At 33.8% G+C, this 69,312-nt stretch overlaps 10 protein-coding genes across 13 annotated transcripts; 4 read left to right on the plus strand and 6 right to left on the minus strand.

Annotated features, from left to right (window-relative positions):
* Nucleotides 1–1,419: 1,419 nt before the first annotated feature.
* Nucleotides 1,420–2,966, minus strand: LOC105768170 (zinc finger CCCH domain-containing protein 23). The gene has a single exon (XM_012587943.2). The coding sequence runs from the start codon at nt 2,936–2,938 to the stop codon at nt 1,850–1,852; it is 1,089 nt and encodes a 362-aa protein (XP_012443397.1). The 5' UTR covers nt 2,939–2,966; the 3' UTR covers nt 1,420–1,849.
* Nucleotides 2,967–8,026: 5,060 nt separating this feature from the next.
* On the plus strand, nt 8,027–21,037 carry LOC105768169 (uncharacterized). 4 transcript variants are annotated; one of them, XM_012587941.2, is made up of 23 exons: nt 8,027–8,176; nt 8,461–9,287; nt 10,256–10,371; nt 11,324–11,532; nt 11,931–12,050; nt 12,459–12,587; nt 12,686–12,811; nt 13,556–13,611; nt 13,701–13,800; nt 13,888–14,005; nt 14,157–14,366; nt 14,865–15,201; nt 16,217–16,310; nt 16,729–16,837; nt 17,038–17,309; nt 17,484–17,611; nt 17,748–17,982; nt 18,660–18,848; nt 18,944–19,233; nt 19,534–19,735; nt 19,811–20,053; nt 20,415–20,506; nt 20,593–21,037. In XM_012587941.2, exons 2-23 carry the CDS (start codon nt 8,464–8,466, stop codon nt 20,738–20,740), a joined length of 4,347 nt encoding a protein of 1,448 aa, XP_012443395.1. In that variant the 5' UTR covers nt 8,027–8,176; nt 8,461–8,463; the 3' UTR covers nt 20,741–21,037. The 4 variants fall into 4 exon arrangements, with proteins under 4 accessions (XP_012443395.1, XP_012443394.1, XP_012443396.1 ...); XM_012587940.2 differs by having other exon boundaries at nt 8,056–8,176; nt 8,458–9,287; XM_012587942.2 differs by lacking the exon at nt 8,027–8,176 and adding an exon at nt 8,221–8,327 and having other exon boundaries at nt 8,458–9,287.
* Nucleotides 21,038–21,787: 750 nt separating this feature from the next.
* On the minus strand, nt 21,788–22,558 carry LOC105768171 (oleosin G). The gene has a single exon (XM_012587944.2). It carries the CDS (start codon nt 22,449–22,451, stop codon nt 22,002–22,004), a length of 450 nt encoding a protein of 149 aa, XP_012443398.1. The 5' UTR covers nt 22,452–22,558; the 3' UTR covers nt 21,788–22,001.
* Nucleotides 22,559–33,837: 11,279 nt separating this feature from the next.
* Nucleotides 33,838–36,251, plus strand: LOC105768064 (serine/threonine-protein kinase Aurora-1). Its single transcript, XM_012587782.2, has 9 exons — nt 33,838–34,002; nt 34,361–34,477; nt 34,626–34,772; nt 34,860–34,955; nt 35,102–35,197; nt 35,292–35,388; nt 35,584–35,701; nt 35,795–35,867; nt 35,946–36,251. Exons 1-9 carry the CDS (start codon nt 33,964–33,966, stop codon nt 36,045–36,047), a joined length of 885 nt encoding a protein of 294 aa, XP_012443236.1. The 5' UTR covers nt 33,838–33,963; the 3' UTR covers nt 36,048–36,251.
* A 1,270-nt stretch (nt 36,252–37,521) lies between these two features.
* LOC105768065 (derlin-1) lies at nt 37,522–40,616 on the plus strand. Its single transcript, XM_012587783.2, has 7 exons — nt 37,522–37,644; nt 38,216–38,351; nt 38,583–38,656; nt 38,767–38,860; nt 39,008–39,136; nt 39,243–39,403; nt 40,117–40,616. The coding sequence occupies exons 1-7, from the start codon at nt 37,628–37,630 to the stop codon at nt 40,268–40,270; spliced, it is 765 nt and encodes a 254-aa protein (XP_012443237.1). The 5' UTR covers nt 37,522–37,627; the 3' UTR covers nt 40,271–40,616.
* Nucleotides 40,617–41,611: 995 nt separating this feature from the next.
* On the plus strand, nt 41,612–47,670 carry LOC105768063 (nuclear poly(A) polymerase 4). Its single transcript, XM_052631264.1, is given in 15 exon segments — nt 41,612–42,208; nt 42,282–42,359; nt 42,724–42,831; nt 43,235–43,297; nt 43,388–43,549; nt 44,245–44,358; nt 44,439–44,501; nt 44,592–44,921; nt 45,015–45,179; nt 45,308–45,985; nt 46,018–46,299; nt 46,380–46,496; nt 46,889–46,922; nt 47,048–47,090; nt 47,210–47,670. Coding segments are annotated over 15 exon segments (2,442 nt in total). The 5' UTR covers nt 41,612–42,079; the 3' UTR covers nt 47,286–47,670.
* A 182-nt stretch (nt 47,671–47,852) lies between these two features.
* Nucleotides 47,853–51,292, minus strand: LOC105768062 (receptor-like protein kinase HSL1). The gene is made up of 2 exons (XM_012587769.2): nt 48,595–51,292; nt 47,853–48,505 (listed from the first exon to the last, which is right to left on the minus strand). Exons 1-2 carry the CDS (start codon nt 51,185–51,187, stop codon nt 48,060–48,062), a joined length of 3,039 nt encoding a protein of 1,012 aa, XP_012443223.1. The 5' UTR covers nt 51,188–51,292; the 3' UTR covers nt 47,853–48,059.
* Nucleotides 51,293–58,035: 6,743 nt separating this feature from the next.
* On the minus strand, nt 58,036–59,469 carry LOC105770699 (mitochondrial import inner membrane translocase subunit TIM17-2). The gene is made up of 2 exons (XM_012592015.2): nt 59,322–59,469; nt 58,036–58,943 (listed from the first exon to the last, which is right to left on the minus strand). Exon 2 carries the CDS (start codon nt 58,885–58,887, stop codon nt 58,180–58,182), a length of 708 nt encoding a protein of 235 aa, XP_012447469.1. The 5' UTR covers nt 58,888–58,943; nt 59,322–59,469; the 3' UTR covers nt 58,036–58,179.
* A 2,642-nt stretch (nt 59,470–62,111) lies between these two features.
* LOC105771085 (auxin-responsive protein IAA6) lies at nt 62,112–64,790 on the minus strand. The gene is made up of 5 exons (XM_012592490.2): nt 63,710–64,790; nt 63,174–63,436; nt 62,925–63,075; nt 62,598–62,662; nt 62,112–62,497 (listed from the first exon to the last, which is right to left on the minus strand). The coding sequence occupies exons 1-5, from the start codon at nt 64,249–64,251 to the stop codon at nt 62,445–62,447; spliced, it is 1,074 nt and encodes a 357-aa protein (XP_012447944.1). The 5' UTR covers nt 64,252–64,790; the 3' UTR covers nt 62,112–62,444.
* A 1,747-nt stretch (nt 64,791–66,537) lies between these two features.
* On the minus strand, nt 66,538–68,391 carry LOC105770330 (histidine-containing phosphotransfer protein 4). The gene is made up of 6 exons (XM_012591483.2): nt 68,206–68,391; nt 67,359–67,489; nt 67,205–67,273; nt 67,024–67,095; nt 66,820–66,892; nt 66,538–66,728 (listed from the first exon to the last, which is right to left on the minus strand). The coding sequence occupies exons 1-6, from the start codon at nt 68,263–68,265 to the stop codon at nt 66,693–66,695; spliced, it is 441 nt and encodes a 146-aa protein (XP_012446937.1). The 5' UTR covers nt 68,266–68,391; the 3' UTR covers nt 66,538–66,692.
* Nucleotides 68,392–69,312: the final 921 nt, after the last annotated feature.

Genomic DNA, 69,312 nt, shown 5'->3' on the forward strand with positions numbered 1-69,312 from the left:
TTGAAGATAAGTTTTACCCCAAGTCCCCACTTTGAAATGAAAATGAAAAGACTAATAAGATTTCTCTTTTAATAATATATAGAGTAATTACCATGAACCAAATCGGAACCTGGTTACATGGTTTTTTATTAAGGGGATTAGAGGAAACATTCCACCATTTCTTATTTCAGTTGCAGAGTCCTTGGATCAGAAGGGTAGGAAGACTCGCGTCACTACGTTCTAAATTTTATTTTTGTGGCCAGAGAACTGAAAACTCTACTGTACACTAAAAAAAAAACCCATATCAAAATTTCTAACGTTTTTATTCAAGTTTTTAATATTTTTTATCTTTTATCTTCGCTTTATTTTTTAATTTCGATGATTATCGCACTTAACAAAATCTTATCTGAAATTTAAACTTACATCTCCCATTTAACATATATTAGAACTTTTATAAACATAAAAAATTTTGGTCTGCATACAACAGAATTGTCCAAAACTGTTGATTTTTGGCCTCTTTCTTCTCCCCAAGGAAATAAAACTTTCCCAAAGAACCAAAAAACCGGCCATACTCGCGCGTTAAAAGTTGAATGCGTTTTTTTACATATAAAATATAAACAAAGTATCGAAATAGATGATTTTGAACAATCTTGGTGTCAATTTTGAAGTCCACGTACGGATTTTAAGCTTTAATAGAACCAACAGAGCATGCTTTGTGACGAATAAAGCTGAAACTGAAATTGAGAAAAGAAGAAGAAAAGAATAAACAGATCTTGGGATGAACATCCACGAGAAAAAGAAAAAAAGAAGAAAGCTTCTGATGGCTGGAAAAAGGAGGAGGAAGAACCAGCAACATGCTTTGTAGGTCTAGAGGTGCCAGTCACGAAATGAACATCTTATCACCATTCAACAAAGGCACAACGATATTTTCTGAAAGCTTCTTCCCAGCTTTTCGAAATCTAAAATCCATTTCGATACCACTAAACAGATCATTTCATTATCATGAACCACTGTAAATGCATCACTGATTGAGCTTTGTGATGAATTAGATGTTTATCTGATTGGAGTTGTCGATTACTGATCACGGAACACGAAGGGACAACAATCATCGTAACTCCTGCTATGTATGTGATGATGCTGGGGGTGAAGGAGAAATCCTCTGAGAAAGATCATCCATTGTCAAGGAGCTGGAGAGATCTGTTTTAAAGTCAGTTAGGCCTCGTCGTCGGCTAATTGCACACACACACAAAAGAAATCTACATAGCGTGCTGGCTCCTCCACAAAGCATGCCAACTTTCACCATCATCACTTGCTATTCCATCTATTTTGATAATATTTTTTTCCCACTACATATATAGGATTTTAGTTCTCTCTTGAGAAACAAATTTTCTTGCCAGCTTTAAACCACTAAACAACTTTAGGGGGAAAGAAAGAAGATAATAAGGACAAAAATAAGAAATATATTACATTGATTATCCATGATAGGAGAAATTACAGGGAAAATCTGGATAGGAAATTAAGTGATTCATAATGGAAAAAGAAAATGAAAAAGAAGCAAACCGCTACCCCTTCTTCGGCAGAGCCCTAATAAATCCTTCTTGTCTATACAAAAGTCGTAGTTCCTTTTTTTTTCTTTTTGCCATGAACAATATCGAAGAAAAGAGGCAGTAGCACCACAAAATAGAGACTTCTCTGATCTCTCTTTCCTTCTCGTCTATTTACAATGCCAAATATCCAAACCAGAATATCAGATACATCATCAATATTCACAAAAAGTCAAGAAGAATCAAAGGCCACCGATTTTTGTTTAAATTCCGCAAAACAAATCAAAATAAATGCTGATTACCCAACCCATTACGAAGAACTAGCTTCATTTCACCAACTCAGTTACCCATCCAACATCAGGACCCGACCCGGTTGGTTCAAGTCGGCCGATAGAATTTTCCTTGCTCAGTTTTGCGTACATCCTTGCCCTCAGGTCTCTCCCAGACTCCACTCTCTCCATTGCAGGTTCCTCTTGGACAGCGTTGAATTCCCAGATGTCAAACTGACCGAGGCTAGACCGAGTCGGCGTACGAGTTGGAGTTGAAGGAGAGCTGCAAAAACCGGGTCGGAGTGTGGAACCACGTGGAGAACTGAAACCCGATCCCATTTGCAGGCCCCAGGAGCAAGCACCATTCATTTTAGACTTACCCAGCTGCAAACTTCGCATAGAAGCAGCAAGTTCACTCACCGAGTTAAATGAGCCACTGGGTGACATAGGAGGTGACTCAGAAGGTGGGGATATTGGAGGTGAAGCCAGAATAGAAGTTGGTGAAGAAACAAACTCTAGACGATGGCGCATGGGCGAACCAACATAATCCAAATCAGCTGAAGCGGACCCATTTCCTCTCGGACTCTGCTGCGGCAACACGCGAAGCTGCTCCGGTGTGTGAGCGAAAAAACAAACCCTTCTTTGACAACTGGTACCGTCTTTGCAAGGCTGAGTACGGTAACGAGCAGGGTGGAGCCAACACTCAAAAACGCCGTGAGCGAATTCACATGAATCGCCTTTCTTACAGCTTCCCTTGCGAAAATCGGGGCAAGCAGTTCCAGAGTAATGGAACTTTCTCGGGTCCCTTCTTCGGGCCTTCTCACCGGGGTGAGCGTACGGACACTCAGTCCAGTCATGTGACCTTCCACGAGCACACCTCCTCACCTTGAACTCGTACATCCGGAAATGGTCGCATGAGAATGCATCAACAGGCAAGTCCGAATCATCACTAAACGAATCGGACTCGTAGTCGTTTGACGGTAGGTAACGGTGGAGAGACCCGAGGTAATCGACAGGGCAAGGACTACTGACTGCATTGTTGTAGTTAAAGTTAACGGAGGGAAAGCTAGCCGTCGGATCGTTGAATGGGTCCCCTACGGGGATTTTGATGGTGGGATTTGGTTGGATTGATTCTCCGATCATCATTTTTGGACATCGTTCTCTAATTCTACGAGGAGCGGGGTCTCTTGGTTATAAACTGATTTCCTAACCCATAGTTGTTTCCAGTTAATCATGGTTGAGTTAAGAACTTAATGTGGGTGAAAAAATAATTACAAATGCAAAAGTGTTGTAGTTGTTTAAAGGGTTAAAATATTTGGGACCTCTTTGTATAGGCTGAATTAAATTAGTTTTATTATTATTAAATTCTTATATTATTAAATCTAATTAAATAAATTTAAATTGTAAAATTAATATTTATTGTTTAAAATATATTTTTATTGTAATTTAATTGCAAACAAAAATCAATTATAAAACTTTAAAAGTATTAATTTTATTAAATAGTAAATTATAATTTTAAAAAATATTAACTATATTTCAATTTAAGTTTATTTGATTATATCCATTTAATAAAAAATAATTTAATAGGAGTAATATAATCTTTAGGTGTAAATACAAATTTGAGCGGCTAATTTTTCAATTGCAAAATGACATATTTATTTTTCAAAATGATATTATTATATATATTTACAACTTTTAAATAAATTTGTTAGATTTTTAAAACTATGATACGAATATATTAAGAGTAATATAAACCTCACTGTCTAGTGTCTCCTACTCCTTATAAAAGATTTGCGAGATCTATTCGTAAAGTTAGAAAAGATGGAAGGCGTTACGATGTGACAATTCAATGTCACGAACTTATCATGCCCCTTGATTTTAAGTCATTACTCATTTATTTCACGAAAATTGACTTTTTCAAAAATTTTACCTCTCAATAATAGTAATGGATTATTGTATTCAGAGAAATGAATTTGTTTCCTTCTATAATTTGCTTATTGTTTTGTTCCAATTTTCGTAAAGAATGATGGATTATATTTTAAGAAGGGATATTTTATTTTATTTAAATTTTCCTGAAATATCTTTCTCTTCAATTTAAATTTTAATATTGGACCAAATATAAAACCATGGTTGGATTGGGTTCCTTTTCTTTTTTAGTAAACGTACATAAACTTGAGAAATACTGTTGGCTGAGGGGGAAAGATTTGTGCTTATCTCTTTGCAATTGGTTTTGTTAAAATACATCACCGTCGGGTGATTCTATCGTTTGTCTTTGAGTGAATTGAAAACTAATTGCTTGGGTCCCTCTTTATATTTTCAGGAGTTGTCTCTTTCTCGGAATAAACGGTATAGAACAAGCTTAAATAGAGAATTAAGCTTTAAATTATATGTAAATCTTTTTTTTAAATAATATTTAATGGTCTGTTTTACAAAATAGCGTATCTCCGTTGAAAAAAAAGGTTGAGTTGAGATATTATTAATTCGATATTTTAGTTGTTAGCAGATGGGTGGAGGGCAGAGAAGGGCAGCCATGCGTAGATGGACTGCTTATTCGGGTTCGTGCATTTCACCCACGTGTCTCTAAATCTCTGCAAATGGGACAACTACTTGGCAATTAAGAAGCCGCCAAGCTTAGCGGCAGTGTCACGTACAACCCCTCAGCGCAATTTAGCACAAACTCTAATCTACGCATTAGCTGGCAGATATTCCTGTTCTGAAATCAATGAAGTGTTTAAATGTATCAATTATGATATCTCTATGCCCATGGCTGCTCTGCAGTCAATTATGAAAATTTCTTTTGTAGGACAAAGAGTCGTGACAGTTAATCTTTGTTTTGACTTTAAAAATAATAGATTGAATTTATCTAGCAATTTTACGTTAATCCTTTTCGGAGAGAAATAAATTTTAGCTCAGTCAGGTTAGAGGTAGAATACAAATCTCCTCCATCTGTGGACATAAACGGCAGAGATGGAAGCACGTCAGAATGAGTGATTGGTTTCCCCCCGCAATGGGACAAAATACGGAAGGCACATGATTCGTACGAATAAAAATCCCTTCAGCAGAAGTCCCGTACTACGATGATAACACGAGAATGGCCTTTGCTTTGCTTTGCTTTCTACTCTTCTTTTTTCTTTCTTGCCATCACAAGGCTTTCAAGATTATCCACAACCACAAGGCTCTTTTCCTTTGAGTCTTGCTCGTGATGCTCGGACGGTTCTTTGTCGTTTTCTTTAAATCCCAAGTGCAACATATGCTTTTCCATATTTTAATTTATATATGTATTATAAATTTGAAGATAAAATAGATTATCAAGACTTTTTGTTGATACAAGACTATCGAGAACTTGAATTTTGATATTTAACGTCGACGTACTACGCAATTTTATTATCGTTTAAATTATGAATATATTGGCGTTTTATTATGTTACAATTTTTTGTCGGATTATAGTTAAAATAGTAAACAATTATTATATTTTGTTGTCTGCTCTATTTTAAAAATATTAAATGGGAACCCTTTGCTCTACAAAACAAAAAAGTGAGAAACTTTTTTTTTTCTTGTGGAAGCATCTTTGTTTGACTCATGATTGGTTTTTGGGTTAGGATGAAAATTGATTCAAGTTGCTTCAATCTTTAAAAGGGTGTTTTTCTTTGAAGCGTATGCGACAAAAATATATATAAAAAAATTGACACTTGTATTTATTTTAACATTTACTTAGTACTTTTTATTCTAATTTACTATATCATAATTCAGTGTATTAAGTAGATAGTCATTTCATCAAGAGTCGTGGGTTAGGTTGCAACTCTCACAAAAACAGTGGCCTAAAAATAATATTTCCTGATAGACAAAAAGAATATTAAAATATTAGTTAGTGGCGTATTAATTTATGTTTGATTATCGTGAATTCATGGAATTGTTTTATTGAAAAATCTCCTGGGGCCGTGTTTTCCGCAATTCTGTCTCGCATATCACCTCCTAGCTGTTTTAAAATTTAATTAAAAAATAAATTATTCAAAGATTTTTTAGATTTCAATAAAAGACTAAGTTCAACTCTTTTAATTAGATTTAAAATAGTTTAATGCATAATTTCGCACTCTGATCTGACGTTTCCAATGTAGTATTTCTATTTCTATTTGGTATTTAAAGGTAACCTGTTAATAACTTTTAGGAAGATTCGGATGAAATTTTAATTTTTATAGTCTACGTTTTTAAAGAATTAAATTAAATTTTTATAATTTTAGTGAGGTTAAAATATAATTTTACCTTTACAAATTAAAATTTTTTAAAATTTAAGGGCCTAAATAATATTTTTACATATTGAGGGGCGGGCTTTACTTCACGTATTAGGCTTTTAGTGTTTATTTTAGGTTTTATAGATGATTCCATCATGAAAAAATCAGACATAATAATATTAGTGATTAATTTTCATCAAATCAATAATAAAATTTGAATTAAAACTAAAACTTAACACAATTGCATTTAGATACCAAAATAAACCTTTTGTCAAATATAAAAACTTAATTAATAAAAAATATAAATACTACATTAAAAATACGTATGAAATTTAACTACCAAATTATATATTAAGCTTTAAAATCGTAAATACTACATTAAAATACGTATGAAATATAAATACTACATTAAAAATACGTATGAAATTTAACTACCAAATTATATATTAAGCTTTAAAAATCGTAAAAAATCGTTATTAATGTATGAAATATGATCCTATATTATAATAAAATAAAATTCGTCCTAAATAAACTAAATGAGTTGGTTTCTTTTTCCCCTTTTCCCACGGTTTTTCAACTTCACCATTGTTAGGTTTATTTAGGCCAACTAGTGATAAGCAAACCATGGGATTTTAGTTGAACCTTTAAGCCTATGTTGGGCCTTGACGCCGACATTTCTCGTTTTTAGCTTTCAAACATTATAGTAAGTATTGATCCATAGGTCTTTCTAAACTTAGTCCTTATGGACAGTCCATTACCATTGGCCTGTAACTGATCTATGATTTGATTGAATTCACATTGGATATTTTTTGTCTCATATATGTATATGCGTATGATAATATACTCTTACCCAATTTTAAGTACCGTAAGAAACATAGTTGCTTCAAACGAAAGCGTAAATGTAAATGGACTTAAAGTTCTAATGAGTTAGTGGGTTAAGGGTAGGGGTGATTAAATTTTGGTTAAAATTAAATTAATCAAATAAATTAATTTAATTTGATTAATTGATCAATTAACTGATTTAATTTGGTTGACGGTCGATTAATAATTTTTGAAGTTCGATTATCGGTTAATTCGATTTGAAATTGAGTAATTAATCAAGTTATTTAAACTTAATAATTAATCATAAATTATATGTAGTTTTAATTCATCAAATGAACGTTATCACTTTTTTGACATGTTTATACTTATTTTAACAAGAAAATAAAAAATATAAATTTCGATTAATTCAACTGATTGAATTAATCGAAATTTGATTATAAAAAGCACATGAGATAAGGATAAAAAAGTTTATGATTTAGCAATCATATGGAAAGCAAATTTCAACATAATTTATATTATGTTTTATTTGAAATAAAACAAATATATGAAACCCTGCTTGAATTATCTTTCAATTACCTTTGTACCAAGCTATCTACTTTTTTGATGTCACCACAAAACCCACAAATATAATAAAAACTAATATTTTTATTAAATAATTTCACTTTCATTTTGAAAACAAATACGTTTTTTCATATTGGGAGGACATCAAATCAAAATGTCTTTTTTCTCTGAAGTCTTAAGTTTAACAAAATGTCAAATAATATCTTCTTTTTCATTCACTGGAACTGCCAAAAGTTTTCTTCTCGGGCAAGCAGCTTACGAGTAAGCTTTTTTTTCATTTAGCTGGAATCTCTTACACGTGTCTCTCATACCCGCCTTGCTAACAAAATTGCTTTGTCACCCGCTCCCGCAGTCATTAATACCAGAAAAAGCTCACCGTAAGTAACCGTCCAATCACGTACGAAGCTAAGATAACATGTGGGTAATTCAATCAAATCCTGATGCTGCGGTTTGCTCTCCAAGTTACGCGCCTTTCACTCGATTCTCAATTTCACACTCTAATTCCTCCCCGCGCGTAAATTTCACTCCCAGATATTAATTAATGGTTTAAACTTAAAAGCGCAACTTTTTTATTAATCTCAGGACTTAAGAGTATGTCTACGCCGTCGTTTGGAAGAACACTTTTGCCAATAGGTTGCTTAAACGAACTTTAAGAAAAGTTTGAACTTTGAAGAAGCCGATTACATGTACACATTTGACTGGATTTGAAAAGTCAAACCTGGGGAAAAAAACTACCCTAACAAATCAAGATTCGGAAAAGAACCAAGCTCATGTAAGCTTAACCATTCTCTATCTTTTCCTCATCTTCTTCTACACAATATTTTTTTGTTGTTGTTGCAGAGAGTCAGAGGGAAATGCTTTTTTGAATTTTTATAAATTTCGGAAAATTTGGACGATCAAAATCTATAGCAAATAGTACTAAAGTTAGTTTTTCATGGTTGTTTCACATTTCAATGGTTGTTATTGCTGTTGTTGTTGATCCTGTATGCTTCCGAATCAACGAATTTATTCGAAAACTGAATCTTAACCCTATATTCTAATGAATTTCATCAGCAGGGAATGGCTCGATTACGCTCTCGCTTTCTTCATTGCTTAACCATCGTCTTCTACACCACACTAATCTCTCATTCCTCTTCGACCCTCGAATCGGGTTTTTCTATAATCGATTCGGATTCGGAAGTTCTTTTGTTCCATCAAGATTACTCTCCTCCGGCACCTCCTCCTCCGCCTCCTCACCCCCCGGCTGTATCATGCACTAATGACCTCGGCGGGATAGGTTCACTGGATTCCACGTGTAAGATTGTGGCCGATTTAAATCTAACTCGTGACGTCTACATAGCGGGAAAGGGTAATTTCTACATCCTCCCCGGAGTTAGATTCCATTGCCCTTCTTTGGGCTGTTCCGTCACCGTAAACATCAGCGGGAACTTTTCCTTAGGCGAAGGTTCGACTATAGTCACTGGTACTTTTCAGCTCGGGGCTTATAACGCTAGTTTTTACAATGGATCGGCCGTGAACACTACAGGATGGGCGGGAGATCCACCTCCAGAGACGAGTGGGACACCTCAGGGATTGGCAGGAGCGGGCGGAGGTCATGGGGGCCGTGGGGCTTCTTGTATCGTGGAGGATGGGAAGCTACCGGAAGATGTCTGGGGAGGAGATGCTTATTCATGGTCATCGTTGCAGAATCCCTGGAGTTATGGGAGTAAGGGAGGTACAACGAGTAAGGAGGTCGATTACGGAGGGGTAGGTGGTGGCCGGGTGAAAATTATAATTAAAGATTTGTTGGAGATGAATGGGAGCTTGTTGGCTGATGGGGGTGATGGAGGGAGTAAAGGAGGTGGAGGATCAGGTGGTAGCATCTACATTAAAGCTCGTAAAATGTAAGGGTTCTCTCTTGTTAACTTTGTTTCTTGAAGTTCTTTTAGTTACCAGAGTTGGATGGTTGTTCTGTTGTGTTCGTTTGGTAATAAAAAAAGAACGTAGGAAATAAAGAGAAGAAATAATTACAAATTAGTGTATGATTAGAGTCTTAAGATACTGTTTATGTGAGCCTGATAAGGATAACTTTTAGGAGTGTTTTGATTCTAACTAGTTAATCACTTGCTGAAAGCATTGAATTTTGTTCGTGTTGAACTTGTAGTTGTAGTTAAGACTAGAAAACTGTAAGATACTTTACCGACATATCTTCTAACCATCAGACTATGGAACAGTAGTGATGAAAGTTCTATTAGGCTGGAAAGGCATCAACTGCTATGAACTTGTGATTATGAATTGGACTCATTTGGTAAACCTCTTAAAGCTCTATTACTTCTCCATGATGCATGCCAACCAGAGTGCTGGACGTTAATGAAACACACCCTCAAATTCACTTTTCTTTGTTTTTGAACAAAGCCTTACTTCATCAGAGGATCACTTGCTATTCATTGCAAATGTCTAATGACTGGATGTGAATGCTTGTGGATTTGTAAAATGCACCTTCAATTAAGTTAATATGGAGAGGTTGAAGCTTTCTCAATTAATATGGTGATTTACATTGTTTAAACCCCATTTGTAAGTTGTATGAATGGTATTTAGGTCTAATTATCATTTATTCTCCATTTAGGCCATGCCTGATGTGTCTTTATCTTAGTTTTGTTAATCAAAACTTGTACAAGTGATGGTAGCCTATGAATCCATCTTATGTATGCTTAGCACTGTCATATTCTGGAAATAATTTTTTGTCTTTCATTTGAATTATTTGGCTCTCTTAGGTTTATAACTATGGGTTAAATGTCACAATATATACCTGGGTATGATTAGGGTTTTAATGTTATAGTATCTGTTCCTTTTTTTTTTCTGTGAGGAGCAGGACTGGAAGTGGCTGGATAAGTGCTTGTGGAGGTAATGGTTTTGCTGGTGGAGGTGGTGGAAGAGTTTCGGTTGATATTTTCAGCAGGCATGATGAACCAAAAATCGATGTGTATGGTAAGACTTCTCCTGTTTTGCCATCATATGTCGGAGTTCAGTATATCTTAAGGTTGGGAAATTGAGGCTCTGTTTGGTTCAAGAAAATATTTTTTGTTGTTATATTTTATTTTCATTTTTAGAAAATAAATTTCTTTCTTTAATTTCTGAAAATTGATATGAAACATGTTATGGTATCTAATTAGTAAATAATAATTAAATTGAAGTATAATTTTTAGATAAATAACAATGTTATTAATATAATAAAATAAATTTAAACAAACATAAGTGATTAAATAATAATAAAACAATATTTATTGTTAATAAAATAAAAAATTATTGTTAGATGGGTTCTGCATTATGGATTTGATACTTAAATGTTGTTGAAAAAATTGTTACCTTAATATGGACTATAACCACGGCCAATTCATCAATTATAATTAAATTTAAAACAAATCCTTGTTTTCTAGTTTTTCAGAACATTTTAGTGAAATCAATGATTTTTCCTCCTAATTTTCACATATTTTTATTTTTCAAAAATATATTTTTTACGACTAAACATTTTTTCTTTAGTGATTTCCATTTTCTTTTTTCAAGAAAATGAAAATGAATATGACCTCTATTTTCCGAAACCAAACACACCGTAAAGCATTCCTGTTATAATGTTTTTACAAACACTTGTTTCCTTTAAAGTTCCTAGGAGGAGTGACAATTTTCAGAACCAGTAAACAAAATATATACAAGATTTTTGAAGTGTTGTTTGAAGCACTTTTTGATGATTATAGTACTTTGAACTGTAGGAATGCCTTTTGATGACAACATAAATGAATAACTTTCATGAAAAATGAACTGTTGTTGGATAATAAACCTGCAAAATGCTTATCTTTGTAAGCTTTCTGATATATATCCTTTTCTGCTCCCACTTAGCCCATTTATGTGACAGCTTAGTGATCTATTGATTATCATTTTGCAGGAGGAATTAGTCATGGCTGCCCAGATAATGCTGGTGCTGCTGGAACCCTCTATGATGCTCTGCCCCGTAGCCTTACTGTTGATAATCATAATTTGGCAACAGTTACAGAAACCCTTCTTCTAGAGTTCCCTCATCGACCACTTTGGACTAATGTCTACATTCGAAATTGTGCAAGGGCCACTGTTCCATTGCTTTGGAGTCGTGTCCAGGTTTGAGAATTTGAAGTCTGTATTTTCGTAACGAGATGTTAGAATATATTAACTCCCAGCATTCATGATTGTTACCCTATTTTGTTAGAGGCTTCAGAGTGTGGCTTTTTTTCAAAAATAAATATTTAAGCCAAATGAACTAGTAGTAAATCATGTTAGAGGCTTCAGAGTGTGGCTTTTTTTCAAAAATAAATATTTAAGCCAAATGAACTAGTAGTAAATCATGTTTACTTACCTTTAGTATTTGAAATTCTCTCTTTAAGGTATCCTTTTTCCTTGTATTGAGTTGTTAACCTACTTGTAGTACCTCTTCCTGCATTGTATGTTTCATAAAATTTCAGACGATACGATTAAGCTTTTCATGAGGAATCTGATTCTAGCATTTTTTCCTTATATAGGTGCATGGACAGATAAGTCTACTATGCAGGGCTGTGTTGAGCTTTGGGCTAGCACATTATGGGTCTTCAGAATTTGAACTATTGGCAGAAGAACTATTGATGAGTGATTCTGTAATCAAGGTGGCTGATACTTTTTTTTTATGAGGAAGTTTTATAATCTTTCTTGTCTCAGTATCAAGACAACATTGTCCATATTTGCTATTGATGGTCTTTTAACCTCTTATTTTTGTCATACTGCTAAGTCATTGACTAGTTCGCACAACAGAATACCTTTCTTGAAGTAGCTGATTTTATTTTGATTGGAGTTTTATCCATCTGTTGTCATTGTAGCCATGTATTTCCACTTCATTTGACACACTTTCATGTTGTTAACATGTCTTTGTATGTTCTGAATAGAAGCAGCTCTATGATTTCTAATGGGAGTATTATATATCAGCTATCTCATCTGTTTTCTATTTATATTTGCTTCATTTTACCTTGTCTGTTCCATTTTTCTATTTAATGATCTCCCTGTTTCTCTTGCATCAGGTCTATGGGGCTTTACGCATGACTGTGAAAATATTCTTGATGTGGAATTCTAAATTGCAAATAGATGGTGGTGAAGATGTTACTGTTGCAACATCATGGCTTGAGGCTAGTAATTTAGTTGTTCTCAAGGTGGTTAACCCTTTGCACATTTGCTCTTTCTGTTGCATGTTTCCCTGGATGTAATTATTCTTGACCAATCCTCCCTACCTCTCTCCTTTTATACCCAGGAATCATCAGTCATTCATTCTAATGCAAATCTGGGAGTACATGGACAAGGTTTATTGAATTTATCAGGACCAGGAGATACAATTCAAGCTCAACGTTTGGTCCTATCACTATTTTACAGTATTAACGTAAGTTTTTATTTTGTTCTGGTTTATGATTGGTCATTCTCAGTTCTAAGTTTATAAATTTTATTGGCTGTTGAATTTCTGACGTGGTTAAAATAAAAGCAAAATTAGTTTGCTGAGGACAATTCTGTTTGGTGGCTAAGGTGCATGACTGGTTAAACTTTTATTGGTTCAGTAGAGTTTTAGGTGACAAAGATGCTTCTCTTGTTCCCCAGTGGTAAATCATTAAGTTTTACTGGTCTATCTAAACTTGCATTTTCATTTGTGATCCATCTGCTTATCTTAAATTTTAATATGGGCAATGACTTCTTCATAAGTTTCACCATGATTTGTTATGTTGAGCACAATTAGGGTGTAGGGTTTAGTATAAAGTTTTTTTTATGGAAGCCATTTTTGCACGCAAGTGTGACTGGGGATTTAACTGCTATGCTGTTCTTCTTGTCGGAGGATAAGTCGATGTAAATTTCATGTAATTTTTAGTTCTTCTATTGATTTTGTTGCTGCCTTATATATGTATCTTGATGCTGATGGATTAGAATTTTTTAACCACCACAAAGTGGCTCAATCACCATAAAAGTTAAACAGAAAGATGGGGCTCACCTACAGTCTCTTGTATGGTAAATAGTTACGGATGCCATTTACCAGTTTTGATGAATTCTTGCTGCGGGGTACATTACTCTGTGCTTGGAGATTTGTATTGATTGTCTTGAATAATTAATGAATTAATTATATCTGTTTTGCATGAAGGTTGGACCTGGGTCTATTTTGCGTGGTCCCCTAGAGAATGCCTCATCTGATGCCATGTAAGTTTTGGTTTGTATCACCCTTGTTCTAAGGTGTGTACCATCTTATAAGTTGTAATACATCTCACTGTTGTATTTGCATTTGGCAGTACACCGAAGCTTTATTGTGAGCACCAAGACTGCCCCATTGAACTACTTCATCCACCTGAAGATTGCAATGTGAATTCGACTCTGTCTTTTACTCTCCAGGTGTTTATTCAATATGATTGTGCAGTAGTGAACCGAGGAATATGCTTGCTTCTGCTTATTTAACTGTATCATTATTTCGTTTTTTAGATCTGCCGAGTTGAGGACGTCACTGTTGAAGGTCTTATTAAGGGATCTGTTGTTCATTTCCATCGGGCAAGAACAGTATCTGTATGGTCTTCTGGAGTAATCAGTGCATCTGGGATGGGTATGTTTCTCCATCAATATTTTAGGTTCTATTTTCTTCAAATCTCTCTATCATGTGTGAATGCACCCTTGCATACATGCATGCAAATGAACTCCATGAAACGGTCTTGTCAACCGTCATATCTTGATGGACCTTTTTTGTTCTTGTACAGGATGCATAGGTGGTGTCGGTAGAGGAAACTTTTTATACAATGGTATTGGCAGTGGTGGTGGCCATGGTGGTAAAGGGGGGCTTGCATGTTATAATGATAGTTGTGTTGAGGGGGGTATCTCGTATGGGCATCGTGAGTTGCCCTGTGAACTTGGCAGCGGAAGCGGAATTGAGAGCCCAGATGATTCGACTGCAGGTGGTGGTATTATAGGTAAGGCCCTTGTGTCATTTATTTTCACCAGCTTATATTTTTTGGCTCTTGCATTTTAATTTCTGAAGATTTTGATATCAAGTCTTAGCAGTGGTAGAGAAGTTGTTTTATACTTCAGTGTCTGTTTCTCTGAAATGTTTATGGCTAGGTGAATTCTTAATGACCATCCTGGAAAGCTAGAACTTTACTATTACTGGTTGGTTGATTTCAGTTACTGAAATTTATCTTTAATTTTTTCTTATGATTGAAGAAGTTTGATGATTATTTTAGGTTATAATTTACAGTATGGAATGTTGAAAAAATGTGAACAAAGGCAGCCATGGGACCCTGTTTTGAGTTTTTGTACTGTCTTTAGACACTTAGATTAGTTGGAAGGAAAAAAGGTTTGAATCTAATGGTTGAGCTATACAAAATAGCTCGCATACCAAACAGAGTCCTAGTAAATAGCCACTTTATTTAAAATTTGCTTCTTATTTTCTTGAGATTATGTTTGAATAGTGTTTGGTTCCATGGAGCATCCGTTGTCAAGTTTGTCTGTTGAGGGTGCAGTGAGGGCCGATGGAGAAAGTTTTGAAGGAACTGTCTGGAAACAAGAGTATTCTGTTTCTAACGATTCAAGCATAGCTCCTGGGGGTGGCTCTGGTGGTACTGTACTTCTGTTTCTGCACACTTTGACTCTTGGCGAATCTGCTATTCTTTCAAGTGTTGGAGGATATGGTAGTTCCAAAGGGGGTGGCGGTGGAGGTGGCGGAAGGATTCATTTTCATTGGTCATACATTCCCTCTGGTGATGTCTACCAGCCAATTGCTAGTGTAAAGGGAAGCATCCATGCTAGGTTTGTTTCCAATGTAATTTATTTTTCTGGATGCTAGCTTACCTATGGTCTACACATGCAATAACATTTCTAGGTCCTTGGTATGTTGGGCAATCAATTCTCCAGGTGGGGTATTCCAGAAAGTGATATTGCACGATAACCGCTAACCACTATGTAGCTTTTTTTTTGTGAACATGGTTATTGGAGAATATAGATTAAATGGGATGAATAAATAAATAAATGGAAAAGTTAATCAGAAGTCTAGATTATAGCCTCAATCTGCAAACATGGTGTAAGATTTGCTTCTGGGATTATACTTTTAAAAAACTTTATGCTATAATGTTTAGATCTTTATTGGTCCTAGGAATCAAATGGTGAAGCTTTTAAGTTTTTAAACTTATCTTGGAACTCGCATTAATGAGTATTTGATCATTAGATTATATCATTGCCTTGAAACACCTGGATGGAACTAATCAGTATCTTGATTAAACAGTTTTAGTGGACAATGTTTACAAGAGGTAATATGTTACATTCAGCATGATCACTGCATGCTGAAAGGACATCTTAGTTTGCTGTTTTCTTTAACTAGAAACTATGTTGCTGCCTTCTAGTTTTCCCATGGTTAACACTTGCTGCTAGACATGTCTGTTGGGCAGGTCAAGCTGGTTTTGGATCTGGCCAATTTGGGTTGGGTTAATCAAGTTTTAAAATTTTCGGTTATTTTGGATTTGGATCATTTCGGGGTTCAATCATTTTGGGTTCAAGTTGCTTGGGTTTAGGCCATTCAAGTTTTTGGGTCAAATCATTTTCGGTTAAATTTTCAGGTCTTTTGGTTTGAGTAATTTCCGGTTTTGGTTGTTTTTGGGTTTATGCTCTTGACTTTTTCATGTCAAATCAGGTTGATTTGGGTTTAGATTTAGGTTAATCAAATCTAGTTTTTGAGTTTGGGTCAGAATTGACAAGTTTACTTTTATTAGATGCTTGCGTACAAGTTAGTCATCTTGATAACCTGGTGATATGTTGATTATTTTTACAGGGGAGGACTAGGTAGAGACAAGAGTGGTGTTGGAGAAAATGGAACTGTGACTGGTAAAGCTTGTCCAAAGGGGCTTTATGGGACATTTTGTGTCGTAAGTAGGCAATTCTGTTGCATTTGAAAATTTTCAGATTCTTTTTGTTTAACATTGCATATGATAGTTGGGGCTAACCTTTTAATTGAAGATCCCAGATCATTAAAATATTTCAACAAACAAATTAACATGAATTCTATATTGAATTGTTTCCACCTTTTAAGGAGGGCAATTCTATCCAGTCCACTTCTTCTTTCTGAATTAATGGGCAATTTATTACGAATGAAACTTCTTTACCGAGTATATTTTGTTCTGATAGTATGTAACTAACATAATGCTGTCCTCCAAATTCGTTGGAGCAATTCTTATCTTTCATCTCTTTGTATTAGTATGTAAAATCATTTTTCTTCGTTTTAACTGATACAAATTGGGTTAATACTTTCAGTTGTTGAGTTTGTTAACTATTTATGTTGTCTAGGAATGCCCTGCTGGTACTTACAAGAATGTCACTGGATCTGATCGTTCTCTCTGTCATCGTTGCCCTGCTTCTGAGCTTCCCCATCGTGCCATTTATATTGCTGTACGAGGTACATTCAGATGCTGTCTTTATGGAGTGGATTTTATCTGATATGAGATTCAAATGGCATACTGCTCTTATACTGCAGTTTTTGGAATTTTTGTACCGTCTTTAGACACTTAGATATCACGTGCTATTTAACAAAAATTAATTTCAATTTTTTTTTTCCTTCAGAATTTTAATTAATATGCAAGACTTCCTCCTTCACAGGTGGTAACGCTGAAACACCTTGTCCTTATGAATGCATTTCTGACAGATATGACATGCCACACTGTTATACAGCTCTTGAAGAGTTAATTTACACATTTGGAGGACCTTGGTTATTTTCTCTTCTACTTGTTGGTCTGCTCATCCTCTTAGCATTGGTGCTTAGTGTTGCACGCACGAAATTTGTTGGGGTTGATGAACTACCTGGCCCTTCTCCCCCTCAGCATGGCCATCAGATAGATCATTCTTTCCCATTCTTGGAGTCATTAAATGAGGTTGTATAATTTTTCTATATTGATTCTTTTTTTTTTTTAATAGAATTCCTGGCCTTCTATGCTGTTGTTGGTATTTTTGTTATTATTATTGTTTTCTTCATACAAATTCCTTGTTCTTTTGCAAATTATACCCCCTTGTTGACTTCAATTGTGCCTTCTTTTCTCCCATTTCAGGTAATGGAAACAAACAGAGCTGAGGAGTCCCAGAGTCACATCCACAGAATGTATTTCATGGGTCCTAATAGTTTCAGTGAACCTTGGCATCTGTCTCACACTCCTGCAGAAGAAATAAAGGAGATTGTGTGAGTATATTTTTATCTTTTCTGTTGAATTGCTTTTCATGCTGCAATTTGTAATCTTCCATCATGCTGCGTACTGGGTTTTATTAATATTTAATTATGATTGTTATACATTGAATTTATGTCCTTGCCCTGGCAGATATGAGGGTGCATACGGCATATTTGTGGATGAGATTAATGCAATAGCTGCCTACCAATGGTGGGAAGGTGCAATTTACACCATTCTCTCTATTCTTGCATATCCTGTTGCTTGGTCATGGCAGCAATGGCGCCGAAGAATGAAATTGCAACAATTACGTGAGTTTGTGCGATCAGAATATGACCATGCTTGCTTACGTTCTTGCCGTTCAAGGGCTCTCTACGAGGGGATTAAGGTCTCTATTTACTTCTCTTGGTCTAGTTCATTTACTATTGTGGCCTTTTTTTTAACTTGATTTACATCTCGTAGTTGTTTTAGCTCCATCTTTTTTCTGTTTTCTCACCTCCATCCTTTTGTAAATAAACTATTTTGACTTTTTTGAGGATCGAGATAGATCCTTCTATGCTTTGAGCTCTTTCAAGTTTGATTGTTAAACATTTTTATGTTCTCATTCTTATGCATATCACCTAGAGGCAGAGTAGATAAACTTCCTATCTGTTCTTGTGTGATATCCTGATGTTCTCATCAGTTCGGGATTTTTTTTTAAAAAAGTTCAGTTCAATTTGCTTTATAAAGAAGATACCAGATTTTGTTTCCAATTGACGAGAACAAAGTAATACATTGTTAGACGTAGGCTACATTGCTACATTTTTGCATGTGAAATGATTAACCAAGTGCAAAGTATATCATCAAGTTGAGCTAGTGCTATATCTGGCAATATAGTTGCTTTGAGTCAAAAAGGCTAAAAAATGGGACACCGTCATAACAGGTCTTACAATTTAAAGTTTTTGGAATTTATGCATTAACTCTATACACTCTTTTAACAGTTCTTCAATCTTGATACGAGTGTGGTTAAAACCCAATCTTTTAGTGTAGCTTCAAGCTTGAAATTCTGGTATTTGATCACTGTAGGTATCTGCAACTTCTGATTTGATGTCGGCTTTTGTGGACTTCTTCCTTGGTGGAGATGAAAAGAGAACAGACCTTCCCCCTCGCCTCCCTCAAAAGTTCCCTATGGCTATAATTTTTGGAGGTGACGGAAGTTACATGGCTCCATTTTCCCTTCAAAATGATAACATTCTTGCCAGTCTTATGAGTCAGGTTATTTCTCAGATTTTAACCATGTAATTGGTGAAAGGTAGGTTTCATCTTGCAAATTTTAGTTTTAATGGAGTTATGTTAATTATTTCATACAGTTGGTGCCCCCTACAACTTGGTACCGACTGGTGGCTGGTTTGAATGCACAATTACGCTTGGTTTGCCGTGGATGGCTGACAGTAACATTTCGACCTGTCCTGCGATGGCTTGGAACACATGCTAATCCTGCTTTGAGGAACCATGGTGTACGCATTGAGCTTGCCTGGTTTCGCAGTGCACCTGGTGGTTATTGCCAGTACGGACTTTTGGTGTATTCTGTTGAAGAGGAAAATGGACATATATCGTTGGGAAATACCAATGGAAGAGTCAGAACTGAGCTACGTTCAAGGTAATACATCTGTGTTTTGTGCACCATTATTTGTCTGAACTTGGACGTTCAATTTCATGTTGTTGGTACCAAAGTCATATTGGCATATTTTGATATACCTCAGCACTGGAATAGGATGAGCTGTAGGGAGTCCCAGACAGAAGCACGAGGAACTTAGTTTAAGAGTAGTTATTGTTTTAGTGTCTGATGGAAAGAAATTCAGATTCTTTTCAAATGTCTGTGTGCACGAGCACGCATATGATGGAATCATTTGCTGCAATTATATGACATTTAACCTGGTTACTTTCCTATGTCCTTCAGCTTGAACACCACATACATGCAAAATCAATCTGATTATCCAAGAGAAGATGCACTTTTAACCCTAGGCAATGAAGGTTTTGCAAAGAAGAAGAGTTATGGAGAGCTTATAGATGCTAACAGCTTACGAAAGCTTGAGGATAAGAGATATATCTTTTACCTTCTCTCGTTTTTAGTTCATAATACTAAACCTGCTGGTCACCAGGTAGCTCACACAAATTTTAGTTTACATTAATTTGTATTAACAAATCTTTCACTAACACCTTGTTTACAATTGCAGGATCTTGTTGGCCTAGTCATATCAATGCTACTTTTAGGAGATTTTAGCTTAGTGTTGCTTACATTCCTCCAGTTGTATTCAGTATCATTGGTGGATGTCTCTCTGGTTGTGTTTATCATACCTCTCGGCATTCTTCTTCCATTTCCTGTTGGCATAAACGCTTTATTCAGTCATGGGCCAAGGCGTTCTGCAGGTCTTGCACGTTTCTATGCTTTATGGAACATAACATCCTTGATTAATGTTGTAAGTTCCGGAATCTTTTAATGAAATTTTTACTTGATTAAACTGCTGGTTGTTCTGGGTTTATTTTCCTACAATTCTTTGACAAAGTGTAAGCTTGATATACTTGCTGCTTGTTTTCCTACAATTCCTATAGAGGTATTCCTCAAGTATTGGAAATCCATAACTAGTATCTATTAATTTCAGAAGTAACTATATTGCAAAAGGGTTGATAATGGTGAATCTAAATAGCATTCATACCCCAATTCCCCTCCCCCTGCTTTTCTTGCTCCTATCAAGCAATATTTAATGGCTAGATGAATTGTTTTTTCCCCTTCCCAATTATCTTATCTTTTTACTCTAATATTGTCTTATCTTTCATCAGGTTGTTGCGTTTGTTTGTGGGTATATCAACCATAACAGTCGGTCATCATCGAGTATAAGAACCCCAAGCCTTCAGCCGTGGAATATTAACATGTAAGTTGATGTTTTAGCAGTTGCAAAGGAAATTTTAACTGAGGATACAATTCTAGCTTTAAACATGGTGTGGGTTTTGGATGCAGGGACGAAAGTGAATGGTGGATTTTTCCTTCTGGATTGGTTTTATGTAAACTTTTCCAATCACAACTTATAAATTGGCATGTTGCGAATCTGGAGATTCAAGATCGCTCATTGTATAGTGATGATTTTGAGCTATTTTGGCAGTCATGACTCATCAAGTCAAACACACACATGTTAACAAGGTTCTTTTGTTCAATTTTGTTTTATTCCATTTTTTGCATGTAATTCGAAGTGTAACAAAATCACTTCTTGACTCAGTAGTAGAAATAGAAACAGAGGAGAAAAAATCGAAAGATAAATATTAGGGACATAGGGTGATAATAGGGTGATAATGGCATTCATTCATGTAAGTTCTCAATGCTTTCCTTATAATTTTGGGAGTTCCGAATTCCAATGTAAATAACCAATTGGGGTATATACTAATGCTTTAGAGAATTCATTTGTGTATCTTTCTGTGCCAAGTTCACAATCTTGTTTCATTTCTTGAAACTTCTTAGGCCAGGAACACTCCAATAGTACAATCTATAGTTTCTTTCTACATTTAAGAAGCCCCTTTTTCCAAGTGGATCAATTACTCCTCTAGGTTATGCACAACCGACGTGACCATCTTAAAATGGAAAGAGTTTAATCTATTCACAATCCCTATTCTTGAGATTCACAAGATTGATAAAAAAAAAGGAGTTTAACATTGGGGTGCTAAGCAACTTCTTTTCTTTGTATATTAGCGTTGAGTTTGATAAGACGAACATAAGATTCAAGAACTGAGACACCAATGGAAAGAATTCAAGTTGATACGAAAATTGTACACAAACTAATGGCATTAATGTAAAGTTAAAGAAATGAAGAGCGCATGGCTGGATTGTTTAGTTGGAGTCTAGGGTAGCCATTGGTTCTTTTGTTTTGTTTCAGTTCTGTTTTCGCTTGCTTCAGATTTAGGCCCTTCTTAGATTTCTTACCAGCGTCCCCATTATTTAGGTTTTTTTCGGGGCTTTTCAAATTGGTTTGCACTGCTGCGAGGAAAACAGAGATTCAAGCTGAGGTCGATCGGTGGGTCGGATTCTGTTAATTCATGTGAACGTTATAACACGCGCTTATGATTTTACGTAATCCGAAGTCGCTTGTCTGATAGCTATTTAAATATCTTCCTTATAATTTAATAAATAAAAAAAACCTGGTTTTTGCATCATATAAATGATGTAACTGAACTTCGAAACTCAAACTCTATTGCTTTAACACAATGAGAAACTCATTAACAGAGAAACGAGATTCTGAGCTACAATGGAACCCTGCTAACACCACGAAGTTTAGAAAACAGATGGTTTACGACGCATGCATGCATGCAAATTTGATCAAACAAAGACAACAACCGTGCCTTAAGGCTTAAACTAATAATTATTACTATGGTTCAACTTCAAGATCGTTCCCCTTGTGCAACTTCCCGAGCCTTATACTTCACATACTGGCCATACTCCTTAGCCTTCTCCGTCACACCCCTCGTCATACTTGCAAGCATATCCCTTGCATAATCAAGCTTATCCGCACCTAGTGGGTGCTTCCCTTGCACGTAATTATATATCCACGATAACGCGGTGATGGCTGCCACGCCACACCCGCCAGAAAACAAGAACCCAGTAATCACCAAGAAGATGACTATGGCAGAGGGAACTAGTACTGGACTAAACAACACCATAACTGGCGTCGCCATAATCAGGGCAATCACAGTCCACGTCAAGGTTAATCCTGACAAGAAAAGCAACGTTGCACTCAGTGTGGTTGCTGTTAAAAACTTGGCCGTCGGCCGAGATGATGGAACTGACTCGTACAGCTTCTGAGTCATGGGTTTGTTTTGATCATTCGACATGATGAACGATCCTGGTCGTACAACAGAAAAAGAAAAAGGAAGTGAGCAAAACGAAAGAGGGTTGCAGAGGTGAAGAGAGAACCGTGGTGGTGGCAGGCATTATAAGGGGGGAGGTGAAGTGTATATTTATGGTTGTATTTACTATTTTTTAAAATTTATTTCTTAATATTAAACTTATAACATACGCGCGTATCGTATAGTCTAGAAATGTGTAATTTTGTGGGTGGGTCTGGGCAGTGTGGCGCGTGTTTGGTTGAGCAGCACTGCATGGGTGGGAGTTGATGAGGATGTGACACATGCCTCGGACTCCATTGGGCTGGTTTAGTAACGGATCCTTTTCTGGTCGTAAATAGGCGTGCAGTTCGATGCACTGCACTTTTTCTTTTTTCTGCTGAGACCCCCCTTTATTCAGAAATGACAATTTGTACCAAAATAAACCCCGATTAGTCAAACCATAAGGAAGGATTAAAACAAATCAATTTTTTAAACGGAAGACAAAATTTTATTATTGTTGTTTTCCTTCTTAAATAGTGGGGTTTTTTCAGAAATAATGCCAAAAATTAAAAAAAAAACCAAAATTGTATTTTTTTTATTTACCAAAATGGTACAAAAACTAAAAAAAAAACACAACAGTTGAAAAAAAAGATGAAAGGATAAAGTGACAGGACCCTGGTGGAGGGCCTGCCACAGGCAGCACCAAAGATGCCAGTGGCAAAGCTGGCACCAAAGGTGCCACTGCCACAGGCGGCACCACCCCCATTATAATGGTCCTCAGATTCGACTGAAGGAGAAGAAAAAAAGGAAAGGAGAAGAAAGAAAAAGAAAGAAAAGGAAAGGAGAAGAAGAAGAAGAAGGAGAAGGAGAAGGAGAAGGAGGCGCGGGAAAAAGAGAAAGAGAAGGAGAAGAAGAAGAGGGACGGAAGGAAAAAAAAAGAAAAAAAAAGAAAGATAATTTTTTTGGTATTATTTTAATTTTTTTGTATTATTTATGTAAAAAACTCATGTTATGTACATTATATGTTTTATTATTTTATTTAGCATGTAAAAACTAATTTTATCTGTATTTTATGTTGATTAGATATATTTTTATGAAATTTATTAAGCATGTTGTAATGAGTTTTTTTACAAAATAGCATTAAAAATAAAATACTAAAAAATATGTTTATGAAAAATAAAATACTGAAAAGAAATAAAAACGAAAATAGTATATTTTTTAAAGTAATAAAATTCGAGAAAAAGAAAAATACGAACAAAGGGCCAAAATAAGGGTTTTACTAAATTTATATAAAAAACACACTAAATTAATACATTTCAAACGATATGTACTAAAATAATATAAAATAATAAAATACGAAAATATTATATTTTTGAAAGTAATAAAATCCGAGAAAAAATACGAACAAAGGGCCAAAATAAGGGTTTTTACTAAATTTACATAAAAACACATTAAATTAATACATTTCAAACGATATGTACTAAAATAATATAAAATAATAAAATACGAAAATAGTATATTTTTGAAAGTAATAAAATCCGAGAAAAATACTAACAAAGGGTAAGGGTTTTTACTAAATTTATATAAAAAACACACTAAATTGATACATTTCAAACATTATGTACTAAAATAATATAAAATAATAAAATACAAAAATAGTATATTTTTGAAAGTAATAAAATCCGGAAAAAAGAAAAATACGAACAAAGGGCCAAAATAAGGGTTTTTACTAAATTTATATAAAAACACACTAAATTAATACATTTCAAACGATATGTACTAAAATAATATAAAATAATAAAATACGAAAATAGTATATTTTTTGAAAGTAATAAAATTCGGGAAAAAAGAAAAATACGAACAAATGCCAAAATAAGGGTTTTTTTACTAAATTTGTTTTGAAGTTGCAGGCATCGCAATGGCTCGATTGATTAATGACAATCCTCACATATCTGATGCGGTTAATAATATGGTAATATATTATTATTTGTTAATCACGGGTTCTATTAAAAAAGGATATGCGTAGTATATAGAATAAATCATGTTATCCTAATATTTATTTTCTGTAATTTAACACTATCAGGGCTCGTACCGCGTATTAAGGGGCCGGGTGAATGGTATAGGATATCCCCCGGATGAACGGGTGAATGGTATTAAGGAGCAAGCTGGATTCGGGTCAGCAGCATTGATCCAGACGTTCGACTTGCGATACGATTTAATATCTGCACTAGTGGAGCGATGGCGCCCGGAGACCCACACTTTTCATTTTCCGTGTGGGGAGTGCACAGTGACTTTAGAGGATGTTGCACTGCAACTTGGGCTCCCAATCGACAATAGTCCCGTAACGGGAGTAAGTGCATTTGCTGAGCTGGTTGCACTATGTTATAGCCTACTAGGAGACTCGCCCAACGATGATGAGTCAAATTTTACGGGCTTGAAATTTACATGGCTGAAAGGCAAATTTGGACACTTATCAGCTAATGTCACTAAAGGAGAGTTGATGTGCGCTACTCGAGCGTACATCATGCGTATTATAGGGTGAGTACTGATGTCCGATTCAAACAACAACAAGGTTTATATCATGTACTTACCTCTATTAGCCGATTTGACCAATGTTCACTCGTATAGTTGGGGCTCCGCAGTTCTAGCAGTGTTGTATCGGGAGCTTTGTCGGATGACAAAGCCTGCTGTCGTAGACATGGGCGGATGCCTTACATTGTTGCAGTCCTAGGCACTTTATCGGATGCCATTTTTGGCATTAGTTAGTCACCAACCATATGTATATCCACTAGTTAACAGGTGATAAAATATAACTTGTCATTAATTGTCAGGATACTATACTGACTGATGTTACCAATCATACTATATTTGTTTTTGTAGATGGAGTATTTATACGGGTATCGAGAGGTCGTACACTGTCCCGATATACCGTCTGATGATCGAACAACATGCCAGGGAAGGGGTAAGCTATTCTAATATTCGTGGCATGTTACTTTCTATATCTTACTCACACCGTGTTAAATTATAACCATGTTATTAATCATGCATTTATATGGATGCCATATCGTAGACCGGAAATTGCAGTTATTATACCCTCGTCTGCCTACGTTTATTCTCACATGTGGTGCACTAACGCACCAATTATAAATTTCAATGTAATCGAGTGGTACCATGGGGATCGAGTGCTACGACAGTTTGGTTGCGTCCAATATATCCCGGATCCACCATGCGATGTGGGAGTGGTTCACGGTATCAACAAGAGAGGAAAACCGCAATTGAATTGGGGGGTTAAGCACCGGAGATTTGTTGCACTGTGGAATAATCGAATGGCTCAAATACCTTAGATGGTTATGGCTTCCGATTTGCAACCATCATTAGAGTACATACAATGGTACTCTAGTTTGGGAAAGCCATATCTAAGTGGAGGGCAGTCGACTGTAGCCCCCCTACACATGCAACAACCTGGGGCATACGAGCCAGTGGTTGATATGGAGGCGGAGCCAACGACAGATCCTGATCCCGAGCCTGATCTCGAACCGGAGCCCAAGCCAGAGCCCGAGCCAGATCCCGAGCAATCACATTCACATGGGGATTCACATTCTTATCATCCAGATTTGACTGGAATGACTATTTTTCGAGCTTTTCAGGCGGCGAACACCAGGGTCCTGTCACTTCATCATTTCATTTTTTTTAACTGTTGTGTTTTTTTTAGTTTTTGTACCATTTTGGTAAATAAAAAAAAAGTGATACTATTTTGGTATTTTTAAAAATTTTTTGGTATTATTTTTGTAAAAAAAACCTCAATTGCTTCATTGTCATCTGTTTAACTATCCACGTCTTTCGATATGATACTCGATACTGGAACCGTGCTTGCATTTCGGCAATCAGTACCGAAACTTTTATTGTCGGCATGTCCTTCACCATTGACATGATACACATAAAGATAGTTTTTGAATCAAGTTTTCGATGATCTTCTGTCATACGTGTTGATGTGCATGTATGAGGCCCAACAAATTTTCATATCTCCCACATCTGCGAATTTTGAATGAATGTAGCTCGTACCTGCCAATTGTAGCCTTCCGCTGCCTTCCAACACTCCTCAATATATATTGTCGGTTTAGACACTGATATGTTCATTCTATACCGTTCAATAGCAAATACGCACTCTTATTTACTTTCGAATCTCTGGCTTACGAATAACTCCTCATGATCAGAATTTATGGCCGGTAGAGTGGCGTGAACTATTTCGGGTATTCCGGAACTCACTACATCTTGCTGCGTCGGGGTCTATGAGCGACATGTGTGGCCCAAGATTATTGTGTATCAAAATATGTCGCATCTGGTTCCCGATCGAAAACGCGTTAATGTTTCCATCGTTATTCACATCTTCATCGTCAATATCATCAGGTACATCGTCCACATCGGGATCATTATCACTATGGACCTATTAATCACAATGATCGCTACCATCGTATCCATCATCACCAACCACATCAATATCGGGTGTAATATTGAGATCGATACCGATCCCACCTATAGTTGATTCACTATCAACGTACGATATTTGAGCCACCATGCACGGTTCTTGAGCTCCGTGTTCTTTACCATATGCATTGACATCTTCATTTTGCTCCATACTAGCCAACTCAGCAAATAAGTGAATCGGTGCATTTTTGTCACTCCCATTCCCACAGTAAACAACGATCATTGTCTCCACGTCTTCGTCGTCTACAAGTTCCATTTCGGTGAATTTGATCGGATTTGTCGAAACTAGAAACTTGTAGAAAATTTTTGATATCCTTCTCCCACAACTTCTAATAATTTTTACATCAATCCTTCCCTTCATATCATCCAACGAGACATTTCTATTAAATCTCATTGCTATTTGTTGCCGACATTCAAATATATATCCAACAGTTGTTGTCAAGATGATTCCATCGAAATAAACACATACAAAAAACTTATCATCCTCTTTAATATTCAATCTGTTAAAAAATAAACAAAATTTCAAAAAAAACAGTAAATAAATTACTTAAATAAAAATTAATGTTTCAATATGTAATTTTTCATTCATAAGCTCATACTATTTTAGTTATCATTTTGTACATGAACAACATTTAACCACTAATCCTAATAACTAACACAATAATAATAGTTTTTTACTAAAAATAATACTAACTAACAATAATAATTAGGGTTTTACTAAAAATAATAACTAACAATAATATAATGTAAAACTAATAATCATACTAACTAAAATAATAATTAGGGTTTTACTAATCCTAATAACTAACCATAATAATAATATTAGTTTTTTACTAGCAATAATACTAAGTAACAATAATTATTAATAACTAAACCCTAAAAACTAACTGTAATGACCCATTTTCAAGAATCGAATATTGGTTTCAGTAACCACAAATCCGAGCTAAAAAGAAAATTTATTTTAATATTGTGGTATGGTCTATATTATGATAGGAAGGTTGCATGGAAATTTTGATAATAAAATTTTATTGATTATATGGTAAATTTTATTTAAATGGATTAATTAAAAATGCATTTTCGGGACTCCGTTTGATAATCGGATTCGTAAATATTTATTATAAATATTTACGAAGTTAGTTGTGTGCCTAATTATGTTTTGACTAGGTGAATTTGATTTAATTAGAAGTAATTAGGAAAAGGGATTAGATTGAAATAAGTGTGAAAGTTTAATTATAAATTAAAGAAAGCAAAAGGACTAAATAGGTAAATATACCATTGTTATAAATTTAGGCGGCTTAAATATTTTTAATTTAAAATATATATTATATTATATTTACTTAATTAATATGTTATAATATAATATAATATAATTATATATATAAAACAAAAGAAAGAATAGAAAGAATAAAGAAATAGAGGAGAAACAGGGAGAAAGAAAGAAAGAAAGAAAAGGAAAGAAGAAATTTAGGGTTTTTAAGGTTCAATTTCAAATTGGTAAGTCAAATTAAGTCCTTTTCTTGAAATTTTTGAATTTTTATGATTCTAGAACAAAATAATATTAGGTATATGTTGAAAATTTGAAAGTTAGTTGAATTTTTATGTAGTTTATATTAAATTAGTGGATGAATTAGAGATTGAATTGATGAAAATTCAAACTAGGATTGGGAAAAGGATTAAATTGTGAAATAAGTTATAAGTTTAATGTAATGAGGACTAAATTGTAAGAAATTCAAAATTAGGGTTTATTAGTGAAAATTTGAGAGTTAAGTTAAGTTATAAGTAGAATTTAGAAATAGAAATAATTTTAGTTATGAATTAAATTGAAATATGAGCTAAGGTAAGAAATTATGAAATTATTATATCGTATATGTTTATTTTATTGAATAATATAGGAAAGTCATTTGATTGTTTTTTTCTTTCTAATATATAAATGTTATATGTTTTATATGAAATTGAAGAGAAAGAAAAGAAAGGAGAGGACCTAATTGAAGAAAAGGAAAAGAGAAGGCTAAGGAGTGAAGGAAGACATCATCTCAACCTTTTTGTTGTAAGTACTACAAGATTATTATTTTAAATTATTTTATTTAAATGTCTATATTATAGTATAGAATTATTTAGAAATAAAATAAAATAAAGTAAAATAAAAGATTATGGAACTATGAAATTTGTAAAGAAAATTATAGATGGAAAATATAAGATGGTATATTGTTTAAACAGTAAGTAAATATTGTGACAAAAGTATATATATGTGAAAATGGTGTGATAATTGTGAATTGTGAAATGTGCACTAAATTGTAATGATGGAGAAATGAGAAATCTTTTTCGAAATAAATCTATAAAGTATTTAAATGAATGAGATTCAGTTTTAATGCCCAAGTAGATGGAATTTAGAACTATAAGGATATTGGTGGCATGCCATTAATGAACTTTAGCGCACTCTTTGATTATTAGCACGTTGGTGCACTCTGATATTTAGCACGTTAGTGCTCTCTGTTTAGCACATCTGTGCTCTCTGTATAGCACTTTAGTGCTCTCTGTTCATTAGTGCATAACAATGTACCTCTGTATTTGTTCTTTATATCCGGTGTGTTCTATAAAATCTACTTTGGGCTAAGATTATGATTTGTGGACAAAAGTGAATCATTAATGTGTTAAGGTAAGTTTTATGAAGTTTATATGTATGTAAATATGTAATAACAGAATCAGTTTGAAATATTTTATTTAGATTTATTTATCTGTTTATTCTTGTAGTGCTTACTAAGCCTTTACCGGCTTAACACGTTTAATTTTAACGCGTAGGTATAGTTTGACTCGAAGAGGTAAAGTCAGATTAGAAGATCTCTCATCTCATCACATCCTCAAGAGCTTCAAAAGTATATACCATATTTTGAATTAAAATGGCATGTACATAGGCAGTCAGTTATGTTCCTATGTATTAGGAACTAAAATGTAAACTCTTGAACTTCTATCTATTTTGAGGTACTTGAAATATTTTGGTATATATATGAAATGAATTAATGAAACTATACGTATGTTTGCAAATATGGTTGGTAAGTTAAAATACTATGTATAAATGTTTTAATTAAACAATATCTAGCTATAACCGTTTTGACAACAAATATAATAGTCTTATACCGGTGCATGCGATTAGATGGGTATAGGGTTGTTACACTAACAATGATAATACTAACTAAAATAATAATTAGAGTTTTATTAATCTTAATAACTAACAATAATAACTAAACTAAGAACAAAAAATAATAAAAAATATACCAAAAAAAAAACATAATAACAAGATAAAAATACCTTATTTTTTCTATTTTTTTCTTCTCTTTCTTTCTCCCTTCCCTATTCTCTTTCTCTCATTTTCTTTTCTTTTTTCGGCACCGCCCTTTTCTTCTTCTTTTCTTTCTTCTCCTTCAGCTGAAGTGAATTGGGGACTATCATAATGGTAAAGTTGGTGCCGCCTCTGCCACAGGCACCTTTGGTGCCGCCTGTGGCAGGCCCTCCACCAGGGTCCTGTCACTTCGTCCCTTTTTTTTTAACTGTTGTTTTTATTATTATTTTTGTACCATTTTGGTAAATAAAAAAAGGATACTATTTTGGTATTTTTTTAAATTTTTTTGTATTATTTTTATAAAAAACCCTAAATAGTGGATTCTAAAACTTAAATTTTATTTTTTCAACATTTAGTAAATTTATCATTCTTTATTTGGGGTTGAATTTAAATTTTTTTTTTTCAAAGTTAGTCCTTTAATTTTGGTAATCATATATTAGTGCATGAGTTATTTTTACTTTAAATTAATCTTTGACTTTAACAATTATTCCCATATCGAGGTTTAAATTATTTTTCAAGAAAATATCAAAGACTAATTTAGATAATAAAAAGATCAAACCCTAATACAAGAATAATTACTTAACTTAGGTCTCGATGTGAGAACAATTGTCAAATTAAAAATTAACTTCAACAAAAAAACTTGTGAGTTTTATCGAGTTGACACCCAAAAATAAATTAACCCTTCCTTAAAAAAACTTAAATCTTTTTAGGGCCAAAACCTTTTATGGCAAAAATCTTTATTATTTTTTCTGAAATACTATTAAAAAGTTATTATTTACTTAAACAATACGGTTCTTTTTTTACGAAAATAACATAAGAGATGAAAATTGAACCTTAAATCAATATGGCAATTGTGGATTTGGGGTTGAATCCTTTAGATTTAAAGAGATCTCAAATCATTAAATCAATAATCATCATGTCGATTTAGGAAAATTAGAGCTCATGTATTCTCTAAATCAACATGACAACCACTGGTTTGGTGAATTGAGATCCATTAAATCTAAAACTCCCAACCGTCCTATAAATGCCAACTATCCCTAACCTCTATAAATACATCTCAACTCCACACCAAATCATTTTCTAAACCCACACTCTCACCCTTAAAAATATCCAAAAATAACAAAACCCTTATAAATCACCTTTAAAACCCTAAAACCATCTCAAAATTACATAATTTTTTACAAGCCAAAAAAAGTTAGATTTTATTAAAAAATTTTAGTTGTAATTTATTTTAATTATGTTCTAAATTTTTATTTCTAAGTTTGGAATGTTAAAGTGATAAGGTAAGTGCCTATTCAATTGATCTCGATTTAATTTAAATTTAAATTTATTTTTACTGAATGATATGTTACTTTTTATTTAAAATGTAAATAAATCATATGTTATTTATAATGTGATTATTACATCTGTACAATATGTAGGGAATAATGTAAGAATTATGCTATTATGTGTTTAAATGATATAAATATTGTTATATATTCACATTTAGTAAATATTGAAATAAATTTATTGGAATATAAATTTTCATATTTAATTTTAAAGTTATATAAATTTTGATTCAAGGTTTAAGGTTATTATGTTAAAGAATAATTGTTTTATAGAAAATGTGTATTTTTAAGTAATTATTGATTTGTAAATATATGTTTAGAGTTTAGGCAAGAAAAATGTATTTCTAAAATGTTGGGTTTGTGCAAAATAGGGTCAAATTTTTCGTTATAAAATAATAACCCTAATTCCCTAGACCCAAATTACATAAACCTCCCACCGTATGAACCTCCATCGATCTTTGATTTAATCTACTTACAAAGTTCAGGAATGTAGTTGATAAAATCATCTAGGAAGCTACCAATATCTAAATTGCTCATCCATAGAAAATAAGGAGGATTTGAATTTATCTTACGGATATGGTTACCAATAATCAAGTGGAAAGTCCTCTTTGTACCATCTTTGGCGATGACCTTTACAAATTATTTGATTAAGATCTCATGTAATTTTGTTCAAATTCTCTTGTTGGAATATATCATCAACCACAAACTATTCAATCAAACTTTATGTTCGACATTTATAAATGTTTCTATTAGGAAACAATATTTTTGAACTTCCCACCTAAGACCATTATTATATGGGCAACAACACAGTTGTTATTTGGGTTCATCCTAAATATTTTAATTTTTTTTTACCAATTTGTCAACAATCTCTCATTGTTGTTTAGTTCTTATCTTTTTCACAGTTCAGATAATTGTAGCCATTTTCTCTACACGAAAAAAATTATAAAGCATTGTATTTATTAAGATATAGATCTTAACCCTATAACATTTAACCACTTCAAACTAATCATATTTAATAAATTTTGAACCCTACCATCTCATGTCATAAATAATTTATCATAACATAATTATATTCTATTTGTAAATCGTAAAATCATAATATAATTACCTTAAAAGTTTTCTTACCTTTTATTTTGGAACTTTTCCTTCTAAACTTCGACCGCAAGAAAATAAATATTACTTCCACTCATTCTTTTAATTTCCTCATATTATCTAGCTATATTAATTTTTATATTATTTGGGAAAAAACTTAAATAACATTTATAATTTTTCATATTTTTTACTTTAATAATTCGATTATTGATGAAAAAAATAAAACATTTAAAATCTATATATTATTGTAACATTTACAATTTCATATGTTTTCTACTTAAACTATTTTCTTTTACTTAAAAAGTTTAAAAATATTAAAACATTTATAATTTAAATCTATGTATAATAATAAATTTTTAATAAAAAAACTAGTAGCTAGTTTTCACCTCGAAATATTAACCCTCATTCTCCAAGCAAAACTATCTCCTAACAAATTTAGAAACTTTATTAACTCTCTGCTTTATTTTTTTTCCCTTCAATCACTTCATTTTTATTTTCAAAAACGACTCTTAGATTTTTTTTCAAACTGATACAAATGGTCCAAAAAAGTAAGGGGTTTTTAAGGATCCATGTGTCTGATAGGTTTATGAATCTTGGACCTTTAGCTCCCTATCTAGACAATAAAAAAATCTTTGGTTAATGCATCCACATGATAAGCCATAGGAAACACAAAATTAGTATGACGATTGTCGATTTGGGATCCCAATAAATTAGGTGCATCAAATTTAACCCAAAATCGACAACCGCCATACAAATTTGAGGTTCAATTTTCAACTCTCATGTTATTTTGGTAAAGAAAATCTTATATTATTTAAGTAAATAATTTTTTTGGTATTATTCCGGAAAAAAACCCAAATCTTTGCCATCTAGTTTAATACTTTAATAGACAATGATCCATAGGCCCAAGCATCACCTGACTTATTTAGGGCCTTACTTAGCCCATATCCATAGGCGACATGACAGCCTCGTGCGACTCTGTAGCCTCTTTTTTCTAACTAGGAGACGCTCCTCCGATCCTCGGATCGGAAAATTTTGAAAAAGCATTCCATGTGCACAATTAAGTAATTTGACCGTTGGGAATGGGGCCCTCCTCCGATCCCACCCCAAATCCACATTCCATAACAACTCTTTTATTTTTGTCTTTTTCTCCTTTTACCATCTCCATCAAATAATCATATAGGTCTTTTTCTAACTCTGCCTTTCCCTCTTCCCCATCATCAACAACAACAACAACAACAACAAAATCTTTGCCCTTTTTTTTTTTCTTTCTAAAACAATGGCGATCGCTCAGACCAACTCTCAACAACAAGAGAAGGTTAAGATTTTTTCCCCTCATTTTATCCCATTGTTTTTCTTGGGGAAATAGTTTCATTTTTCTTTTTCTGTTATTCATTCTTCAAGAACCAAACAAAGCTCAATTTTCAGTCTATTTTTCTTTTATAGAAGATATAAAGTTTTGAGAACGGTTTTCTCTTTATAAGAAGGGTTCAATTCCCAACAGGGTTGAGTGCTAGGGTTCTAATGGTAGATTTTGGAATTTTTTAAATCTTATGTCTGCTGCTATCTAGGATTAGCGGATTTTGAAAAAATTGGGAACGGAACGTTGTTGATTTAGTTATCTTGTTTTGAACCAATGCTGGGATTTTAATTTATTCATATTAAAATTTTGACAGGTTTCTTCAGAGGCTTCAGCAGGCGAAAAGAAAAGATGGACGCTTAGCGATTTTGACATTGGAAAGCCGCTTGGACGAGGCAAGTTTGGTCACGTTTATCTAGCTAGAGAGAAGAGGGTTTGTTTCTTTCACCTTTTCTTTTTATGGATCCTTTTTTATTTGCGTTAAGAAATACGAGGAAAATTTAAGATTGCAATTTTGAAGTTCCTCCAACGTTGGCATATATTCCTATAACGAGGATGATCCAATGTTACTTGTGGAACAGAGCAATCATATTGTAGCACTCAAGGTGCTTTTTAAAAGCCAACTCCAACAATCTCAAGTTGAACATCAGCTACGTCGTGAAGTGGAAATACAAAGTCACCTGCGCCATCCCAATATATTGAGGCTTTACGGTTATTTCTATGATCAGGTATAATGGCCTATATCAATGCTTCCATGTGTATAACTTAATTGAAATGAATTAACATTTGTTTTTCCTGAACACCAACTTTTACAGAAACGTGTTTACCTGATACTGGAGTATGCAGCCAAAGGTGAACTTTACAAGGAACTACAGAAATGTAAATACTTCAGTGAAAGACGCGCGGCTACGGTGAGTAGTTTTGGTTTTTGGCAAATTGGTTCTTGTGATAGATTGTAATGATTGACTATTTAACCACCCCCCCCCCCAAAAAAAAAAAAAAAAAAAAAAGAAAAAGAAAAGAGAGGCTAATTTGATGCTTATGTTGTTTGACCTAGTATGTTGCATCTTTAGCTCGGGCACTGATTTATTGCCATGGAAAGCATGTAATACACCGAGACATCAAACCTGAGAACTTGTTAATTGGGGCACAGGTGATTCCTACTCCATTGGCTGTACTCATTATTTGGTTTTTTCAGCTAATGTTTTATAGTGCTAATCTTGTATCAACTGGGGATCCCTTTTCAGGGTGAACTTAAGATTGCTGATTTTGGATGGTCAGTACACACATTTAACCGTAGGCGGACTATGTGCGGCACGCTTGATTATCTTCCTCCTGAAATGGGTATGTGGCTAACCATTGAAACTAAGTGATTAGCTGTAATGCCCCATCAGTTGTCCTTTTATGATCAAGCAGTTTTAGGTTCAGACTATACCCATTTTGTGTCAAAAAATGTTAAAACTTTTATAGGCGCTGGAAACAATTAGAGTAAGGAAGAAAACTAAATTTCACTTTCCTTATTTTTTTTGTTCTCCACAGTTGAAAGTGTAGAGCACGATGCTAGTGTAGACATTTGGAGCCTTGGTGTGTTGTGCTATGAGTTCCTATACGGAGTCCCTCCTTTTGAAGCCAAGGAACATTCAGACACTTACCGAAGGTAAGTTTTAGTTCTAAAACAAAGACAAAAATGATGACATCTTTCGGTTAGATGCATATATAAATGATGTGCCATACTTTACCTTGTCCACAGGATTGTGCAAGTGGATCTCAAGTTCCCTACAAAGCCAATAGTTTCATCTGCAGCTAAGGACCTCATTAGTCAGGTATCTTTTGTTGCCTTTTTTAACTTGCAATTAACAACGTTTAATACATATTCTAAGCCTATTTAACTTTGCGTACAGATGCTTGTCAAGGATTCTTCACAACGGCTGCCATTGCATAAGCTTCTTGAGCACCCATGGATTGTTCAGAATGCTGACCCATCTGGCATCTATAAAGCTTAAAATACATACATTTTTTCCTCTAAATTCTTTTTTTGCGAGGATAATTGTGCAAGATGTTTCAAATTAAATGTTCTGGTTCTTGACTCCACGAATCCTGACTTTGCATGCATGTGTATCCAAGTTTTGTACCAATAACAATATCTGTTTGTTAACTCTATTGTAATTCATTTGTATGTTAAATTACTATGATTTGTTCAGTGATTATTCTTCTTGATTCGTAGTTTGTTCCTCATTGATGTGAAGAGAAAGGACTGTATGGAAATCACTTCCAATCAAATCATGCCACCGTTCCTCCCACATTTGGTCTACAAATTTTTCATACATAATTTTGCACTTGCAATAATAATAGCATAAAATAACTCAGAAAAACAATCTAATCTAAGCTTTCCAAATTTTTCATACATAATCATGCATATTCAACTATGACCATGACAATAAACAGTAGCTTTCAAAATGGAAACCTTGTTGTAACCATACAAGGCTAAAATCGCTACTCTATCTCAAAAGTATATGCTTGCATTAATGTTAACCATTATTGGCAATTTGGCAGGCTATAAAAGATGATGTGATGGATATGACACTATCTGATGCAACTTCCATGACATACAGGGCTTGTCTTCAGGTATTGACTATTCTGTCTTTACGGTTTTCTCCATCCAACTTGCAGGTTGTTCCTTTTTCTTGGCTGGTTAGTAAAGTTATAAGGAAAATCATGAGAAAGAACATATTTTGTTGAAACAAAAATCAGTAAAGACAGCCGATGCAACTATTAAAAGCATAGTTGCATGGTGATCATTGGTTTGCAAGTTAAACCATATTTAAACCTATGGATATGCTACTTCAATGCAAAACTACCAAGATTCTTCTGTTTCTTTTCCTTGGTTTCCGTCTCGAATAATTTGGAGTGATACCAAGGTACCATGTTGAAACTTTTACGTATTCTATAAATTTTAAAATTAACTTAATTAATATGAGTCCAAACTCATCCAAAATTCAAAATAATGAAAACAATCCTATATAAGAAATAACACAAACAGGAAATATTAGTGAAATCAATCCATTTGCCACTTTTGTCCACGATCAAAGTTGCTGTATGAATCGGGTCATAGACTCGTACACCCATGTACATGACACGTTGTCAAGAATATGGTGTGGCACCTCCTTATTGGACTCATCCGTTGTCACCTTGAATTATCGGTATACGCCACATCAATCAATCCATTAAGATGCCGCCACCGAATATTTTCCTCCAAGCAATACCCAAAATCGTTTCAACGAGGCAAATGTGAACAACGTTGTACTGTCTCGAACTTTGCTGACAGACCATTATAAACACGCAAAAATGACAGATGGCTTGCCTCCATGTAATGACGGTGCTACTTGATTTGTCCGTGACGATTGTTAACGACCTCCATGTTACTGTGAACGTTTTATAAAGTCCTTTCATGTTTTCCTTTTTGTTTATTTAAAGTCCTTTCACCTTCGTAAATTTTTTTGCGGGTCACCTTCGTATAATTAAAAAGTACTGAAAGGAGATAATTTTGGAGAAGGTCGTCGAATCAAAGCTTTAATTTGATAAAATGTCGTCTCCAGCAGAGTAAGATTTTGAGTATTTTCCTTTTGTTTCCCCTCTCATTTTCTCTCCACGTTTACTTTTACAGTTGTTGCAATATTCGAGCCTTTTATCATCAACAATTTTTTATTATTTTCCTGCATGATTTCTGAGAATTTCTCGCTAACTAATTTACGCATTTTATTATTAATAATTTTAATTTTAATTTTACGTCCTGGTTAATTGCATTTTTCTTTTGGTTATCTTGTGTTTGGTTGCCTAGAAAATTAAAAGAGAACATAATATAGCAGTTGTTAAATAAAATTGTCTTTTGTCTATTCTCATTTTCGTGTTATCATCTTTGTTGATGGTTTTTGTTCATCGATCTCACAATTAATCTGAAACTTTTACTTTTCTTTTTTAACATTTTAGCTGAAGTCAGGTTTTAATTGTAAAGATTTGGATTCGTTAGCCAATAGCCATGTAGGACGTGGTCGAATATCCTCTCTGTGGTTTTTTTTTTAAATAAACCAATCATCATTGCATTTTTTATTTCTTCATGATCCTCTAGTTGTTCTAATATCAATGCCATAACTTTTTATTTACTCTTTTCTAGATTCTACAAATCTCTGCCACCGATCACCAAAGCTTATGGGACTATATGTTTAATGACGACTGTAGCTTCGCATCTGGGACTATATCGACTTGAAAATATTGCATTAATCCATGAATTGGTATTTTCAGAGTTTCAGGTACTGCCTTGCCCTAATTGAAATCTAACGAAGCAAGTATACCATTTTATTATGAAGAATCTCGTTCTTTTCTGGCTCAATTGATTGACTATTTACTGAACAAAAAATTTTGATTGTGTCTTTGTTATTTATTATGTGTCACATAGCAACTTCTTGTTATTAAGTAAACTTAAACTGTTGCCATTTCCCTTTAGACTTTTTTTACGGGTGGTACTGAGTCTTTTCTTTTAGGTGTGGAGGCTTCTTACAAATTTCTTTTTTCTGGGGAACTTCTCCATGAATTTTGGAATCCGTCTCCTTATGATGTAAGTATTTAGAATAGAAGCTTGTTAGGATTAATGCTCCAAAAGTTGTGGACGTACTGGTATGTGTAACAGCATATTTATTTTTGCCCTCTCTTTACCCGTTATTGCAGTGCTAGGTATGGGGTTCAGCTGGAGCAGGGGCCGTTTCAAAGGCGGACAGCTGATTTTCTCTGGATGATGATCTTTGGAGCTATTTCATTGCTGGTGTGTATTGGAGATATACCATTTTTAGGGTCCATCTTCTACATGTCTCATAAAAGTTGGATATTATAATTTGGTGAATAAGTTTATAGATTTTTGTGCTGGAATATGGAATATATTATGATTAGTTTCTTCTTTCTTTTTGTTTAGGCATTATCAATTGTTCCAATTTTACGGGGTGCATTTCTTGGCATTTCACTGGTATTCATGCTTCTATACATCTGGAGTAGGGAGTTTCCTAACGCTCAAGTCAATATATATGGACTTGTTGCACTCAAGGTACACATAGTTACATTTCTCTGCCGCAGTTGTGCCTGAAATGTTGTAGTCGTCTTTGTACTGTTACTTGTTTGGGTCTGCTAATGCTTTTACTACTGTAACACAGGCCTTTTATCTACCGTGGGCAATGCTTGCTCTGGATGTTATTTTTGGTTCCCCCCTTGTGCCAGACCTTATGGGGATCATTGCTGGGCACTTATACTACTTTTTAACTGTTCTGCATCCTCTTGCCGGGGGAAGGAACATAATATCAACTCCTAGATTGGTGTATCCTTTTATTTTATTTTATTTTTCTCAAAGTTTTAGTTCTTGACCTCTAAGTAACACAAGAGGTGAGAGTTCCCTTATTATTTCACGTCTAGTTAGCTTTTATTCTACTGGTGAGTAAGAAGTGACGATAGAGATTATACTTCCTTTGTTCCAACTGAAAAATAGTTATATAGATTAGAAACAAAGTTTGAATCTCCTTTCATGTTTGCTTGCTATTCCGAATCCTGATAACTTTACTATTTGTCTATGAGGTTCCAAGCATGACTTAAGCTCTGCCTGGTTGGCGCTTTTCCTTTCTTCTATTTGCTATTTGTCCTATGTTTTCCTTTTTTTTTAAGGTCTTTTAACTTTTTGTTGAAAAGAGCAAAAAGCAAAAACACAGCGACAGGGAGCCTTGGTTTTTATGTAGAATAATAATAGTTATCTTCTCTTCTTCCATAAGGCATTTTGGGTGGAAATATTAGGTAAGTATTTTGATGTGCAGCATGCCACAAATGCTTAGAATTCCTACCTTGTTGTGGACTTATATCATCCTCATGATGTAATTTCTCATGTTCTTAAAAGGTAAATATTGTTCTTTGAATCGAATTTATAAGATTTTAGAATTTGTTCTTTCCACAATTTGGTCGTTGTTACAACAGTTAATTGGTGTGAGAGTAGGATGTTCATGAATCTACATGCAAGAGAATTCCTTGACTCACATAATGCAGGCATAAACTTGTTGCTCGAGCCAGGCTTGAATATCCAACAAATGCTCGTGTTCCGCAAGAGAGGACAACTGGTGTGGCGTTCACGGGGAGGAGTTATCGGTTGAATTCATCCACTGGTCGAGGCTTTAGCTTGAGAAGATTCTGGTCGTCTTGAACAACCCATGGTACGAAGAACAAATATCTTATGCCCTTTACATACCATGTGGCAGAATGTGATTGCTGGGGCGCTAAATAGGAACATGAAAAAGGGCAGAAAATTTACCATTCTGGTATGGAAGTTACAAATGCTATTATCAATCGTTCAGATGATTTTAGATGCTATTTTAGGCTTTGTATAGCATGTTTTGATCAGGAGGAGGGTTAGATCTTAAACTAGTAGAAATCTGATTTGATTCCGTTTTACAAACATTTTTAAACATTTTATTTTTATTTTTTATGCTGTACAAAATTTTCGGTGTTATTATTCAGTAAAAGAAAAAGGTCATTTACCTAGTAATAAACTAATAATTTTGTAATCCTTTAATAATTAATATTTGTTTATTTTAATTTTGATTTTATTATTCAGTAAAATAGTGTTGAGCCCCAAGGGATTCAAAACTCTCCTCTAAAATTGAGTTTTTCCTGTGGAAGTGTGTTCTTTCAATTCTTCCTACTTGTGGCTTTTTATCTGTAGAATGCTAGTTATTATCGCTTTATACTAATTCTTAGTCAAGCATCTAGAAAAGGTTATGAAAAATAATAATATTACAGGATAAATTGATAGTGCCATTAAAAAATTCATGTCACATTAAAAAATTACTTACATATTGAAAATAATTTTTCGATTATGGATATTAGATTCTAAAATTATTTGGTACTATTTTAGAAAGTAGAGTGAAAGTTTTATATATATTTGCTTATTATATGGTTTTTATGATATTTTAAACTGATCACTTGAGCAACTGATTTAGGTAAAATACTATGTAAGGAAGATTATTATTATTATTTTTACAATATTATCAATTCAACTTCAATTATTAAATTTAAAAATAATTTTTATAAAATTAAAAAATTAAATTTCAAATGTAAAAATAAATAGAAATTAAGGTTAAAAATGAATTTAGCTTGAATGGATGAACTTTTGTTCATGCTTATTTGTTTAGAATTTTACATATTCATTTCTATTAAATAAGCAAATTCGCAGACATTAATTTAATATATTTACAAGTATGTTCTTAAATATAATTAAACATGATCAGGAAAAATAAACAAAAATAAATAAATAAATTAACAAATAAACATATTTTAGATATAAAATAATTAAATATAAATATAAATAATTATATTATAAATATTAATTATTATTAATTAATTATATAATAACCCAACAACAAATAAATTTGTAAATAAAATACACAAACTTTATTTATTTTAATGGAATAATTCATGAGTTGTTTATCAACTCCTCCATATTTATTGCCATAGTGAAAGCATAATTATACTAAAAAAATAAAAATTAAACCAGAAAAAAAAAATTAAACCCTACCAAACACTCCCTTAACCGACCGAAACGGCAAAAGCCCTCCACTCTTTCAAGTTCCACCCTTCTCCATTTCTCTCTCGCGTCATTGTGCACTGTTCTACGAAGTGGAGTTTAGATCTGTTTGAAATTTCGTGTTTGAGCTTCTTCGTTGAATCTCCCAAACATTTTCAACGAATTTGGGTTCTGATCCGTTCTCCGTTAGTTTCTTTTTTTACTCAGAATTGCATCTGCAAAAAAAGAGAAAAAAAATCGGAACTTTTCATTTTTCAATTTCTTCTGTTTTTTTTTCTTGCGGTTCATGTTCTAATCTAAATTCCTTCATGATTTGCTGAATTGGTTTGATCCCCATTATTGTTGCTTGAAATTGTATCGATTTGTTTGTTAAATCCAAACTTGCGTGTTTTCCGGGTGGTGTATTGAGTTCTTTTAGTACTATAACCGATGGATTCTCGGAACCCGAACGGATCTTTGCCGCAGCTATCACAACCTCCGAAGTACGGAATCACGAAACCGATTTCCCTCGCGGGGCCAAGTGAGGCTGATGTTCAGCGGAATACGGAATTAGAAAAGGTAATATCTGTTTGTTTTTTAGAATGGTTATTTTTAATGATAATTCAATTTACGGGTTTTTCTTTATCTGTAGTTTTTGATAGAGTCAGGGCTTTACGAGAGCAAAGAAGAAGCCGCGAAAAGAGAGGAGGTTCTTGGCCGTATCACTGAGGTAATTAGCAAATAATTGATGTTTGCTTTGCTTAAATGAAGAAAAAATCCACTAGTTGTTGATACATTGCTGTTTTTTGGGGACTATCGGTTCTTGCTCGACTTATGAATTGACTAGAATAGTTGTTTGTACTTTCTGTTTTGGGATTATTTGTTCATGTTTGACTTAGGAGTTGACTAAGCGCCTAGTTGGCTTGCATGTTATGGTGGTTTCATGGTGATATAAATCTTGAATTTCTTTTAAACCAGTTATGAAATATAAATGCAGCACAGATGGATTAGCATGCTCCTCTGTCGGTAAAAGATTATTTATCAGACTTAATTTCTTGGTGTGGATCTGAAAATGTTAATTGTTTTCTTTATAGATTGTAAAAATATGGGTAAAGCAATTAACTCGTCAAAGGGGCTATACTGATCAGATGGTGGAGGAAGCAAAGGCTGTCATTTTTACTTTTGGATCTTACCGTTTAGGGGTAAGTATGAATACCTAATTCTTGCTATTTCGTTAACTTCTGTTTCACTCTTTCTGAAATTTCTTTGCAATCATAGAAAAATGCTATGTAAATCTTGTATGCTTGTTTAGCTTGTTTTGTCAGGATTTATAAGTTCGAATTTTTTAGAAGAAAAGTCCTAGATTTACTGTAGAAAGAAGGTGCCTTTATGCAATGTCATCTGGTATTAGGTTATTGATGAAATTCTAACAATGATGCTTTGCTTTATTAAGTTCTCTTGGTTGGCATGTTCTTTTTCTTTGTCTCTTCCAATTGCCATTATGTTAATTCTGTTTTTAGTTTGTTGTGTTTTTCTTGTCTGTCTCACAAGTAAATAAAATATTTGAATTAGTATTGACAAGCAAAAAGTAACTATTTTTGACAGGTACATGGACCTGGGGCTGATATTGACACTTTGTGTGTTGGGCCTTCTTACGTGAATCGAGAGGTGTTCTTAGTCTGGCTAATTCCTTTGTTTACCTTGAACTTAAGTTGGTGGGAATTTATTTTGAGTTTTACTAATATTTAATTTGACCAGGAAGACTTCTTCATCATTTTGCATGATATTCTGGCTGAAATGGAAGAAGTAACTGAACTCCAGCCGGTTCCAGATGCTCATGTCCCAGTAATGAAATTTAAGTTCCAAGGGATTTCGATTGATCTTCTTTATGCTAGTATATCTCTTTTGGTTGTTCCAGATGTAAGTTTGTTGTCCCTTTGATGATTCTTTGGAGTTATACTCATCTCGACTCTACTGGATCACTTATATTCAAGTAAAAGCCAAGAAGGATTTGCTTTACATGTTGCATGTTGTTGCAAATTCTTTGATAAAGATATCTTTCTGCCTCTCACTTTTTCTTTTCTTGATTTGTTGTCAGCTATACCTTATTGCATTTTCTTTCTAATTTTTTTTATATATCTATTAGCCACTATTAACTATCATATTATCCTTCTTAAGTATGGTCAAGATTGTCTGCCTTTGAGTTTTTGTAGCTCAATAGATACATCCTAATATATGAGTTTTTGTAGCAGTTCCTTAGTTTTTCTTTTCCTTGATGTTGCTTTTTATCCAAGAAAAGGAGAAAAAAAGGGGGGCCCATTTAGATGAATTTGTTAGATTGGGATCAAAATGAATTTGACCTGGAGTTTTAAGGCCTTCGAATATTTTAACTGAATTTCTGGTTGAGAATAATGTTACCTTTGCTGAAGGGACCGACCAATATAGAATTTTGATAATATGATGAAAATGTAAAATTTGCAGTGTAACCCCTATGATATATATATGCATATATAATTGATAAAAGTTAAAGTTTGTAGCATTATGTCTAGAAAATCCATTGCATGTTTAGTTGTTCTCTAGTTTGGTATTTATAATATTTTTCAATTAATGAACAGGACCTTGACATCTCATGTGTGTCTGTGCTTCATAATGTTGATGAGCAAAGCGTTCGAAGTCTTAATGGGTGCAGGGTTGCTGATCAAATCCTTAAACTTGTTCCAAATATTGAGGTGAATATGTTGTACACCTATCTGCACACGTTTTATATTTTTCTCATTTTGCAGTTTCCTAATCTGTTGCATAATTATAGCACTTCCGCACAGCACTTAGATGTTTGAAGTTTTGGGCCAAAAGGCGTGGTGTTTATTCCAATGTAAGATTGGTATAACCTGTTTGTTTTTCATTAGTTTCTTCGCTTTCATATTATGTTCTTAATTTTTTTTTTGTTTTTAATTGTTTATAGGTTACTGGATTTCTAGGAGGTGTAAATTGGGCTCTTCTTGTCGCACGCATCTGCCAGCTTTATCCCAATGCAATACCTAGTATGCTGCTTTCTCGATTTTTTAGAGTATATACTCAGTGGAGGTGGCCCAACCCAGTTATGTTATGTTCGATAGAAGAGGATGAACTTGGCTTTCCTGTCTGGGATCCTCGGAAGAATCCTCGGGACCGGTTTCATCATATGCCAATAATAACTCCTGCATACCCTTGCATGAATTCTAGTTACAATGTCTCTGTAAGCACCCTTCGTGTTATAATGGAACAGTTCCAATGTGGTAATGGAATATGTGAGGTGAGATAATACAAGGTTATTCTATTTAGGTCTAGCTGCCTATTCTGAATTTTGAACTATTGATTACTCATCTTTTTAATTGTTTGTATATAGGAGATTGAGCTAAACAAAGCTCAATGGAATACTTTGTTTGAACGATATCTTTTCTTTGAGGCATACAAAAACTATCTACAAGTTGACATTGTTTCAGCAGATGCTGATGACTTGCTGGCTTGGAAAGGCTGGACGGAGTCGCGGCTTAGACTGCTTACCTTAAAGGTAAACCACTGGAGGAGTACTCTATTGAGCTTTAAACCTCTTTTGCTTATCATTATGATGACTTGTAAGATGACAGTTCAGTGCATTAAGATTTTTTTCTTTCCCATGGTTTCTACATCGCTCTGCAGATAGAGCGGGACACAAATGGAATGTTGCAGTGTCATCCTTACCCAAATGAGTATGTAGATAAATCCAAGCTGTTCCCACATTGTTCTTTCTTCATGGGCTTGCAAAGGAAAGAGGGAGTGAATGGTCAAGAAGGTCAACAATTTGACATACGTGGAACAGTCGATGAGTTCAGACAAGAGATAAGCATGTACATGTATTGGAAACCAGGAATGGATATTTATGTTTCTCATGTTCGTAGAAGGCAGCTCCCTGCCTTTGTTTTCCCTGATGGATATAGACGGCCTCGAACATTGAGGCATCCGAGCCAGCATACTGAAAAAGCTTGTGAAGATGTCACAAGGTCACAATCTGGTTCTGCAGAAAGACGAATTAAGAGAAAACATGATGATGAGGCAGTAGATGAAAAACTGAGCAAACCTAGAGACTGTAGTACAAGCAACTTTGGAGGAACATCTCATATTAGCATTGGTCAAGAAGCTAAACTAGAGCACCTAAGAACTGGGGATGTTGATAGCAATTCTGTTGATAGGCTGTTAGACCGAGATAAAAGATACGAGGAGATTACCATTCAACAGGCTAGAACTGATGGTCAGGGGTCCCTCACCACATGTGGGCTGACTTCTTTACATGTAGATAATTTGTCAATAGTTAGAAATGTAGGGTCACGGGAACAGTGAGTGAACCCAGCTGTGTAAAGTCAGCTAAACAGATGGGTGAACCTGTTAGACAGGAGTTGCTTTCTCCATCTGAAGTTCCTGATTCTGAAACAAGGGAAATATACAGGCCTGGCTTGAATGGGAAAACGGGGGATTTTGCATCAGCTTACATGGACAATGAAGAGATTGGATCTTCTATGTGAATTTTAAACTGGAAAAGTGGTGATGTTGGGGTTGATCAAGAGGTGGTCAAACCATGTGATCAAACAGCAGTAGTTGAAACTGCTGAAAGCGTATGTGGGTCTAGTTCCGATGTGCAGAACCTCAATTACGGGGTGAGTTTCTTTGTTTGATGTGTTTGGGTTAAAAAGATTGTAGCATAAGGCCGTGAGAACACGGAACGTTCTGGAGATAGCAAGTCAGGGATCAATGCAGGCTGCTATAATGCGGTACAGATTTGGATTCACTTATGGAAAATGGACATCTGAATGCTGGTGTTGTTTTCCTAAACAGCTTGTCTGAAGGACTAAAGGTTTTGAATTCAACTTCTGGACATAAATTACTTAATTTATCATCTACCTCATAGTAGCTGGTTTTCTTACAGTTTTGTTTTCTACTTAGGATGCCTTTTTTTGTTCCGTGTCTTTGTAGTTGAGACATTGTGACTCTCAATCCTGGTTTTTGTACTTTATTCTTGAGTAACGAGGTTTTGAGCACCTAAATGATATTAACTTGATGTTTAATGGTGCAGGAACAAAATATCAGATGACTTCAAGGATCTTATTTCTAATTATTTTTCTCTAGGAATTCTTTCAGCTACTTCATTTATTCATTGAAATTTTGTCTAGTTGTCTCTTCCTAAGCTTTTTATCATGTTAATTCTTTGCCCAGTCAATCTCCTAACTGGTGCATATGTGGTGGCAGGTCCTGCACCACCATCATACGTGCTCTGTTTCCAGTAATTGTGCTTAAGACCCTGACTCTGTTTTGTGTCTAAGACTCAGCTACTTTACCCTCTCTCTTTTTTGACTGTTCTTGTGGACGTAACTGCCCATTTGTACTTCCGTTTTGTTGTACACGCAGATGTTGCAGTTATGAAGGCTACAAATTCTCAAGATGGAGCTAGGTTAGAAACTTCGTAGAAGCCAGTAATGTGGCATGCATTTTTGGAACTCTTTCTTTGTTTATGCAATTTGTCACGTCTTTATGCTGATTTCTTCTTTTTGGTTTTTTGTTAATTTGTAGCAGGTTGAGTTTGAAGTCAATGGCACTATGTACTGTGGATGGTGCATTGGGAGAATCTTTGTTTCCAAAGGATTAAGGCCAGCGTCTTGTAAGTGTTACTCTATTTGCTGGCTTACATTATGGATTTACAGGTACACTGTAGTGGCAGCATATTTGGCCATACGGATCCATTCTTTGCCTGTTCTGTTTAGGCGTAACGTGCTGTGTGGTTTTAGTTTGGAGGAGCAAAGTAACTTTATGAATGCTGGTGTGTTTTGAAGACTCGACAAAATCTCATTTTTGCATCACTTGAGCGCTGTGGCACGCTAGCCTCTATTTATTGAACAAATCATTCATATTCCATCAAGAAATTGTAAATTGAATAGGAGTGTTGCTTGTATCATTTAGATAAATTTTTGGTAGACTTATGTAGTCCAGTATACTTGTAATACAGTTTCATCAATGTTCTCTAATTAACTTTAGTCTCTCCTTCCCATTGTATACTTTATTACCTGTTCTGATGGTAAGAATTCCGAAGTGTAGTTTCACTTCTCAGTTGTGAAATAAAATGTTGGCAGAATCATTTGATCTGTCTAAACCTTTAAAAATTCAGTCATGTTTTTAAATGGTTTATTACTAGTATTTTGAGTTGGATCCTTAGACATTCAAAATCGGAACGGAAGATTGATTGAAAAGAAGGAAAATTTATGATAGCCAAAATCATGTTCAGCTAGACTACAACTAACCTAAGCTAATGATACATTCTGCATACATACACTGATCCCATGTTAATGTAGAAATAAACAAGCAAAGCCCCCCACTCATGGGATTCCTTTTGACATGGGCGTCCATGTCCCTTTTGTATTGTCAATCAGACATTGTAAATCATGCTGTCATCTTCGTTGGATACCTTCTTACTGTTCTTGTAACTATAAAGGTAAGTGGCAGTGCCAAGAAGTGGAGCTACATCAATGTCGCTAACCTTTTTTTTGGCTCCTTTACCATCCTCCGGACAACAGCTACGAAGGACATGCAAAACTTCTTTCATGGAAGGCCTGGTAGAAGGAGATGCACGCGTACACACAATTCCTACCTTGTATACCATTTTAATTTCTTCCAAGTAAGGTGATTCTCTTATCTCTGGATCAAGTATTTCAACTACTGGCTTATCTTCTGAGAAGTGCTGCCACGCCCATTGTACTAAGCTCATATTCTGATCCGTGCTATTGGCTTCTCTTCCTGTCACCAATTCCAGGAGTACCACGCCAAAGCTGTAAACATCTATCTTTGCATTCACTTTTGTTGTATATGCGTGCTCTGTTATTCAAATGGCATTTTGTGTTAAAACAGGATTCCACTTTTTCTGATTCAAGGAGGATATATCGATCAAGTTAGAGGATATTTACCTGGGGCGAGGTAACCGAAAGATCCTGCAACTACAGACATTGTGTGAGAACTTGCATGCCTAGTTAGCATCTTAGCAAGTCCAAAATCTGCAATTTTTGCCTTGAATTCGGAGTCTAATAAGATATTGCTCGACTTCACATCACGATGAATGATTGGTGTTGGACACTCATGGTGCATGTAGCATAGCCCCTGAGCAGCTCCAACAGCAATTTGCAACCTTGTTGGCCAATCCAAAACTGAACCCATCCTTGACATTGATGATCTCTTATTCCCATGAAGCCATTTATCAAGGCTCTGATTTTCCATGTACTCGTATACCAGAAGCTTTGAATCTTCACTGGAAATGCAACACAACAACTTCACTATGTTGGAATGGCGAATGCTGCCCAGTATTTCAACTTCTGCTAAAAACTCTTTCTCAAGCTTGTAATCTAGTTTCTTACTATTCCAGATTTTCTTCACAGCAACAAATTCATTATTACGGTTAACAACAATTCGATAAACCTTCCCCGATCCACCACTTCCGATGAGATTGTTATCTGTCAAATTGGTCAATATGTTTCCTTCGCTGAAATCCAATCTCTGGAACGAAGTCAACTTCCATGTTGCTAGATTCTGTCTGCGCTTTTTCCTCCTGTAGTCTCGAACTATGAAGAAGCTCAACACAAGGATAGCTATGGAAACAAAGATGGAAATTGTTAGAATGATGGCAAGATATCCAGAGGACAACCTCTTGCTATGACGGTGTTCGGAACTGCAATCCGGAAGTTTTATGATCGAATTATCTGCGCATAGACCAGCATTGTTCAGAAAACTGTTATTATATGCAAGGTTATCTAACTGACTCGGGATCCTGCCGACAAGTTGATTAGATGACAAGTTGAGTGAAGTTAGCCTCATGTTGCCAATGCCAGGAGGAATTCCACCAGAGAATTGGTTTTCTGATAAATCCAAGTTAAGCAGATTAGGTAATGAACCAATCGCAGCAGGGATTTCACCAGAAAGCTTGTTGTTAGAGGCATCTAATGTAGTCAACGATCTCCATGAAATTATTTCAGATGGTAATTCACCAGAAAAATCATTACCGTCGAGAAGCAGAGTTGTAAGGTCAGAAAGATACGTTATCTCCTTTGGGATTTTGCCTGAAAACAAATTGTTGCTAACCTGAAAAACGACCAAATTTGTCCATGTTGCAACGGTGACCGGAATTTCACCGGAGAACTTGTTGTCACTAATTTCCACCCTCGACAGATTCCATGCAAGTTGACTTGGTAGTTTGCCCGAAAAAGAATTGTTGCTTAACATCAAGGACGACAAATTGAAGGTTGTCCATATTCCTTGAGGGATCTCGCCTGAGAAATTGTTGTTTTGAAGCTGAAATGTGCGTAGAGTGGGGCAATTTCCAAGAGACTTAGGTACTTGCCCGCTGAGCTGATTTGTATGAGCAACCACTCCTTGCAGAACACCTCCAGCACATAAATTTTCAGGCAGTTGACCACTGAACTGATTCTCTGACACCTCGAACCCTTCGAGCTTCGAATGAAGGCCGAACTCCGGTGGGAAAATACCAGTCAAATTGTTGTGAAAAACACGGAAATCTCTCAGTGCAGGAAGAAGACCAATGCTTGTTGGCAACTCTCCCGTTAACCTGTTCGAGAACAGGCTTAAAAAGTCCAGATATTGTAACTTCCCAAAATCCTCTGGAATGGAGCCAGTCAAAGTATTCATCGAAAGATCAATTTCTTTTAAATTCAACGCTTCAACGGGTTTTGGTATCTCACCGGACAGCTTATTCTTGAAGAGATAAACATGCGTTAGATTCTTCAAAGAAAACAGCCTACTAGGAATTGGACCTTCCAAGTTGTTTCTAGCTAAGTCCAAGTGCTGCAGATTGGTAAGGTTGTTGAAAGATTCAGGGATTTCGCCTATCAGATTGGTGAATGTCATCCACAAAAAGGACAACTTCGTTAACTGACCAAATTCCTGAGGTATCTTCATGGGGGTAAAGTCATTATAAGCCAAACCCAAAACCTCGAGATTGGATAAGTTTCCAATTTCCTTAGGAAATGTCCCGTTGAACTGGGTTTGGTACATGTACAAGGTTTGCAACTCTGGTAGTCTTCCAATACTTGGTGGAATATTACCAGAGAAATTATTAGCACCAACATCCAAGTAAACCAGAGCTGACAACCGGTCAATCTCGTCAGGAATTGGACCAACAAAATAGTTTTGAGAGAGGTCTAAGGTCTGGAGCTTTGAACAATTGTAAAGAGCTGGGAACTCTCCAGGGATGTAATTGAAAGCAAGGTCAAGGAAAGTGAGGTTTTTAAGGTCGCATATTGTTGAAGGAATCGGTGTGGTAATGTTCTTGTCACGGAGATGAACTTCGGTGACAGAATTGGCGGTGCAGTTGATCTCCGGCCAATCGCAAGGTGAGGAAGATGAGTTCCAGGATTGAAGGAATGGTGGATTGCCCAGTTGCTGTTTAAAGTTGAGAAGAACATCTCGTTCGGCATTTATGTCTTGTGAGGTTACTTTGAAGGCTGTAGAGATGAAAAGAAGGAAGAGAAAGGATAAGCTTAGTTCAGACATGTTTCAACACAGCCTGTTTCTAAGTTTTGTATGAGAACGAAAACAGACTTCGACGTTGGCAGGAGGAGGATTTGGGATATTCATTGGTTTCTATGATTATAAGTAAGCCAATTTACAACCAAAAATAAAACTTTTAAGTTAGCCTTTTTTGTTGGTTTCTGTGTGTTTTTTACTTGCATTTCATTGGTTTGACATAGATTCTTTTTAATTTGGGTTGACTTAAAAAATTATATTATGAAATTGACTGTATTTTACTCCTTTTATTAAAAATATACAGTAAATAAATTATTTTATTAAAGATTTTATTTATTTTTATGTTAAAATTTATCTTTATATATTATATGTGATTGTTTAATTATTTCATCAGTTACTGTAGTTTTTAACAATAAAATTGAATAATTTTTTATAGAAATAACCAATTTACGATTAGATTTAACATAAAAATTAATTTATCTATTTTTTAATTATATTATTTAGTTATAAATTAAATTTTGTTGTACTTTAAAACATGGTCGGACTTATTGTAATCATATTTTTTAAGTTATTGTATTGATTGATTTTAAAATGAATAAAAGTTTTAAAATTTTATTATAAAATAAGTAATAAAATTTAAGTCACAATCAAACTTAATAGTGCCACCCAATAGTGTTTACCAATTAATCAAATAACACTATTGGTATTAATAAATAAATAACCCAAATTAAGACAAATGAGTCTGCTTTGGATAATATACTAAATAAACTCTACACGTTTTCATTTCATATAAGTAACTCCTTAGATTTTTATTACATAAAAAGCTCTTGAAACTTTAGTCAATACCCAAATAAGTCATTTAATTAGTGCCCAAATAAGTCCTTAATCTTTTACTTATATCCAACTGAATTATTACTATGTGAAAGTAAACTATTATCCCATATTGTATTTTAAAAATATTTGATATCTAATATTATTAAAAATCTCATGCTAGCATACATGAATTAATTTTTAATAGTAGAAATGAATAATTTCTTTTAAAAATGACCAATTTTCTTTTTATCTAACCTAATGAATTAATTTAATTTTTTTTGGTAGAGGGAAAAAAATACAAAGGGGCTCTATGGAAATTTTACCGAATGAAGGTTTTTCTTGGTGTGTGTGAAGAATATTGGGCAAATAGTCAACCAAGGTGTGCTGCTTTACTTGAGCCGAAGCCCGCTTGGCCGCATCGTTAGTTGGCTATGGGCAATCAGAAGGACATAATCAAGCCAAAAGCTTCGGGCCAGCTTAAGCTGAAGCTTCAGTCAATCACAAGATTTTCAAGTCGGTCAATAAATAAGGACGTCAGCGTTGATGCAAGTGCAACACGGGTGTTCCATGAACAAAAAAAAAACAAAAACGAAAAAGCGTTGATTGTTTTAACGCAAAACAGTGGATAAAGTTGTTCCAAGTACCCATACTTTTTTATTACATGAATTTATTATTTAACTTTTTATATTTTTATAATTCTTTTTCTCATGCGCCAAAAGGAATTATTTTTCTCATAACATTTTGAATTAAATAATTATGCAACCTTTAAAATTATAAAGGTATCGTTAGTAAATTTAAAATTAGGTTATTTCTATCATTTTTTTTGTTAATATGATTATCGTTATTAAAGAAATTAATCAAAATGGTCACTCAACCATTAAATTTATCTTTTCCTTCTAATTGAGAAATCGGACGAGAATAATGATAGAGTCCTTTTCTACATGTTAATATCAATACCGACAACAATGAAATTTATAGTAAGAGAAAAATCCGTCGACTTTAAAAATCGTGAGGGTTCAAGTCCCTCTATCTCCAACCCCAAAAAGCCCGTTTACTGTCTATTTATTTTATCTTACTCTTTTTGTTAGTGGTTCAAATTTCCTTATGTTTCTCATTCATTCTATTCTTTGCCGTTTTACAAGCGTATCCTAGCATGGCAGAATTTTGTTCTCTTATCACAAGTCTTGTGATATAGTGTGGTATATTGTGATATGTATATGATATGCGTAGAAATCTCTTGAGCAAAGAATACCTATTTGAATGATTCATAATACATATGATTACTCATATGGAAATTTACAAAGTCTTCCTTTTGAAGATCCAAGAAATTATTGTTCGAGACTTTTAATTTAATACTTTTTCGTTTTTCTTTTGTTTTCATTTTTAATTGACCCAAGTCATAATCACTGATTCTCATTTAAAGATGTTGTTATTCCTGGCAAGTTTAAAAGTAAAAAAAATCTCAAAATTAAGCCATATCGACAATGAGATTAAGAAATAAGAGCACAAAAATCTAAAGCTTTGGAGTGGCATTTGAAGAGGAGGCCTTGGGTTTCGTTTTGGTGGTTTTGGATCAACAATCTAATGCTGAAGAAAATATTGAACAATCACAACAACAATTGTGAGAAGCAAGAATTGTGGGTAAGGAGAAGAAAAGAGAAGGGAAACATAAAAAATAAGAAGAAAGAAGAAGCGTCCCTCGACATTATTAATTAACAAGATAATATTCACCAACGATGATTTAACGTGGAAAATGGTGACATTTTTAAGAGAAACAACATCTAAATTTTGGGATTAAAAGAGAAAAAAAAATGAAAGCATTCAATTAAATTTAATTAACTGTTGAATTTAATCAAACTTTTTAACACGACGATTAAACTAATACTTTTTAGACGATAAAAATAAAAAGATTTAATTTTAAAATCCCTTAAAAAACGAAAGAACATAAAAAAAAACCGAAAGGAATAGTATACCCAAAATTATAGTCTACAAAAACATGACAGAGAAGTAATGAGATTCGTATATATTTCTTACACCTAATTAATTTCTTGTTTGAAAAACATAAAATAATGAATAGTTAGTTGACTATTAAATTCGCTGTTTTTCGGTCAAACTGTTGAATATATCTACCTGTTGATTTAACAATACTTTTTTAAAGTTCATTTCGCACGCTTTCATCTAGAAAGGGCAGAAAGAAGAGATTACGATAATGATTGGCCGACTGTTCCTTTGAAAATTTTGGAAAATAATTTTCATATTATCTAACCTTCTAGAATTTCTAATATTTCATATGTTAGATCAATTTTAATTTAAAAAAGTTAAATAAAATTAATAAAAAACTGAACAAATAAATTAGCCAAAGAAAGGGTAGTTATTTATACAGTATCAATTGAATATAAAACCCCATAAACATGTTTAAAATGCTTCATGTGTCATAATTTATATTTATAATAGCATCCTAAATCTACTTACAAAATATTTTTATTTTAATGGTATAAAATAATTACCAAAACAAGCAAATAACTAAATAAAGTGAAGGATTCACTTATAACAATGTAAAATTTAAGTTATTTTGCTAATTGAGTCTTAACTCGATTGGCATGAATATTGTTGTCAATACAGGAGGACATGAGTTTAAGTATGCTGAAACACATTATCTTCCTATTTATGAGTTGGAAGGGACTATAAGTAGTTTTAGACACTGTGTTAAAAAAATCAGATATGATTAAAACTTATAATGAGATTGTTCAAAAAAAAAAAACATAAGTGATTGTGCACCACTCTATGACTTTTTATACGATTAATATTTTAATAATCCAACCATCACATTTCATGTAGAGCATGCATGCCAAATTTGGTATAAATTAAAACTTTTAACTATTTATTTTATGTAAAAACTTTCGACCGTTAAATGTATATTAATATAGACACTATTTTAGATCGATGTGATAAAGATATCGATCAACTTAAAATTTACATATATGACAAGTACAAATTATTGATAAATTTAACGGTTAAATTATTAAAATATGATTGGTATAAAAAATTATAAAATGATATAAAACCACTCAAAAATTACAAAGTGAAAGCATTGCCTTAAATAAAATTCATTATTAAGTTGAACATATCCACATGGTTACAAAAGGAAGTTTCTTATATTATTAATTTTGTAAAATATTATGACTAAAATAAAAATATGATATCGTGATTAAGTTACAGAGGTGTATGCAATTTTAGAAAAACTTGGAAGCAACTTGCTCGTATTATTTTAAAAAATAATGAAGTGGATGGCTTAGAAAAAGCCGAAAGAGTTTCTAGATAGAGAGAAAAATGTAGCACTTAAATTAAATATGAAAATGAATATTTAACTAATCGGCTTCAACAACCTGGCAATTAACATTTAAACAATTGATTTGGTGTTTTGTCGCTAACATGACCATTTATTAAAGCTATCTTTACAGTTCCCTTGCCGTATGTTTTTATCTAAATCCATATATTACCATTTGTATGTTTATCAAATAAATTTGGATTTTTTATTTTGTCAACATTAATCTCATTTAGGAGCGAAACTAGAAATCATTTTTAGGGATCGAAATTAAATTGTAATTTTTACAATAGTAAAAATACAATTTTGACATTTTAATAGTTTACATCTTTATCATTTTTAAAGGATTGAATCAAAATTTTATTATTTTTAGGGGGTCAAAGTGTAATTTTACCTTTACTAATTTAAACTTTTAAAATTTTTGAAGGGTCTAAATGAAATTTTTTCTATTTCCCTGCCAGCCTCTCTAGCTACACCCCGTTCCTATCAAATTTGTTCTTTTTTATACATTGTCTAGAACTACCTATCCCCATAGCCCCTCCTCAACCCTTAAATAGGAGAATAATGCGCTTCAACACATTTGAACCCACGTACTCCTACACTGACAATAATACCAATACCGATCAAATTAAGACTCAATCTACTTTTATAGTTAAGTTATACTCAGTTTGCTAAATATCCAATACATATAGTTTATTTTCAATATATATGTAACAACTTTAACTATTGGTTGTCTATATGTATGTCGAGAATTTTATATAGATAAAATATTTTTTAAATATATCATTACTATTCATAATAACAGAGACATATAAGATGATCATAAAATTTATATAATATGAAGTATTAATATATTAAAATTTATATAAAATATATTATTTGAATATGGTTATGATAGTAAAAGTAAAACAAATGTGTTACAAATTTTGAGATGAATTAAGTAAGCATCAATCTTTTAGTTATGAGGAAAAAGTAAAATAATAGTGGTATTGGGTTAAAACATCCATCTAGTAAATGGGTTTTGAAAAGGAGAATTGGATCCAATTTCTAAATGTTAGGTCACCTGATTTAATTTCTCTTGCATTTTCGTTTACATTTCTATCAAATTGCAACTGCTATGACCACTTTTGCTAGAAAGTAGGTTAGAGTTGTATGATTTAAATTTTAAGAGATTACTTGTAAGTTAATTTAAATAAAATATATCTTTTTCCTAGAAGATTTAGTATTTGTGAGTATAATATATTTAGCATTTATTAGCATAATATATTTCACATTGATTAGAATTAGATTTTTTTCAACCTATAAATAGATTAGTCAAAACTCTTATTGTAATTATTCGAATTTGACATAGTGAATTTTCTTCTCTTCTGCCCGTAGTTTTTTTCCGAAAGGATTTCCACGTAAAAGTCTATGTTCTTTATTTTTTTTCTCTTTTCTTTACGATATAGTGTCATTACCGACATTCTAATTTTAACTTTAGAAAGTTATGAAAGAAAACCTGGAATTCTATAAAGCTACCAATCCCCACCATTTTCCAATTTTATTATTTTCCTTGTTGAACAAGTTGATCCCTTTACATGTTTGGGGAATGTTAAAACATTGTGCGGTTGTTAAGTGAGCAGAATGTAATTAAAATCTACAACTTAATATGACTTTTAAAAAAAAAAAAAAGTATTGGAAGTGTCTCTCTAACAAATTTATTCCCACAAGGTTTGCACCACAATGAAGAAAAATTGACCAAGTCAACCACCACAAATGGCTCGTATAAGCCAAAGCCTTTGGCTGTTAACATGTTACCTGGTGCATGAGTACCCAAATGCGAGCATAGCCAAGTATGAACTCGTTGATTTAAACACCCTTTTATCATGATGCCTTTCTTCATTTCCTTACTTTCAGGCGGCGATGGCTTTAAGTAAATTGAAAGTTAAGCTGTAAGGATAATAGTCAAATATTTGGATCCTATTGCTTACTTGGGTTTTAATCAACACACAAACAAATACCAGATTAGCGGCCGCTGTAAATATTCTTTGGAATCTTGTGTGCTAATTCTATGCCAACTCTTATTCCAGTTAAAGATCCATTAATTACATGTTCATACTATACCCTCTCTTCAGAAAATGGAAATCCTAACTTTGCATTGATTCTTTACTTGCTTTTTTATATTTATGTGAAACTTTGCAAGGATACTAGAATAGACACTGTTTGATACATCAAAACAACATGGGTGGGTTAAAAAAACAGTTTTTATTTATTTATAAAAATAGTAAAATAATGATACATCCGTTAGATATTGTTTTGTATTTTTCATTTGGGTGTTTTTATAATTGTTGAATTGATTTAACTCAAATTAGTATAGATTAACCGAGATCATGATTGCCTTTCTAGATTTTGACATCATGAAGCATAAAAACTAGTAGAAAGTTGTGTTATGAAGTACATGTATGGGGGAGCCATTAAAACTTTAGGCTTTGTTTGTTGGTTCCAAATTGCTTGCTTAGCTACCGGAAGGCCAAAATTTGATTGTTGGGGCTCATATGACGAGGGGTAACCACGAGTTGCAGGTAGTTAGTAGTACCTATCTCAAGGGCTTGGCCTCGTGAGAATAACCATCGCAACCACAAATTTAATGCCTCCAATCGATTCAATGGGATCGTTGCTAAAAAAATGGGGGGGACGGAATAAGTAAATCCCAGTGCATTTTAGAGAACAATAATAAAGAAAAATATGGGAGTAAATGTGGATAAACACTACTGATTCAATAGAATGAATAAGTTCAAAAACACTTCTAATTATACATATTAAAAAGGGGCGGCAATGCCAGATACATAAGTTAGGAATTTGATGCTAATAGGGGCAAAATGGCAACGGCCAAGCCACAAATTCATTTGTATTCAAATGATGGCACCGGAGGAGCATCAAAGCTCTCCAAAACCTCAGTTCTACTTCCACTGCCTGTAGCTGATTCCTGCTTCTTTCCACCACCAAAAAGTCCTCCAAACCATGAAGATGAAGAATCCAATGAGGAACCAGATGATGTTGACGATGACGAAGGTGAGGCCTGCCTCAAGCTGTCAACTGATACTGGGGCTTGGTTTGGCAATTGCCCCATTGGGTATCCAGGCATTCCAGCTACATTTGGTGCTGGCTCTTCTATCATGATAGGCATTTGTGGTTGACTGAGAAATTTATTCAACATGATTCCAGCTCCTTCAATCAATGCAAGCAAAACCCCACCAAACACTGCTGATCTGGAAGCTGCACCAAGTCCTTGACGCATTGAAAGAAACCCTCCGGTGGCAGCACCAGCTATAATCGAGTTCCATGGATCTTCTTTCTGTCGGAGGTACACCATGGTGCAATCAAAGGTGGAGAAAAGGCCACCCCAAACAGCAAAGCTACCACCGACGCGAGGGGCATTCATACGAACTGCTTGTGTTCCTCCCATCAACCGAGCTCCACTTGGGGAGTTATATGTGCCTTTCAAGAAGTGAAAGGCGGCACCTCCAACGGCACCCATGCCAAAAGCACCACCAATATCATCGAGTATTCGATCAGGGCATGGCTCTCGAGATGTTTCTGGAGTTCCCATGATTCACAAAAAGACAGTACCCTTTCTATTAAAAAAGCCTGAAGTTCTAAACTTCCCTACAAAATTACAAACTTAGATTTGTTTAGGACAACGGTTCAGCAAACATTAACCTAGTCTGACTGCAACAAAATAACGTTAATTACAAACTTCAATGATCCATAAACCAAACAAAACCAACACAGAAAGGCATATAATAAAACCCATAAAATAGCAAAATCCTATCGTATCAAGTGACGTAAAAAATGAAACCTTCTCAAAGAAAAGAACATAAAAGCGATCCAAGCTAAAACCCCATGGAACAAAATAAGAACGGAGTAAAACCCTAGAAAAACATCACTTTTGAGACCATGAACTGCATAACCTAGAAACTATTTGGGACAAATAAAAGAAAATAACTTTATTGTATTGCATGAGTGAAACTATCGAATTTTTACCTCGATCTTGAGTGGAAAACAGGGATCACTAACGCATAAAAGATTTTGATTATTATCGATGAAACAAGCAGGGAGGATATGAAGTAAACCATAAACCCTAAAAGGCCTGAACCTTTGGGCTAGCAAAGAAACCTCTTTTTTTTTTTTCTTTTTTTGGGCATTGGGTTTTCTCTGGCCTTTTCTTTTTCTATATATGTAATGGCTTGCATAAATTGATGGTCTTCGCCTTTGGGCTTCTTTTGTGGATCTTCTTTAGAGGCTTCTTCATTTATTACTCTTTTTAACTGTAATTTTCATATTTTCAAATAAATTAAATCTTTTTTATACAAATATATATTTATTTTTAATTAGGAGGATTGTTCTTTTTATAGGGACAAAAATTATTTACAATTTAATAAAGGTAACCAATGTAATATATTTTTTTGTTTAATATAAAAAAGGATTAAATATAAATTTGGTACTCAAATTTGTCCATTTCCCCGAATTGATATTTATGTTTTTTGTCCCAAATTGGTACCCAAATTTTTTTACGTTTACTATATTGGTACCCGAGTTTAACGCCGTTATTTTTTTGCTAACATGGTAGCTCTAGCCATCTGTGCGCCTCCACATGGACCGCTATTATTCCAACCCTAATCGCCCTGCTTCTTCACCCATCTGGCCTCTTCCGATGAGCTCTCCAACCAACGACGACACTAGAGTTGCGTGGAGATTCCCTTCTCCTCTTTTTTCCCATTCTACTAATACGACAACAATGACAACAACGAGATTCCCTTCTCCTTCTCTTCTTCTTTCCCTTCACTTATTTTTTCAGAAAATCCTTGGTAACAGCTCCCACCTACCAAATTTTCTTCTCCAAACCATTAATCCATTTTCAATTCTCTCTTTTTAAGTCCAACTAACTGCTTAAGCCTATTTTGTACTTCAATGTTTAAGTTCTCTTTAAACAAGAAACCATCTTCTGCAAAGGTTGTCGGTTGTATTTCAAGGTAGATTTATTGCAAATTTTTTGGAATTAAAATTTGCATGTTGTGTCAATGAAACCTTTGATTCTTTTGAGCCAAACAATATTGTAAGTCTTTAAATATTGAATTGGGGTTTAAAAGAAACATTGAAATAATTTTTATGTTTTCTTTTTTTAGCCATAAAAATTGGGTGGTGATTTGATTAACTGAGCTTTGTACCTAAATTGAGTTTAATACAACAATCTTTCAACCCTCGTTACTTCCAATGTGTTCGCAAAGCTCTCGACGAACTACTTGACAATTTTACCATCTCATCCTTCAATTTCAGGCCACCCTATCGTTTTCGCCAATCAAGACTTCCTAAAAATGCTGGATTATTCCCTAGAAGAAGTGATTGGCCAAAACGACAAGATATCTCAGGACCCCAAAACCAATTGAAGAACAATGATGGAAATAAGGGAAGCGATTTGACAAGAGAGGGATAAAAGTTAATCCCTTTAAATTTTTCTTCAATTTATTCTTCCTCCTAACATGGTGAAAGTTTGAGAACCACTGCTCATATCGGAGAGTGGTGGTTCATGTCAATAGAGGCAAAGACGATGGGATCTTTGAGAGAAGAAAAGAAAAAGACAATAAAGAGAAGAAATAAAATAAATGGAGTCAAAAGGTGAAAAAAAAATGAAAGGATAAATAAATGAAAAGAAAAATTGCAAATAGCAATCCATATGGTGGTGTGCGAATGCTAGCGTTGCCATGTCGGCAAAAAGGTAATGACATTAGGCTCGGGTATTAGTATAGTGAAAAAAAGTACCAAAATGAGACAAAAAAAATCCATAAATATTAATTTAGGAAAAATGGACAAATTTAAATACCAATTTCATAAATAATAGAGATAGTTAGTAAAACAGTTAATTAGTGCATCAAATAGTTGTGAAAAATAAATTAATACATATTTCAAGTCAACTTGGTGAGGTCTTTTCGCTGTGATGATTGGTAAGCTTGAAGGATTTTAAGGTGGAATTGGAGTTATTAACCTGGCGGCAAGAGAAACATAAAAATTTGGATTTCGGAATATATTTTGTATAAATACTAATATTCGTCACACTCAATAGAATAATATTTAGTATTAAATTCTTTTTATATTTTGGAAGTAATGATTTTAATTTCATTATTTTAAAAAATATGAAAAAGAATTGATTTAAAGAAAATGTTATTTATTTAATTTTTTAATTGAGTTAATACTAGATTAAATTGATTAATTTGTGACACCAAGTCAATTAAGTATTTTGTATAAGTACTACATTATGCCACACCCATCATATGAGTGAAAAATATATATAAAAATATACTTTTTAAATTTTACATAAAAGTAAATGAGATTTTGATCGAAATAACAAAATTAAGATTTTGAGATTTTGGTATCTTAGGTTTAAATTGCATATTTATTCTTGGTATATATAAAAGATAAAATAAACCTGATAATAATATTTATTATTTTTTAAATAGAATAAAATTTTAATTATTTTCCAATTGTCCGATTAACTTGTGCTTATATGGTACCCGTTAGTGAAGGAATGAAGCAGTGGTGGTGGCAACTAACTACTTTTCTTCCTTTTCTTGTAACGCAAGTCACTAGGGGAATTCAACCAATCTTTGTCCTCTTGAATTTCAGAAGTGGTTTGATACAGTTGCTGCAAATCAGAAGCAAAATGGACAATTCCCCTCTCCTTGCAATGCTTCTGAGGGTGGACTTTGGCTACTTTGAAACTAATCTCTCTCTCAATCAACAGCAAAAAAAAAAAAAAAAACAGTAATAGTCCTTCCATTTTAGAAAACAAAACATTCTAAACATCATTAAAACAAAATCTTAAAAGTCAATTACAAGCATGTCAAAAGAGATTATAAAGTCCCATCAAGTTTCCATTTCCAAATACCTAGTTGACCTCTACAAGTACATAAAAAGGAAGAGCAACATTAAATTTGAAATCCATCAAAATATATTCACAAACTTATTCTATGAACATCATAGCTCATATACCAACTTTCATGAAATGGATTGCAAATCATAGATTTGTAGTTTTGAAACCCCAAACTTCCATGCCACCACAACTTCTTCACTTGAAACATAAGAAAATGCATCCTCTTTTAAATGTTAACTTCAAATATGAACAGCAGGATCAAATGGTGCCTTTTCTTTCTCATTGCTGCAAACTGAAAGCACCCAAGTTCACCATGGTTCTTAGAAATTTGGTCAATACTTTCAGTTTTATAAATTTCTTGATAAAATGAAAAAAAAAAGGGTATAACTTACTTTGTAGAGTTGAAAGTTCAGAACTCTTCAATACATGCAACCTCTTTGCAGTAGAAACAAACATGCTGCCAAAATATATGAATTCCAGGATCAAAACTATCGGAACCAAAATAAAAATATAAATTGTCATAAAACGAAATAATTTATATGTATACATATATATAGTTTGATTCAAGTTTATGTAAAGGTAACCATGAGGCTGAACTATCGATAGTATGCCAGCTAGTTTTCATCTTGAAGAAACCGATGTTCTTGTCTTGAAATTTGCAGTTGAATAACAGTTGAAATATTCGCTTTTTAAGGCCTGTTACAGATAAAAATGCTTACTTCCATGGGACATCACCAACTAGGATCCTGTCTCCTTCATCATCTTCATAAATTAGGGTATATTCCCCACTTCCAGCTAATGGACCAGCTTCTGCTTTCGCTGATTCCTTGGCCTTGCTTTCGTTTTGGGTGGCAGATGGATCTCTTTGAGCTAAGATATAATTATAAAACAGAACAAGCTAACATAAAATAAGATATAATTAAGGGTGATAGAAGGGACATTTAGTATTATCTGGTTTATAGACTAACCTGCAAGCAAACCACTGAATAGATCATCTATAGCAAGTGAGAGTTCCTCATAGCTGTTATAGGCACTGAGATTTACTTTCCTTCCAATAGGGATTCCTTCCATGTTGATCTTTACAAATAACTGAGTTTTGGGATTTTCTGGTTTTCCTCCAGTGTCCTTGTCATTTGAGGATTCAGAAGCCGGCTTGGACAAGCTGTTGCTCGCAATATTTTTCCGGAATGATCGAATTGGAGGCCACCCCACAACTGGGGAATATTCAATTCTGCTCATTTTTAGGCAGTAAATAAGAAGAAAAATTATCATACTTGAATGGTATCAGCCAAGGGCTAACATGCTTGAATCAAACCATGCTCAGCTCTTAGCTGAAAGTTATCTACATTTAAATATACTTCGTTTTTTAGCTAAGAAAATACAGTTTTCTACCCTTTCTTTTATCTTATTTAAAGATCAGAGTAATAGTTTTTCTATGGCTTTTGTTATGAACCAAGTAGTAAAATGACACAAGCAAAGTATAAAAAGTTAAAGGAATAACAACCTTTTATTGGAGGTAATGTTAGTGGAGGCATCTGGATCAGCAGTAGCAAGACTACAACATGCTTTCCCATCAGCAAACTGAACCTCTCCCACTGCCATCCTAGGGCTACATGGCTGCTTAAAGTCTTCAGCCATTCCAGCAAGCTTCTTGGAGACTGGTAAGTTCCGGAAAAATGAAGCCTTTGAATGTTGTGGCTCCTCCTTGGTGTCTTTAGAAAACGCAGAATATATTGTAGAACCTGAGGACCATGGAGTTGGAGGAAGATTAACTTTATCACCTATTTTTTCAATACAAGAAATCTTTTGGCATTGGTTTTTGGTAGTATCTACGGGCCACTCTTTCTCTCCTGTTCTTGTTTCAGCTGTGTGTTGGAAAGCTCTCTTTGTTCCATGAGTTGTATTTCTGTTGTAGTCTAGAGCTTCCCCAGGTGGACCAAGCCTCAGTTCCAACTTCTTGTCCTCTGAGACTTTATGATTTACTAGCCATTCTTTGTTCATAAGATTAAGAAACTGAGGATAATCCACCATCTTATCAGTCACCATAAGAAGGGAAAATTATGAAAGTGATTCTAGCTGGTTGAACTAAGAAACAATGTTTTGGTTCTTAGAGAAAAAGACTCAACTCAGTGGAAGATAAGTGCAGAGACAATACTGAAACAGATAATAGGATTAAATATGCCTACTTGTGTCTACCTAGAGGCTAAACCAACAACAACACAAAATATCTAAGTACTTCACCAGCCTATATATATAAAAATTTGTTGCATTTCCATGGAGAAAGGCAATTTATGGGAATAAAATTACTTAGTGATATATGACAAGCTTGTGGGGGGAAATATAGCTAGGTGTGGCTCTTTTTAACTTCTTTGAAGTTTGCTCTCCTAGTTTCCTCTGGAGACTGAGTTTAGCACAGACAAATGAAAACTGCAGAAAGAACAGCTTGCACATAATGGTGATGCATAACCTAGACAAGACAACTTTGTTCTGTCTCGTTTTTTGTCAAGAACCAAATGGGTAGCCTAGACTCTTTATGATGCCTTATCCTAGGCTTTTAGGCAGATAGATAGACATTGCAAATGATAAGGACAGTATCACTGTTCATTTCCATTCATATATAATGAAAACAACTTGATGCATACATTTATACATTTGATTGAATACATATCCTCTACTGATTTCCCATAAAAACAATCTTATATATATGTATGTGTGTGTGTGTGTGTGTGTACACACATACGCGCATTTATAATGGTTCAAAAGAAGAAAGAAAATGAACCATTTGTTGTATTTAACTACAGTTTGGTTAGTAGTAGTATACGTAAACCCAGTCAACTCCTCTCATGTGTAGAAAACAAGGATATATTTTCTTTAATAGTTGAACTGAGAAGCTAGAATATTGATAAGGTCTTGATTTAAAAGAGAACTCCAAAAAGTAATAATTACATACATTTACAAATGCCTTCGGTTTTGTCATTATTAAACTGTTGACTCTTAATACTCTTTCAAGCATGCTTTCTGCAATCCGCGTTTCATGGATGGGTGGAGACGCCTACCTTTTGCCTTGATGGGTTTAGCATTTCAGAAAATGAAAGTTATTATTAACGAGTTGCTATATATACATATATATATAAGGATTCAAATTGAGACCCCAAACATGGTTTTAGTTGCCATTTTGTTTGTTTATAATGATTGTAGATGCAACGAATGTAATTACGGTAAAATTACAATGAATATCGACAATGAAGAAAACCCGAATCGTAAAATAATAACTATATTGTCATGTTACAGCCACTATTTAAATGGTGTATATATACGTACTTGTGTTCTATTCAAAGTAGGCAGTGGAAATGTTCAATGAATATAGTTGGGAGAGAAAAAAGAGAAAGTAAAACAAAACTAAAGTCTTGGTCATCATTATTATTAGCAGAACAACGAAGGCTTTTGAGCTCACCATCTGTTAATGGTGGTGGAGCCCTAATATCCCACTTATTAAGATATGAACGATCACTGCGTGACCTGATAATTCCCAACTTCACTTTAAGAGGAGCCTTTTTGGACCTTTTCTTTTTCTTCTCTTTATACTTCATGATCTTTATTATGATTACAAGTTTGCCTGCTACTAATTACCAACCAACCAAATCCCTCTTCTTAATTCATAATTACAACTACAACTAACATCAAATATGCTTAAAATCGTTTAGTTTTTTAACCTGTAAAACCGATTGTATCTGCCATGTTAATCATCTTCTACTAAGACTTTTAAGGAAAAAAATTGTCTGATGTATAGTATATAAGAGATTCGATTTGCTGCAAGAGAAATTGTAGTTTTTTTTTACTTACAAATGATGATTTACCAGATACTTACAAGACAAAACACTGTGCAAAGGTTCTTTTGTGATACAGCTTTTAAATGTTGATTGGATGTAAGGATATATTGTGCAAATTTGGGCCCAGAAAACACATCAACAATACTAGAATCATGTGAGTGGATTCAATTGGGAAATCTGGGGGCTGTCTGTCCAACAACCAAAGCCCCAAAGGCTTCCCAAATTCAAATTTTCTCAAGGTACACGAGCCAACTTTAATAGTATAGTTCACCATTTCAACTTCAAAGTGCGAGGAAGACCATGACCTTCCTCCAAGGACACCCTTAATATGGAACTTGAATTCAGGCCACTAAGACTGTCAACTTTCCATAAAGCTAGTGATGCATTCACTGTATGTGTGCGAGCGCGCTGCGTGTGTACATATTTTCCTGCCAACCCACCAAGTAATAGAAAGGAGTTTTGGCAGGCGCAGGGGAAACAACTTGATAAACAAGAACTAGAATATATAACCTGGCATCTTATTATTGATAATATTTAGATATTCAAGTCATTATTGCTCATGCTTCATTTACAACATGAAACCTAGTTTCTATAGAAATGAACTGGTTCTAGTGAAGGCCAGTATATCGCCATCAGCATCTGACTTACAGGGCACTCTCATCTTGTTTGAGCAACTGCAGCCTGTCCCATCATCTGAATAAAACCGGACAAATTAGTTCAATTAGAAGTTATAAACATGCTGGTGTCTGTATAAATAATGGGATATATAAAAGAAAAGTGAGACCTGAAAGTAAAATTCGAGCTTCTTCCTCAAGATTGCATGCTCTTGCTTGATATGTTGAAAATTCCTAATGCATCTATAAAAAAGAATAAAGATATTGAATTCACTTTAGAAAGGGTTAACAGTTTAATTCAGAATGCCAAATTTAAGTTCAGTTAGGCAATGTACTAATCCGTATATATATGAGGAAGTAGAGAAGAAATATACGCTTCAGCATTTCCTGCAGCGCAGTATTGTCTGAACACTGCGCATTCACTGGTCACCTTTTTAGCTCCAATGCTACAAGTAAATCATAAGTTAGCACAATAATTACATTGCTACTAATAAAACTGGTAACATCAATTCACTTTTTCTTCTTATTTTCTAATGTGGGTATTTAAGAATTCACCTGGAGCTGCTACCCTTGAATTGGTGCATGTAATCATCAAGTTTACTGAAGTTAATAGGCCTACTATTCCTGCATGCATGGATATATGTGTTGTAATCTTAACCTTATTGACTTTTATTATGAGACTATTTATATAGGTATAGCGAACCCTTACAGTGTCAGTTCGATGTTCTGAATCAATCTAGTCGAGTCAGTGTAAAACAGTGTGACAATTTCTTGTACAAAATTAGGGTTGGCATCATCTTGTAACTCCTCTAGCTGGATGAATTGCTCGTCAAGGTAACCCTAAAACAATGTTTCAATAAGCACATTTACTTGATTTGACTATAAATATTGAGCATATGAAAGAAACGTAGAAAAAATTTACATGGCACGCTATTGAGTAGCAATGCTTGAATCAAATACTAATGATATGCAAGGATTTGTGTTGGACAAGTAAGATGAAAATGTGCAATTCGTGAAAAACAAATATGTTCATATTTTTAGTTAAAAGTGTTTGTATAGTTAAAAATTAAGAAAAGTGAAAGTAATAAAACAAAAGTAGAGCAAAGAAGAAAAAAAAAAGTAAAAGCATGAGTGCAAATTAAGCAAATTCGAAAGGTAAAAACTGAAAATTTTCCCAAAAGAAAAGATTTTGAAATACATTGAGGTTAGAAACAGGGAATGGTGCTACACTTTTTCTTTTGCTTAGGGATTATTTTGTTCCCCTAACATTGGATTGCATATTCTTGAAAAATTCTTGGAGTGGGCTTCAAGTTAAACAAAACCATCCAAGATATATCACATAGACTTAATTCTCAAGCAACCAATTTTCCAAAAAAAAAAAAAAAAAATAGTGTCGACATTTTAAAGGCTAAAGTAAAGAAAAATTGACGGGTTAGATTCAGTTTATTATTATTTTCGTCACATTTCAATGCAATGCAGTTTAAATTATTATGTGAATGATGATTAAAGATATAAATAAATAATGAAAACGAGAGATGCAGAGAGAGAGCTAGGACCTGATCAAAGAGAGACCTTCTTATGCAGGCAATTTGGTTTTGCATGCCATACCCATCCATCCTCAGGCTTTGTTTTCGTTTCCTTTGTAAAAGAAGTGCTAAAAAACCGATACTTCAACGTAGCTTTGCTCTACGTTGTGGTGTTGCCCTCAACGACAAGGGTATGCCTCTGTATTTATAGTATAAGGCCTCTGCACGGGCGTGATAAAAAGAAAAGGAAAGAAATAACACAAGGTAAAATATAACCAAAAAAAAAAAAAAAAAGTTAAAAATCAAGAGGCTTACGTGTCAAACTTATGACTATGATACCCATTGAGATTTTTTCGATGTTTTGGCTAAAAGAACTGAAAAGAAAAAAGAAATTGTTGATGAAATATGATATTCCTAGGAGACATTGCTTTTCGTAGCATCCATATATAAATATAAATCTATACTTATTTAAATATATAAATTATAAAGAATTGGGACTTATTTTAAAATTTTAAAATATAATAATTAAGATTTAAGAAAAAGAGAGCTTAGATTAGAAACATACTTAAAAGAGAGAGCTCAGATTAGTAACATACTCATTTTAAACCATCCCTTAAATGTTCATCTAAAATTTCATCAATAATATAACAAATTAATGAACATCAAATTAATTCTTATTAGTTTTAAAACTTCAAACTCTAAACCTTAAACAAACAAAATCATTACCCTTAACTCTAAATTTTACCATCCTACATCCTAATTTTAAATCTAAACCTAAACACTAAAATCATAAACCTTAAGCACTAAACTAAAAAACTTGTGCACTAAACTTAAAAACTTCGAACCATAAATCTTGCTTTACCGATATTATTAGAATAATTAGAGTTAGAGGACATGGCATTAATTAAGAATTTTAAAAATAAATAATGTGATATATTATTACTTATTAGTGGAGATCTAAAAATCAACATTTTATAGTCATCTAAATATTATAATTTAAACTCTTTAACATTTATATCTGACAAGCACGTGACCAACTGCAAAACAAAGAAATATTCGTTTTTTTTTCTTTAATGAATCGACCGCTACCAATCCAAAAGCTGAAGATGAGGTTTTGGTTATGGGGACGTGGCTAAT

Source organism: Gossypium raimondii, chromosome 5 (genome assembly GCF_025698545.1).
Source record: "Gossypium raimondii isolate GPD5lz chromosome 5, ASM2569854v1, whole genome shotgun sequence".
Lineage (NCBI taxonomy): Eukaryota > Viridiplantae > Streptophyta > Magnoliopsida > Malvales > Malvaceae > Gossypium > Gossypium raimondii.

Excerpts from the sequence above, each read along its gene's own strand:
- LOC105768062 (XM_012587769.2), bottom strand. The coding sequence starts at position 51,187 with ATGTCTGAACTAAGCTTATCCTTTCTCTTCCTTCTTTTCATCTCTACA. Across the intron at positions 48,506-48,594 it reads TTTCGGTTACCTCGCCCCAG|AGCACGCATATACAACAAAA; the intron begins GTAAATATCCTC and ends TTTGAATAACAG.
- LOC105770330 (XM_012591483.2), bottom strand. The coding sequence starts at position 68,265 with ATGGATGGGTATGGCATGCAAAACCAAATTGCCTGCATAAGAAGGTCT. Across the intron at positions 67,490-68,205 it reads GAAGGTCTCTCTTTGATCAG|GGTTACCTTGACGAGCAATT; the intron begins GTCCTAGCTCTC and ends ACATTGTTTTAG. Across the intron at positions 67,096-67,204 it reads TTCAAGGGTAGCAGCTCCAG|CATTGGAGCTAAAAAGGTGA; the intron begins GTGAATTCTTAA and ends ATTTACTTGTAG.
- LOC105771085 (XM_012592490.2), bottom strand. The coding sequence starts at position 64,251 with ATGGTGACTGATAAGATGGTGGATTATCCTCAGTTTCTTAATCTTATG. Across the intron at positions 62,663-62,924 it reads GTTGGTGATGTCCCATGGAA|CATGTTTGTTTCTACTGCAA; the intron begins GTAAGCATTTTT and ends ATATTTTGGCAG. Across the intron at positions 62,498-62,597 it reads TGAACTTTCAACTCTACAAA|TTTGCAGCAATGAGAAAGAA; the intron begins GTAAGTTATACC and ends GGGTGCTTTCAG.
- LOC105768169 (XM_012587941.2), top strand. The coding sequence starts at position 8,464 with ATGGCTCGATTACGCTCTCGCTTTCTTCATTGCTTAACCATCGTCTTC. Across the intron at positions 10,372-11,323 it reads ACCAAAAATCGATGTGTATG|GAGGAATTAGTCATGGCTGC; the intron begins GTAAGACTTCTC and ends ATCATTTTGCAG. Across the intron at positions 12,588-12,685 it reads GTAATTTAGTTGTTCTCAAG|GAATCATCAGTCATTCATTC; the intron begins GTGGTTAACCCT and ends TTTTATACCCAG.
- LOC105768065 (XM_012587783.2), top strand. Across the intron at positions 38,352-38,582 it reads TGGTATTTTCAGAGTTTCAG|GTGTGGAGGCTTCTTACAAA; the intron begins GTACTGCCTTGC and ends CTTTTCTTTTAG. Across the intron at positions 39,404-40,116 it reads ATATCAACTCCTAGATTGGT|GCATAAACTTGTTGCTCGAG; the intron begins GTATCCTTTTAT and ends CACATAATGCAG.
- LOC105770699 (XM_012592015.2), bottom strand. The coding sequence starts at position 58,887 with ATGGGAACTCCAGAAACATCTCGAGAGCCATGCCCTGATCGAATACTC.
- LOC105768171 (XM_012587944.2), bottom strand. The coding sequence starts at position 22,451 with ATGTCGAATGATCAAAACAAACCCATGACTCAGAAGCTGTACGAGTCA.
- LOC105768064 (XM_012587782.2), top strand. The coding sequence starts at position 33,964 with ATGGCGATCGCTCAGACCAACTCTCAACAACAAGAGAAG. Across the intron at positions 34,478-34,625 it reads ATCTAGCTAGAGAGAAGAGG|AGCAATCATATTGTAGCACT; the intron begins GTTTGTTTCTTT and ends CTTGTGGAACAG. Across the intron at positions 35,198-35,291 it reads ACTTGTTAATTGGGGCACAG|GGTGAACTTAAGATTGCTGA; the intron begins GTGATTCCTACT and ends ATCCCTTTTCAG.
- LOC105768170 (XM_012587943.2), bottom strand. The coding sequence starts at position 2,938 with ATGATGATCGGAGAATCAATCCAACCAAATCCCACCATCAAAATCCCC.